Source organism: Spinacia oleracea, chromosome 4 (genome assembly GCF_020520425.1).
Source record: "Spinacia oleracea cultivar Varoflay chromosome 4, BTI_SOV_V1, whole genome shotgun sequence".
NCBI lineage: Eukaryota > Viridiplantae > Streptophyta > Magnoliopsida > Caryophyllales > Amaranthaceae > Spinacia > Spinacia oleracea.
In genome coordinates, this window is record NC_079490.1 from 43,609,399 (window position 1) to 43,670,346 (window position 60,948).

Here is a 60,948-nt window from a genome sequence, read left to right on the forward strand (position 1 = left end):
GTCACTTCATAACCTGCAAAACAGTACATATACAATATATACCATTCACCCATTCATTATCATGAATGGCCCACATAGCTGGTTAGTAAAACACGTTATGCATCACATAAATATTTGCAGCAATTAATTAAGGGCACCAATAATCTACCAATTATTCAGTCCTTATTAATTCTAATCAAGTTGTTTAACCTTAAAGGATTTGTAGACCTAATCAAGAGTTTATGACTAAAATTGCTCCCACTTAAACCAATAAATTCATATGCTTTACTAATTTTAAACATAAAAATGTATTTCTAGTCTAACCGGAAACATACAAATTTAATTAAAATTTAAAGCTCATATAAATTTATAATTGAATCCACTTATTTAATTTATTTTCAGTCGAATTTAAATTAATTCAAGGTTTTTTAATTTTAGTAAAATAATTAGAATAAATTAAAATTTATAATAATTATAATATTCAAAATTAAAATCCAAGAAAACAATTTAAATTATTAACTTTAAAATTAATTAAAATTATATGAACTGAAAAATCTCAAATTAAAATTTAAAACTTGATAATCGTAACATGACGAGCACTTGGGCTTGCGCCCAAGCCCCGTCGAGTGCACGACCTATTGCTGGCCCATGGCTCATCGCAGCAGCAGCCACGCGCAAATGCAGCAAGCCAAGCCACGCTTGCGCGCAGCCTGCTCGCCCGCATGCATCGCAGCAGCCACGATGGGAGTGCTCGCTCGCTCGCGCGCAAGCAAGCCCTCGAAGCCACGCGTGTTGGTGCGCGGAGCAGCGATCGTTGGGCGACCAGCTCTAGCCCTCGCGCGCGCGCGCGCCTCTCCTCGTGCCACGCCTTCGCCCTTCGCCCATCGCTATAGCACACAACACACACGCACAGGCTCCCTTGCCTCGTGCGCGCGCCATGCGCTAGGTTGCTCGCTGCATTCGTACCGCACGGGCGACGAGCTCTCTTGCTCGTCGTCGCGTGCCCGCACTATACAATACCCCTTAAGGGTAACACGTAGCTTCCATTGCTTAAGGGTAACACGTAGCTTCCATTGCTTTGTGCGTGCAACATTAATGAGCGTTTTCAAAAAAAAAATTAAAATTTTTAATTCAAAATTAATGACAAATTAATAAAAAATATTAATTTCATAATTTTACGGCGAAAAATCGAAAATTTATTAATCAATTAATTTCCGATTAACATGGATGCAAATCTAGGTCATAAAAATTAAAAATTTAACATAAATTAACAATTTTTATGGTGGATTTTTATCATTGGTACCTAATTAAATTATTAATTAATTATGAAAATCAAATTAATTCTAAATTATTCGAATTTCAACAAATTAATCACAATTACAAATTAGGTTGTATAATTAACAAGGCTAGGCCTTCAAACTTGTTAAACATATACTGTAGGTCAATCAAAAACTCAAGATTTATCAACAAGAATCGCAAATACTTAATTTAACATCTTAAATTTACAAACTTTTGCGTTCGAAAAACTAAAACCTCCGAAAAGTCATAGTTAGGCTTCGAATTTGGGAATTCTGGGTTCGGCCGAAAAAAATTGTTTTTGACAAAATTTTAGAATGCCTTTTACATGCGGAATTGACACAAAAATCACTCGATTTGGATGAGTAACGAAGAAACTGCCGAAAAACTGCGTACATATAATTAAATAAACGCAATTTGCAATTAATTAACAATTACGAAAATTAATCACCCCTTTTAATTCTTTGCAAATTTGTAAAATTTAACCATGTTTATGCAATTTAGATTATGAAAATAATAAGAGGCTCGTGATACCACTGTTAGGTTATGATTCATATGACAAAACATAAATCATGCAGAAAAAACCATAAAGCCAGGAAAGCATATTATTTACACATAATCATTTAGCATAGTTTAGATACATACACTTTGTTGCGTGCCCTCCCTAGCTGCGCCCGAAACCGAACAAGAACAAGTCTTTAGGACTCCAAGTGTCGTCCCTCCGTAGATAGTCCACAGCACGTCCGGATCCGCCTTAAGCTTGACCAACTAGAATCGCCCCTAAGGTTGCTTAAGAATTTCGGCTATTTAGGTGCAAGTGTATGGCTGATTTTTCTTCAAAATCTTACCTTTAGAATACTTCAATTGTTTCTATAAATTATGACCCTAGGCACCTATTTATAGAGGTATGGAAAAGGAACTGGAATCCTACTAGGATACGAATTAATTAAACTAGAATCCTAGTAGAACTCTTATTTAATTAATTTATCCTTTTAGGATTAGGAATTTAATCATATATCGAATCCTGATAGCTTTAGGATTCGTATATGAACACAAACACACACACGCACGCACAGCAGCCCACGAGGGGCGCCATGCGCGCGCGCGCAGCCCGCGAGCACTCGCAGTCCATTGCAACGAGGCCCACACGCGGCCGCAGTCTTGGCGCGCGCTGGGCCTGCCTTGCGGTGGGCCTGGCACAGCCTTGGCTGGTACGTTGTGGCGCGCTGGCTTGCTGGGCGATGGCCTGGCTTCGTGCTGGGCCTTCGTCTGGCAGGCCTCGTCCGATGCTAATTCGTACGATACGCTTCCGAATAAATTCACGATTCCGGAATTTATTTCCGATACGAACAATATTTAATATTTCCGATTCCGGAATTAATTTCCGTTCGAAAAAGTATTTAATATTTCTGTTTTCGGAATTATTTTCCGATTCCGATAATATTTCCGATTCTGACAATATTTCCGTTTCCGGCAATATTTCCGATTCCGGCAATATTTCCATTTCCATTAATATTTTCCGATACGTACCATGTTTCCGTTTCCGGCAACATTTACGACTTGGATAATATTTATATTTCCGATACGACCCATATTTCCGTTTGCGGTAATATCATCATTTCCGGAGTATTCAATTCTTGCTTGTGACGATCTCAGTTCCCACTGAAACCAAGATCCGTCGATTCCGAATATCCATAGATGGAGTATTTAATTCCATTAAATACTTGATCCGTTTACGTACTATTTGTGTGACCCTACGGGTTCAGTCAAGAGTAAGCTGTGGATTAATATCATTAATTCCACTTGAACTGAAGCAGCCTCTAGCTAGGCATTCAGCTCACTTGATCTCACTGAATTATTAACTTGTTAATTAATACTGAACCGCATTTATTAGACTTAATATTATATGCATACTTGGACCAAGGGCACTATTTCCTTCACACCGAGGCTGTTGTGCCTGACCAAAAGGCCAGGCAGCAACTTCAGCGCCCAGCGAAGGGCGTGAGAAATATTAGCGCCCGGCCAGGGGCGTTGAAAATGCGTCCCTGGCTGGACCTCGTCTTCTGTTTGCGTATATCTTCTCGTTTATGCGACTTTGATTTTGCGTGCTTGCCTAATAACGTCCTTTACACGTTGTGCAGTGTTTGTGGGATTCATTACGGGCCATCCAGAGCGTCGCTTACTTTTGTGGCGATCGTTCGGGTTTGCAGAACACGTATTTTGGTATAATCTTTGGCCAATTGGTTTATGAATGTTTGGGCAACTTTTAAGGTCGTTGGTTTTCTAGCATTATTTGTCACACACAATCACATAATTCGCTACACATAACTAACATTACATCGTGAGGCAAAATAATAATATGTCATGTAGTTTATGATAGGCTTCTATGGGTAGAATTTGCGCTGGCTTGGTACCGCTTCTATCGTAGATCCAACACATGCCCCGATCGAGGTAGTGCCTTCAACAGACGAATTTCGCCCAAGAGGCCAATCACGATGTAAGCCAAGGGGGCATGCACCAATGAGAGGGACCTAGTGGGCGAGCGATTGGGTTTGGGACGGGTGTACTACTAGCGAAAAGTGCCGAGTGGACAACATTCGAAGCGTATGCACCCTCCGGTTGGCGATGGGTATCCTTAGTCCCAACTCCCGAGATGAAACATCCAAGGGAGCCAAGATTCGTTATGCGGTTCTGTCCGTTCACATTAATATGCTGATTTTCAGGTCGTCCCAACTTGATGGGGAAATAAACGCGGGGTAGGATCGTTTCACCCTTCGGCTATTTTGATTACCTACGAGCACGAGTATTTAACGACAATGAGAAAAACTGACAAAACCCAGTTATCGTGACATAAAGGGTGTGCAATTATGTTTGACTACGACGGCCATAGGTTCCCTTGTGATCCCTGGTGTGGGGATCGCTCAACGTACACCCGCAGGGCAGAGATTGAGGGTTCGGGGGACTGTAACTACCGAGCGGAGTACTCGCTCTTCGATAACTCCAGAGGCAGGATATCCTTACTAGCTCAGCATAAATAATTGAAGGGACATGCGTTAATTATTAAACTAATCTGAATTGATTTTAGCAATATGCAACACATAATACTAGATCGATCGTGATTATCTTGTTTAGATTGATTTAAGGGACCTAGCATGATAGTTCAATTGTCCAAGATATTATCTTTATTAGGCGTGATAGAACAATCAGATTTAATAGTTTAACAGTTTTATAAAAGGGCGAGGAAAGCGATTAAATCATGCGAAGGGACACATTACAACGCACCCTTGAGAGGTGCCTCATGGTTCTCAGAAAACTAACCACTTTGGCTTTGCCATTTCTCCTTTTATTTAACGAATCTCAAGTTTCCGGGCTTAATTCTTCAGCTACAAGGGACAGGATACGTTCTGTTCGATTTTTGGATCGATTGCGATAGAACGCGGGATCAATTTTGCAGCGTAAGGCTTAGGCTTAGGGGTAGGAGTCAATACTCAGAATATGAATTGTGTGTTTTTTCACGTCGAATTTGGGGCTGTATTTATAGAAAAGAGTTTGTGGAAAGATAGAATTTTAGAGTACTAATCCAAGAAGAATTAGGAGAGAACACGTACCCAGGTAATTTCAGCGGCCAAGGCTGGGCGCCGAAGATTTCGGCGCCCAGCTCTGGGCGTTGAAAATGGGATCCAGGCAATTTCAGCGCCCAGGGCTGGGCGTTGAAAATGATGTTTGGGCCGAGTTCTTTGTCAGATTTGGACTCTTAGAATCCGGAGTGTTTGAGACTTATCCGAGTCTTCTAGTGTGTATTAACTTTATGACGGAATGCGTCTGGGCCCGTTACAAACTCTAGGTTCGTTAGGATTTTAATCAATACGTAACTCTTATTTTCGAATTATACTAGGAATAGGATTCCTCTCGCAAATTCTATCTCTTCTAGGATTTATGTTGGAGTGCAACACCTAATTCTGACAGGTTTCTATCTTTTATGACTTGCCACTTTTAACAACTACCTATTATGGCAGTTACTATTTTTAGCAGGTTTCTATAAATAGCAAGTTCGGGTAAAATGAAAAGGGGTGATCGAGATTCGTTATTTTATAGGAGATGCGTTGCCAAGTGGAGATTTATGTTCTCATCATCGAACCTTCCCTTTCGGGAATGGGGACAAAAGTAGGTGTCTACACACGACTGTTTTTATCTTGGAATTAAGTAAGCGATCACAAAGTTATCAATCAAGAACTCGTTCCAATTAATTCAACCTTTCCTTTACCAATGGTTAACCACCTTTATATAGGTGTAAAGTATCAACTCACCAAACAAGGTCCTCGGCCCTCATCAAGTAGTGAAATGCTAAAGGGAACAATGATCAATTGATCTAAACCAATATAAAGTTTCCAACTGACATGCTTGCACCAATCATCCATGCTAACATGTTATAATTCTCATAATAAACTATATGTTCAACATGTTCATCCAACTGCATTAAACATGTAAATTTCAACACAACCAACTTCATAGACATATTCAACATGGTTTCAATAATAGCACACATCCACAAACACACATGTATGTACGTACCTTGTGCAAACAAATTGATAGGCCACTTTAGCACTTTCAAAAGTCGCCTACAGAGAATTCTCCGCCAAAAACAACCAACAAAGATTCCTAATCAACTTCTAATCATTCACAACAGTAATAAAGCATTCTAAATACATCCTAAACATATTTAGAACCTTCCCCAATATCAAAACTTGGATTTTTGATCTCCTAGCATAATAATTATTGAATTAATGATTAAAATTCATTAAAAACTCAATAGAAACATCATTCTCTAAATTTCCAGCAATATAAAATCGTTTAAAGCTTTACCAAAACCAAATTAACATGCTTAGAATCATAAAAATCATAACTTTAATAACTCATAATCATCATACCATGATTTAAAACCATTAAAACCTTAAAAATCCTTTCTTTACTAATTAAAAACCCTTATTTAACAAAATTAATAACTCTGGAAATTAATAAATTCATTTTGTAAATATATAAATCTTCATTCTATATTTACATAATTAAATAATAAATGTACAGCATGGAAATATTAATTAACTTACTAAAACAATAATTAAAACATTAAATAGTTTAGGGTTTAAGAAGTAACCAAAAGTGAGGGAGAGAAGGATGCTGGCTGGCGGTTAGTGACGGCGGCAACAGGGTGAGTGGTCGGTTGACGCAAGGTGGCCGGCGGATGGTGTCATCGATGTTAGCCGCGTGTGTTGGTAGCAGTGGTGTGCGAATGAAGAAACAAGAAGAGAGGAGAAAGAACGTTGGGCGGTAGGGCTGCAGCAACGACCGATGGGCGGTGCAGCAAGGCGGCGCGGCAAGGGGCGGCGCAGCAGCAGCGACCAGGTGGTGGTGGTGGTTGCGTGCGTTAGGTGTGGCTGTCGAGCAACAAAGGCAATCAAAATAGAGCCATTGATTAAGGAGAGAGGAACGAAAGAGATAAAGAAAGAACGAAGGAGAGAAGGAAGATGGAGGAGTTACCGGTGGTGGTTTCCGGTGGCTGGTAACTGGCGGCGGCGTGAGAAACAGCAAGAAGAGAGAGTTGCTCACGTGAATTGCAGCATGGAGAGAGAGGTGTTTGAGGTTTTACGTGAATGTGAAGCAAGTGAAGGGAGTGATGGGTTTATTGTTTTGGGCTTCCCCAATTTCGACTAGGATAAGGATTTAGGTTGTTTGAATCAAAAACCAGTTAGGATTGTTTTCCAAATTCAATCGCGTTTTTGTAATCCAAATTCTTTTCAACATAGAATTCTAAAATTATTTTAGATTGCATAAATCCTTAAAACATTTAAAATGTAATAAAATAAATATACTTTAATTATATATTTATTTCTCAAATTCGTAAATTCTATTTAAATATATTAACTATACGTTAAAATATATTAATAACATTTATAAATTTACGGGGAATTACACATCATACATATCACCTCCGTCGGGCGGAGTTAATGTTGGCACGGTTGTAAAGAGCGTCTTAAAAGCTTGAAATGCTTCCTCAAACTGCTAATTCCGCTCAAACTTGGTCTCCTTTTCATCAAAGTAGTAATTGGTTTAGTTATTCTAGATAAATCTTGCACAAAACGTCGATAGTATCCAGCTAAACCAAGAAAACTTCGAATGTCTGTGACAGTCTTTGGTGTGGGCCACTCACTTACGTATTTAATCATTGTAGGACACACTGCAACACCTCCTTAGACAAGTAATGACCTGAAAATGCCACCTTTCTAGAAAAAATTCACACTTCGAGAACTTGGCATACTACTTGTTATCCTTGAGCGTACTCAGCACTGATCTCAAATGCCATTGCATGATCTTCTTCTCTCTTCGAATAAACCAAGATATCATCTATTAAAACCACTATGAAATTATCCAAAAATGCATAGAATACAAGATTCACCAATTCCATGAATATTGCAGGCACATTTGTCAACCCGAATGGCATAACTGTGAAATCGTAGTGACCGTATCTTATCCGAAATGCAGTCTTTGGTATGTTGTTATCCATGATTCTTAATTGATGATAACCCGTACATAATCGATCTTAGATAAGATTCTCGCTCCTTTAAATTGGTCAAACAGGTCGTCTATCCTAGGAAAAGGATACTTGTTCTTGATTGTGACCTTATTAAGTTCCTTGCAGTCTATACAAAGTCTCATACTCCCATCCTTCTTCTTCACAAATAGAATTGGGACTACCCATGGTGATGCACTAGGTCGAATGTAATTCTTATCCAAAAAATCCTCCAATTGACCCTTCAACTCACTCATTTCTGCTGGAGCCATTCTTTACAGAGCTTTCAAAATAGGTGTGGTTCTAGGCATCAAGTCTATGGTGAAATTGATAGGTCTCTTAGGAGGCATTCCCGGGATCTCCTCCAGTAACACATATAGGAATTCACTTACGACTGCAATGTCATCTGGCCTAGCTTTAGCTTCGTTCTCTAGGTCTCTCACATTTCATAGTACAAGGTTCCCCTTGTTGATTAGTGACACTAATTTCATTGCCGAGATGTTTCCATGCTTCTAGGTTTACCATAACGACGATAGGGTACCACTTTTCATAGGCTTGACCTTAGGTCAATATTCTGCTTCTCACAGTTAGTTTTGGCTTTGAACATAGCCAACCAGTTTATTCCCAAAATCATATCCAAATCTCTCAACTAAAATTCGATTAAGTTGGATGGAAATACAGTCTTGGTATAGTCAATGGCACATTTCTATGGATTTTGGTACACTTAACTATAATACCTGTTGGTATAAATATGGGTACTTCAATGGTTTCAGGTTCACTCAACTCCAACTTTTCCAAAGTTCATACCGAGATAAAAGAATAAATAGCACCATAATCAAATAGTACTTTAACTAAGATGAAGTTAATAGAAAAAGTACCAACTATCATATTAGTGGATGCTTTTGCTTCCTTCCAAGCGATGACATTCATCTTCCCTTGAGTGTTCCCTTTGTATAGCCATTCCCATTTCTGTTTTCATTCCCATTCATATTACCATTCTGTTGTTGGTTCTCTCCAGACTTTCCATGTTATTTCCATTGTTGCTACCTCCTTGGTAACCCCTATGTTGTCCTCCATTACCTACAGAATTTCCCGCATTCATGTTCTGGAAGTTGTTCTAACCAGGCTTATCTTAATTCTTCGAAAAGCACTCATACTCCCTGTGACCTAGCTTATCACAGAGTCTACAAGTCCCAAGATTTCATCACAATCCTTTCTAGGATGGTTCCGAGGGTACTTTCTACAACGATAAACTCTATCCCCATTCTTTCACGGCTGGTTCTTGTTCCCGTTATTGAAGTTTGGGTATCCACCGTCGTTCCTCGTAAACTAGAAGTTACCATTTCCCTTGTTCTTCTTGAAGTTATTCATATTTTGGTTGGTTTCCCCCATTTTTATGGTTACCAAAATCCTTCCTTTTCTCACCAGCTACACCTTTAGCCTTGCTGTTTCTTACCTGCAGTCCATATAGATAGGTTACTCTCCCATATAGTTACATCTATATAGGTAAATGTCTCCCCAAATAACATTAACTGAAGTTCCATAGTTAATCCATTCTCAAATCTCTGAGCTCGAAGCTCTTCCGTAGTAACCATCTTTGGTGCAAACCTAAACAGTTCAATGAACTTGAAATAATTCTCCGTGACTGACAATCCTTCCCTATCAGCTATATAAATTCTTGGGCTTTCTGCTTCTTCATGCAGGGTGGATAGAACTTGTTCCTTACGGAAATCTTAAAGGGTTCCAACCCAAAGTTTGGTGTGGTTCTTAAGGCGGTCTCTCTTCTTTACCACATGTAGGTTTTTTTATGAGTGTTTTGGATTCATTTCATTCGTATTTCAGATACTTGTATTTCGGATTTTGTAAATGCAAGTTTTGGGACCTTGACATGTCCCAATTAGGGCATTCCAAGAACACAAACTTGGACAACAAAAATCAAGAAACCCAACACTTGGTTTCGACTTGATCTTCTCAAACCCACCCCAAAAGGGGAGTCGAATTCCAAGGTTGGATGTAATGATTGGTTATTGAATTTAGCATTTAGAAAATAGGAAGCCAATAAAAAGGAAATAAGATGGAAACTAACCCCTGTGGTTTTTGAACATTAGGTTTCAACGGATTCGCCACCAAACAAGTTTCTGGGTCGAGTTTGGAAAGACCAAATTTGACTAGGGATAAGGCTAGGACTTGAAACCGATTGACACTCGGGTAAGGGAACAAAACACTTATTTGAGTAGATTTTTCAAGATGGTTCATACAAGACAAGTATCATTTTCGGAGATAATCCTATCATGACACTACTTTTAGGTGGGTGAGCATGCATATATAGGACATTGAAAATGCTAATTTTGTACGGTGATCACTTTGCTTTAAGTCAAATTTAGGAAGCCTAAACCGGTTGTCAAAATAATGTGTTTGTTAAGCGTGATTAGAACTTTTATATTGTTGATTTATCATGGTTGGTGATGAAAGCAATAAATAAGTAAAGCATCATCGCAATAGAAAATTAAGTGCAGAATTTGTAAAGCTTATACATCATCACCTAGAAAAGGCCTAAGTGTAAACCACATCTCCTAGAAGGACAAGGCGAGCAAAATAGCATGAATAGCGGAATTCAATGGTGCAATATATAAAGGTGTCGAATTGAAATGAGAAATAAAATAAGCGATAAACTATTGAACTTATATGCTAGAAATCGCATACCTTGAATATTGGAAATCCAATTGAGGAACACTTGCTCAAAAGTATCATTGATTTTGTATATGAACGTTAAAATAAAGCATGGATATTGAACTTGAAATTAGGAGGTTGTATTCTTAAAGATTAAGACTTTTATGTAAAAGACTTCACCTTTAATAAACTCCTATACTTAAAATTTATTCTATTTAAAGGAAATAGTTTCCACTTAAATATCCTTGAATATTAAGCATAGAAATTGTATATTGAATATAGAAAATTGGATATATGTTCTAGTTTGGAAAAGGGTTTGCACTTTTCCAAACATCCTTGAAATTTTACAAAGTTAGAATTTTGGAAGATTTTAATGATGATTATTATAAGGAACACTTTAAAAAGTTAAAGCCTCAACTTATTAATCATGTTTTATTGAAATCAGAGCTTTGAAAATTAGAACTTGGAACATGTAAAGGGAGTTTGGAAGATCATTTGAGGGGGGTTTCAAGTATCAAAACCCCTCAAAGATTACTCCTTTGAAGCATTTCCTAGTTCAACTTAGTATGAACATCACCTGAACATCATAGGATTATTGAAAAAAGCTTGGAGATTAAAGCATAAAAATTAAAAATAATAGGATTTAGGGACTCGGATTACCTAGATTTTCTAGGTTGATGATTTCAAGTTATTTTTCCAATTTCTCTTGTATTTAGAAGTTATGAGAGTTCTTTAGAAAGTTTGAAGTTTTGAGAGGATTTATTTGTTATAAATTTATTTTAGTATTACGACGTTAATCCTAATTGTATGTTTTCTGCCTCTGATTTCTCAGAAAATTTGGGGGCAGGGGGGGGGGGGGGGGGGGTTATATAGAAAAAACGACTGGAAACAGCCAAAAGCCCTGCGCCTGGCACAAGACCAGCGCCTGGCACAAGACCAGCGCCTGGCGCTGATGTCTTGCTGGAGCCTGGCGCAACGGATGCTGCTAAAAAAGGACGATCACTAGTAGAAAGAAAATCAAAGGTGGCCCTTAAAGTAAGGGTATATGTGGCGCTTTACCAGTGCATCACATGGCCTGGTCACATTTGGCCAATTCACAAAGGTGGCGCTTATTACCATCAAGCGCCACCTTTGTGAAGCTTAAAGGTGTGACTTATTGGTAATAAGCGCCTCCTTTGAGCTTCACAAAGGTGGCACTTGTTGGTAATAAGTGTCACCTTTGTGAAGCTCAAAGGTGGCGCTTATTACCAACAAGCGCCACCTTTGTGATTATTTATTTTTTGAAAAAAAATTCTGCAATATAATTTTGAGCATGTGCAATGCATATTAATTTATAGCAGACTCTTTCACCAAACATCACCTTGACATTCCTCAAAAATTAGATAAATTTAAAGTTTACAATAATATTACCACATGAATTCAAATGTAATAAAATCAAAAAATACATAACAAAGTAATTTTAGAGTCACGGATAACTACTACGGAGTAGCTTGTTCTATTTACAACGAGGGTATTTCACAATCGGTGAAGTAAGTAGCCCACTTGTCTTGAACTTCATGCATATCCTCTTTGGTAAAGGGACTCTCCCTTGGAGTATTGAAAACCTTTAAAAGAACAACATGCAAACCAATGAATTAAATTAATTTAAATATAAGATTAGTTGAGAGTTGGGAGCGAAAATAACTTTTTTAGTCAAAATATGTTTACTTAGGTTCGTTTTGTGAAAGTTGGGAGCAAAAATGCCATTTTAGGCTACATATGATCTATAACGACCCAACCGAGCTTTAGATGTGCATAAATAGCTTGGAAGAGTCTTATAAACCTTAAAATAATAATATTAAACATGTAAATGGTTTAGAATTATTACTTAAGTTCGTTTTGTGAAAGTTGGGAGCGAAAATGCCATTTTAGAAAACGTATGACCTATAACGCCTTAAACAAGCATTCGATGTGCATATATGATAAAGGTATTTTTCGTCGTTGAATGAATACACCTTTATCAAACAAAATTTGTAAACACCTAACTAACCGACTATATTGACTATACCGGCAAGCATAGGGATCGTCCCAAGAGAATGAATATGCTTGACTTTTCAATATAATGTGTTCAAAAGCTAGTTCGAATGGAAAATGAGTTTTCGTATGAATCTAATGAAAGAAAGAAAAGTATGAAATATGAACAAGTAAAGAAATTCTAGAGATTTTGGGAATCGGCAATGGAAGTTGAATTAGGGGAAGGACAAAGGTCAACACACAATGATTATGCAATGACTTGACATATAGGGGAAAAGCTACTATTAACGAGCTCGCCACCTCTCGGTAAGGGTAGAAAATTTGATTTTGAATTTTCAAAAAGAATGCATGCAATGCCTAAGAGACAATTGTATTGAACCAAAATTTGCAAATTTTACCGTTTCGGTGTTCGTTCTCAAAGCTTGGGAGAGTCTCTTTCTAAGTTCAAAAATCCAACCAAACTCCCATTTTGAACATTGAAACACGTAATGGGAAGACTACCACTGCGCCAGACACTGCTGGCTGGCGCTAGGCGCTTCGGCCAGTCACTGGCTGAATGCTCGAATTATATTTTCTGCTCAAAACTCAAGTTTGGAACTTCTAGTGGAGTCGCCAGATTGTTGGGGGGTTTTTTTGTACTTCGATGGAGTCGCCACCAAACAAGTTTTCGGGTCCGGTTTGGAAAGATCATATGTGACTCGGGATAAGGCTAGGACTTGAAACCGATTGAGACTCGGGTAAGGAAATGAGACACTTATTTGAGTAAAATTTGCGATTGGTTCATACAATACAAGCATCATTTTAGAGTAAAATCCTAAACATGACAATACTTTAGGTGGGTGAGTGTAGACACCTAAATCGTGTCTCCCCTAATGGGATGATGACGATACTATTATCCTTGCTAGGTGGTTGGTACAACTCCGTGCGAAAGTCCCAATTGCTAAAATATATTCCAAAATCCAAAATTCAAAGTCCAATTCCCGAGCCTATTCCCATTCCGGAACTCGGTAAAAAAAATCAATTTCCAAAAATCAATTTCAAAATCCAAACACAATTTCACCCAATGGACCTCTCCATTGGTTTTACAAGGCCTTTTCCAGTCTAAATGACACTAAGAAATCTAAATTCGGGCGCCGACGACCCACAAAACCAAGCATGCCAGGCCCCGTCCCGTAAAACCGAGTTCAAACCCGAAAACGGCTTGTTTTTAGTCGCAAAATCAATCCTTAATCATTAAGATTCACTACGTGCCAACATTCTTACGATTCGTACAAAGGCACATCCATAAGAGACAAATGCAAGGACGATATCATTGTCCTTGCTTTGGCGTTTCCTAGGCCACGTCACCTGCGCCAGGAGCAGGGCCCTGCGCTGGGCGCAGGTGGCTTTTGGATTTTAGCCGGATAATTCTCTATTTAAGCCCTCATTTCCAAGCATTTTGGGGCAGCAAATCAAAAACAGAACGTCGTAATTTCGAAATCAGTCCTCAAAATTGATTTCAAATATTTAAACAATTGGGAGCACAAATCGGAAATCCAACCTAACCCTAACTAGGTAATTTCGAATCCCTACTTAGATCTACAATGTATTCTACTCTTCTACATTTCTAAATACAAAATCCTATGATGTTATCATTGGAGTTCATACCCTTGATTAACTAGGAAAACTATGCCAAAAGGTGTCATCTTTGGGAGGTTTCACTCTTGAAACCCTCTCCAAATGATTGTCCAAAACACCAATTTCATTATGCCATACAAGATTCAATCTTTATTTCAAAAATAATTAGTAAGGTTGACACTTTTACTTTTAAAAGTGTTACTTACAACAATCACACATTTTTACAAAATCAAAACCCTCTTATGATTCAAATACAAGTTGTGGATTCTATGATGTTTAAGGTTGTTTGTAATCACTTACTTAAACTAGAATCAATGTCAAAGTTATGGAGCATATTAAAGTTGAAACCTTTTTCACATTAAAAGGTTTGGACTTTAAACATTTAGCCTCCTAAGTTCAAGATTCAATATTCAAGATTCAATGATGCTTAAGGTTGTTTGTAATCACTTCCTTAAACTAGAATCAATTCCAAGTTATGGAGCACATCAAAGGTGAGGCCTCTTTCACATTAAAAGGTCTAATCTTTGAGATTCAAGACTCCTAATTTCAATATTCAAGTTCAATATTCAATTTCAATATTCAAGTTCAATATTCAAGTTCTATATTCAAGTTCTATATTCAAGTTCAATATTCAATATCAATTTCATTAATCAAAATCTAAGACACTTTGGGATGAGCAACTTATCTTAAAGTTGAGATTTTTATAATTGAATCCATGTCGGACGCACTTATTATTAAGTAGTCGTTTGGCGTTCGGATCTCAAATACAATAGTACAATTTCAATATCGTCATTTCAATACCGCATTTCAATATCGTCTTTTCAATACCGCATTTCAATATCGTCATTTCAATACCGCACTTCAATATCGTCATTTCAATATCGCATTTCAATATCGCACCTATCAATAACGCATTTCAATATCGCACCTTTCAATACCGCATTTCAATATTGCACCTTTATTCATGCTATTTCAATTCCGCACTCTTTACTCACCTTACTTTAAGGTGATGTGGTTTTGTACGCACTTTCAATAATTCCTTTACTTATTATGATGATGCTTTATGTGTTTATTGCTTTCTTCACCTCACATGCTAAATCCAACAAAATGCAAAGTTACATCACGCTTAATAAAGATAATTTTTGGACAATTCGGCCTTAGGTTCCTTCAATTAGCTTTAAAGCAAAGTGATCAGGATACAAGTAGAAATTCTATGTTCTAAATTCAAAGTTCAAACCAACATAGTGTCATGACTAGGGTTATCCGAAAAATGCTTCTTGTCATGTTCTCGAATACAATTTTTAAATCTCACGGAATAAGTACTTCGTTCCCATGCTCGCATCTCACCCATCCGTTTCTAAGATTCAATGCCTTATCCATAATAGAGTCATTTTTGGTTTTTCCAAACGGGACCCTAAAAAATTGTTTGGTGGCGACTCCTTCGAAATTCAAATCTTTCAAAGCCCGTAGGGAAAATACAAAAAAGAATACGACAAAAATACCCCCTACAGTGAGCATGCTTGATTAGAACATCGAACTTACTAAGTTTGTATGGTGATCACTTTGCTTTAAGTCAAATTTAAGGAAACTAAACCGGATTGTCCAAAAATTATCTTTGTTAAGCGTGATTAGAACTTGTATTTTTTTGATTTAGTATGTTGGGTGATGAAAGAAATAAACAAGTAAGGCATCGTCACAATAGAAATTAAAGTGCAGAATTAGTAAAAATTATACATCACCACCTAGAAAAAGGATTAGGTGTAAACCACATTGCCTAGAAGGACTAGGCAAGTAAACTTTCATAAATAGTAAGTGCGAAATTGAAAGGTGCAATATTTAAAGGCTTGGAATTGAAGCAAGCAATAAATAAACAATAAAGCATTGAACTTGAATAATAGAAATTGCATAACTTGAATATTGAAAATTCGATTGAGGAACACTTGCTCAAAAATGATTTGGCTCCCCATCAAATCCAATCGTATGATTAATCTCACTTTAAAATGAGTTGCTCGTTAAAAAGTATCATCGATTTTGTATATTGAATATTGAAATAGAACTTGAATATTGAACTTGAAGTTGAATATACAACTTGTATGTAGAAATTAGGAGGTTTTTTTATTCTCAAAGGCCAAGACTTTATGTAAAGGCTCCGCCTTCAGAAAGCTCCATACTAGCTTGTATTTGATTCTAGTTTTAAGGGAAATGGTTCCCACTAAAACATTATTGAATATTTGAACTTGAAAATTGCATTTGTACATGAAATTGGATGATTCATGTGTTCTAACTTAAAGAAGGGGTTGCACTTCTTTAAGTATCATGGAACTTGTATAAAGATTGAAGCTCTTTGTAAACTTGAGTCATGGTTGTTAGAAGGAGAATTCTCAATCATGAAAACCCCACTTTCTTACCAAGTTTTATAGAAAATAAAGCATACAAATTTAATCTTGGACTTGAAATAGGGGTTTGGAAGATCATTTGAGGGGGGGGGGGGGGGTTCAAGTATGAAATCCCCTCAAAGATTACCACTTTAGTACATAAACCTAGTTCAAATGAGTATGAACATCATATGAATATCCTTGGTTTTGGAGATTAGTAAAATAGAATAGAAAAATAGTAGATTAAAAGGACCTCGGATTACCTAAGTAGGGTAGATTGATTTCTCTAAGGTGATTTCCCAATTGCAAGATAGTAGAAGAGCTTGGATTTTTAGAATTTTGAGGATTTTCAGAGGATTTGTTAGTTGTAGAATGATTTTAGTATTATGATGTTGTATTCTGTTGTTTATTTTCTGCCACCCTCATGCTCGGAAAATGAGGGTTTATATTTAGTAATGCGGCTGAAAACCCAACAAAATGCTGGCCCCCGGTGCTGGTGATGGTGTTGGTGTTGAGCTGGCGTATGGCGCCTGGTGTTGGTGCTGAGCTGGCGTCTGACGCCAGCAGACACTGCCAAAAAAGGACGATGACCCCTTCCTTTTGAGGCACGTCTTGATTGGTACCTTGTACCTTTTTGTTTTGTAGCGGGGAAGGTTTGCTTAAGGAGGTTTCTTTGCTTGTTTTTAGACACAAACGATTTGTGCTTTTGTACAATTTGAATCCGGTTTTACAGGTCGGAGCCCGGGATGCTTGGTTTTGATAGTCGGCGCCCGAATTTGGATTGTTTAGTGTCATTTTGACTGGAAATGTGGCTTAGAGACCAATGGAGAGGTTCGTTCAGAGAGTTTGCGCTTGGAATTTTGAATTTGTATTTAGGAATTGAATTTTGTACCAAGTTCTGGAATGGGAACGGACTTGGGGATTAGATTTTGGATTTTAGACTTGGAATATTTTCATTGTATTTTAGCAACTGGGACTTTCACTCGGAGTTATACCAATATTTTCACTAGGCTAATGGTTTCGTCATCGGCCCTAACGGGAGACACAAATTTAGTGTCTACACCAGTGATCCTAGGTGTGATTGAGGTCGAAAAGGATGGGCGTTTCTGAAGGAATTGCTCGAACGACTAACCTTCAGGATGTGGAAATCATATTAAGTAAACGGGGACTAACTTGATGGCCATATCCTCCTATTTACTAGATCATGGAGTCGTCATTTAGTTTTCAACGACATTGAAGAAAACTGACAAAACCAGATTATTGCGATACACAAGTAGCAGCCGAAATCCATGCTCATGTACTTGACCAGAACGGCCTTAGGTTCCCTTGTGATCCCTTGGTTGGAGATCGCTCAATGTACACGAGAGTAGGATTGAGGGTTCAAGGGACATTTACTAATACGAGGAGTGCCCAACATTAGCCCATGTGACGATCCTTATTAGTTTAATGCAACGACGAAAGGGACATGCGTTATATCTACGTTATTACTATGAGTTGATTTTAATGCACAATTACTAACTAATGATAGTCAAAATATGATTTAGGTTAATTAAAGGTCCTAGCAACAACGTAATTGTCCAGAGTTTATCTTATTACGCGTGATTCAATAAACGATTTATGTGAGCAGATTTATATGGTGGTAAAAACAATAAAACAAAGTATATAGATTACATTATAGTTTTGGTTGTATTGCGGTTCTCATGAACACTTACCACTTGTACTTGTTGGATCTCCTTTTATGCTTAGAACTTCCCGGCAATTGGCTGAATGCTCTCGATTCTTGGTGCGATTCCTCCAGAGTTTCCCCTTATTTTTCCTTAGTTTGGGCTAATAACCCGGCTATAGTTTAGGCTAGTAACATGATTATTTGGGTGATTATTATTTAGACATAGATTCGATAACAGGAGTTAATACAGGCGAGGCTATTACGAACGTAGGGACATGTTTTAAGCTTCAGTTAATACTCAAGCTTGGGTTTTGGTTGATAATTGGTGTCGATTTCCAAAATTTCTAGGCCTGTATTTATAGTGTAACTGGCCGGGTAAAGATGGACATTTGAAGAATTATAATTTCACTGAAAATAAAATTGCAGCTCTACTAACTTTTAGTTCTAGCCTGACCAGCGCTGGAAATTAGTAGCGCGAGTCTGGCAACGCCAGATCTGTTAGGATCTGAGTCAGCGACATCTTATTCTGGAATTATATCTTTGATGTGATTGGATGAGAACCAAACTATAGCGCCTGAAAAGAGTGGCACTTGGGCGGCGCGCTAGAAAATAGTATCGCGGAGTGGGTGCCACGCACAAGAAATGTCTAGCGCTGGTAAAATCTATCCACGCGTTTTTCTAGGTTCTTCTGTTTTGTTTCGGATTCTATCTCTTTTCACGGTTTTATCTCTTTTATAAGAATAGTTGGAGTGCAACTCTTATATTTTCTAAGAGATTGATTGTGGAGCAATGTTAATCTCTTGAATGTCTATCTTATACGGTTACTATATTTGGTATCGGGAATGGTAGTTACTAAAAATGGAAATACAGATTTGGGATCGCTTCAGTCAGTTGTAGGATGTTCGTTTCTTACTTGGGAAAGCGTTGATAAGTGGTTTACGGTTTCATCATTGAACTTACCGCTTCTGGCCATGGGTCAAATGTAGCCGTCTAGACTAGGGATAATCAGACAATGAATGATTTGGCTTCCCATATGGATAATATCCATTGTGAAAGCATCAGCGTCCAAGAAAGGATAATTCTCCCATTATTACGACAATTGAGGTTGGAGGTGAAACACTAGTTAGGACAAACTGTGAGGTACAAATTCCCCATTTTTGGTGCTTTCACCCTTGTTTCAAGGAGGAAAAATAGTTTAATGTGGTGAGACTGAATCAACTGTCTCACCTCCTTCTGCTTATATGCTCTTTTCAACCCCCTCTCATTCCAACAGAGAATCTTATCCATTAGCTAATATGCTCCAACATATTCCACATGGAGATACAATCTCCTCATCAGTCTCATTTTCAGAATCATGTTCACTCAAGGTTTGAAAGGTATTATAAGTGACAAAAAGTTTAAGTTGTTGTCCCTTGCTCTTACTGAAGCTAGTAGCTTTCACAAAACCATCAGAATCAGTATTCTCAGCCCCTAAAGGTTGCTTTTCCACCACAGCCGAGTGTATGTGAGAAGAGACTTTCGGGCTTGTTTCATGGCCCACACTTTCTTCACCTTACCAGTGTGTTGCTTGGTAAAGTTAGTCATAGTATGACCCATGCCTTTGCACCCAGTACAAGTGATAGGTAGCCATTCATAGTTGGCTTTCTGGTCAACTTTGACACCTTTCTCATTTAGAAAATGGATCAAACTAGGGAACTATTGATCAATGGTAACTTCAACCATCACCTTAGAAAACATGAACTTGTCCCTATTTTGTGTGGCTTGCTCACTTTGATCACAACCCCTATTTGTCCTGCAATTTCAGCCAAGCTCTCCCCCCCCCCCCAATTATTTAACATCCAACCCAGTTTTCCCTTTCCCACTAGAGAGACTTTCTCCACACCTCGTTTTCCCCATATCCATCTAACATACCCTTCCATTACATGCCGTGGAGGGTTAGCCCCAACAACATAGCATATTACAGCAAATTCCCAAAAGACAATCTCATCCTTAATGTCATCGATCAAGTTCAATTTGTGCAATTTTTGGTTGTTCAGTAATGTAAGATGAACTATTAACTCCATGGACTAGGTTTTGAAATCCATTTCGGGCTTGATTTTAACCTTTGGACTTATTTTAAAAACTCCTCTGGGCTTGGCTCGTTTTTAAATCCTTTTCTTTTTTAAGACTCAGTTAGTTCCCCCAACTAAATTTTAAAAATACTTTTCTGCCCCAATTAGAAATAATAAATATTTCTATTTAATAAAATACATTTAAATAAATATTTAAATGCAACTTTAATTTAAAATTTCTTTAAAAATACTTTATAATATAATAAATATATTTATAACTTAATAAAAATACGGGGTATTATAGTGGTAGTCTTGAGAAACATGTGGAGAAATAATCACTCTAGATAAGAGTGAACCACAACATGAAGTTCAACAACTATGGTCAAAATCAGAACCATCAGGTTCTTCATTACCAAATCAACACAGTTTGGCTCTTGATCGATTAAACAGAGCTAATTATGGGATGCCTCCCAAGAGATACAATTTTTGAAGATATGGTGGCCTATGCACTACAGGCTGCTGAAGAGGTGGTTCCTGACTATGATGATCCATCCACCTACAAATAAGTAGTTACATGTACTGAGTCTACCCAATGGCTTGCTGCAATGAGAGATGAGATGGAGGAACTTCATAAGATCAAACTTGGGAATTAGCCAAGTGGCCCCGAGACAAAAAAAAAAAAGCGTTGGGTCTACAAGAAGAATGAAGGAGAAACATTTGTTGAGGGTATAAATTACAAAACGTGAGTAGTAGCTAGAGGGTTCACTCAGAGAGGGGAGTAGGCTACAATGATATTACATACTTCCATCATGGTGCCACTAGCAATAGTTTCATATCAAGATCTAGAGCTTTGACAACTAGATGTGAAGACATCTTTTCTACATGGAGTGTTGGAAGAGGAGATATACATTACTTAGTCAAATGGTTTTCAGTTTCCTGGTAAGGAAGACTGTGTTTGTAAGATGAAGAAGTCCTTTTATGGACTAAAGCAGTCTCCAAGGCAGTGGTATAAGAAATTCAACATCTATATGATAGACATTGGCTACACAAGGAGTCCGTATGATTGTTGTGTTTACTATAGCAAGGTAGAAAATGGTTCTTTGATTTATCTGGTCATGTTATGTAGATTATATGTTGATAGCTGCAAAGAAGAAGTCTGATGTTCAAAAGTTGAAGGATCTCCTTAGTGTTGAGTTTGAGATGAAAAAATTGGGTGCGGCTCATAATTTCGAGGATGGAGATATATAGGGATAGGAAAAAAAATAATCTCTTCTTATCACATAAGGGATACATTCAAAGATTTACAACAAAAGCTGCAAATTCACATATGTTTGTTGCTTTTGCGTCTAGGTCTGCTGAGGAAAGGAGTACATGTCTCGAGTTCTCTATATATGCCAGTGCAGTAGGAAGCTTGATGTATGTAATGTACTACACGTACTAGACTCGGTCTTCCACAACGTGTTAGTGTTGTTAATAGTTTATGGTTGAACATGGCAAGTTATGAAGAGGATCTTTCGGTACCTAAAAGATACATCTGATGTTGGTCTCATTTATGGAGGTATGCAAAGTGTTTGGTGACAAGGTTTTTAGACTCTGATTATGTTGGAGATCTTGACAGTAGAAGATCTATGACTGGTTATGCTTTCACTCTTGGTGGTTCAGTTGTCAGTTGGAAAGTTACTTTTCAACCTATGGTGACTTTGTCTACTACAGAAGCAGAGTACATGACATTGACAGAAGCAGCAAAAAAAGGAATCTAGTTGAAAGAATTAGTCAGTAATTTGGGCCTGCATCATAATCAGGTATATTGTATTGTGATGTACAACCTAAGTGCAAATTTTTTAGCTAAGGATCAAGTCTAACATGAAAGGACTAAGCACATTGATGTAAGGTATCATTTTCTAAGAAATAATAAGAGAATTAGGGTGAACAAAGTGGGTAATGTTGGTAACCAACTGATATGTTCACCAAGTTGGTTCAACATAGCAAGCTTCACCATTATTTGGATTTGCTAAATGTTAGGAGTTGTTGATTGCCCTTTTGAGGGTAAAATATGAGGCAGAGGAGTTCTGGTACATCTTGTATTATTATGGTGTATATGGTACATCTATTATTTGTGAGAGAATTCAAGTCAAGGTGGAGATTTGTTAGAATATGCCTTGAATCAATCCCCTTATTACAACGTCCCAATACGGGTATATGTTATTCTTGAAGGAAATAATGCCCTTGGTCCAAGTATGCATATAATATTAAGTCTAATAAATGCGGTTCGGTATTAATTAACAAGTTAATAATTCAGTGAGATCAAGTGAGCTGAATGCCTAGCTAGAGGCCGCTTCAGTTCAAGTGGAATTAATGATATTAATCCACAGCTTACTCTTGACTGGACCCGTAGGGTCACACAAATAGTACGTAAACGGATCAAGTATTTAATGGCATTAAATACTCCATCTATGGATATTCGGAATCGACGGATCTTGGTTTCAGTGGGAGCTGAGATCGTCACAAGCAAGAAATGAATACTCCGGAAACGATGATATTGCCGGAAACGGAAATATGGATCGTATCGGAAATATAAATATTATCCAAGTCGTAGATGTTGCCGGAAACGGAAACATGGTACGTATCGGAAAATATTATTGGAAATGGAAATATTACCGGAATCGGAAATATTGCCGGAAACGGAAATATTGTCAGAATCGGAAATATTATCGGAATCAGAAAATAATTCCGGAAACGGAAATATTTAATATTTGTTCGAAACGGAAATTAATTCCGGAATCGGAAATATTAAATATTGTTCGTATCGGAAATGAATTCCGGAATCGGGAATTTAATCGGAAGTGCATCGTACGAATTAGCATCGGACGAGGCTTGCTAGACGAAGGCCCAGCACGAAGCCAGGCCCGCGCCAGCAAGCCGAGCGCCCAACATGGAGCTGCCACAGCCTCGCCGGGCCCAGCAAGGACTTTGGCGCGCGCACGCTGGACGTGCTGTTGGGCTGCGAGCAGCGGCTGCTCGTGTGGGCCGCAAGGCCTGCGCGGGTGGTGCGATGCTCGTGGCCATGCGATGCTCATGTTCGTAACGAATCCTAATCCTATCGGAATTCGTGTATTGATTAAATCCTAATCCTAATAGATTAAATTTATTATTTAGAGTTCAAATAGGATTCTAATTAATAAATCCAAATCCTAGTAGGATTATAATTCATTTTCCATACTTCTATAATAGGTGCCCAGGGTCATAATTTATAGATACAATTGAAGTATTCAAATGTAAGATTTTCAAGAAAAATCAGCCACTCTCTTGCCCCCTATTTAGCCGAAATCTATACTACCTTAAGGGCGATTCTAGTTGGTCAAGCTTAAGGCGGATCCGGACGTGCTGTGGACTATCTACGGAGGGACGACACTTGGAGTTCTAAAGACTTGTTCTTGTTCGGTTCGGGCGCAGCTAGGGAGGGCACGCTACAAAGTGTATGCATCTAAACTATGCTAAATAATTATGTGTAAATAATATGTTTCCTGGCTTTATGGTTTTTCCGCATGATTTATGTTTTGTCATATGTATCATAACCTAACAGTGGTATCAGAGCCTCTTATTATTTTCATAATCTAAATTGCTAAACATGGTTAAATATTACAAATTTGCAAGGAATTAAAATGGGTGATTAATTTTCGTAATTGTTAATTAATTGCAAAATTGCTTTTATTTAATTATATGTACGCAGTTTTTCGGCAGAATGTTCGTTACTCAACCAAATTGAGTGATTTTTATGTCAAATCCGCATGTAAAAGGCATTCTAAAATTTTGACAAAACAAGTATTTTTCGCCGAAACCCAGAATTCCCAAATTCGAAGCCTAACTATGACTTTTTGGAGGTTTTAGTTTTTCGAAAGCAAAAGTTTGTAAATTTAAGATGTTAAATTAAATATTTGCGATTCTTGTTGATAAATCTTGAATCTTTGATTGACCTACTGTATATGTTTAACAAGTTTGAATGCCTAGCCTTGTTAATTATACAACCTAGTTTGTAATTATGATTAATTTGTTGAAATTCGAATAATTTAGAATTGATTTGATTTTCATAATTAATTAATAATTTAATTAGGTACCAATGATTAAAAACCACCATAAAAATTGTTAATTTGTGTTAAATTTTAAATTTTTATGACCTAGATTTGAATCCATGTTAATCGGAAATTAATTGATTAATAAATTTTCGATTTTTCGCCCTAAAATTATGAAATTAATATGATTTATTAATTTGTCATTAATTTTGGAAATAAAATTTTTAATTTTTTATGCGATTCGCTCATAAAAGTTGCACGCACAAAGCAATGGACGCTACGTGTTACCCTTAAGGGGTGTTGTATAGTGCGGGCATGCGACGACGAGCAAGGGAGCTCGTCGCCCATGCGGTACGAATGCAGCGAGCAAGGCGAGTGGCACGCGAGCACAAGGCAGTGGCCCTGCCTTGCGTCGAGTGCTCGATGATGCATAGGCGGATGGGCGAAGAAGCAAAGCGAGCGAGTGATGGCAGGCGCGCGCGCGGGCAGCGAGGGGTGCCTCGCAGCACGAGCGCTGCCTTGCCCAGCCTCGCCAAGCAGTTGATGTGCTACGAAGCCAGCGAGCGATGCTGCGCGCAAGAGTGGCTTGGCTTGCTGCGTTTGCCAGTGGCTGCTGCTCGTGCCTTGCTGTGCGATCACTCGTGAGGGGCGATGCTGCCTCGTGGACTCGACGGGGCATGGGCGCAAGCCCATGGCCTCGTCTTGACCCGATTGATGTGCTTTGAATTTAATTTTAATTTTCAGTTCGGAAACGATTTTAATTAATTTAAAATTCGTAATTTAAATTGTTTTCTCGGATTTTAATTTTGAATATTATAATTATTATAAATTTATTTATACTAATTATTTTACTAAAATTAAATCTTGAATTAATTTAAATTCGTTTAATTCAACTGAAATAAATTAAATTAATGGATTCGATTATAAATTTATATGAGCTTTAAATTTTAATTAAAATTGTATGTTTCCGGTTAGACTAGAAATACATTTTTATGTTTAAAATTAGTAAAGCATATGAATTCATTGGTTTAAGTGGGCGCATTTTAGTCATAAACTCTTGATTAGGTCTACAAATCCTTTAAGGTTAAACAACTTGATTAGAATTAATAAGGACTGAATAATTGGTAGATTATTGGTGCCCTTGATTAATTGCTGCAAATATTTATGTGATGCACTAACCAGCTATGTGGGCCATTCATGATAATGAATGGATGAATGGTATATATTGTATATGTACTGTTTTGCAGGTTATGGAGTGACTAGTATGGCCCAAATAGGATAGAAAATATGGTCTGCGCACCATTAATTTGAATGTAATTGGTCTAATGCACCAAATTTGTTTTTCAATTTAAATATGGTCTGCGTACCATCAAATAGTTGTAATTAGTTTAATTATAGCTTATCCTATTTGAAGAAAATGGCGCCTCCCACGGTGAAATTCAAGACGGAGTTTTCAATCCATTTTCATGACGGACTTTGAAGTCGAAGCTTAAAGATGAAGTCGGGCCATACTAGATCACATTTATCTTATGCATGCTTTAAGTTATTTATTGCTTTAAATATGTCTTAATTATGCATGAGATTGTGGCTTGATTATGTTGCATGATTAAGGATTTTAGTTCACTTAAAATCTAACCAACATAGTAAGAGCCTTAAGTTCCAAACTTAAAAATTGAGTTAAAAGGTGTCATGCCAAAATAAACACTTACTTGGATATCCTTTACATCAATCTAGTAATAGTTTTCGCTCAGCGAGGTGTTACTTATTGGTCCTAAAGGGGTAAGGTACACAAATAATTGTGAGTACATGTTAGTTTTGGTGAAACTCAACGATATAAGTAAGGAGTCCTTTTATGTCGTGGCAAAATCGATAGGTTTACCTAATAAGTTCTTAGACGTACCTATCAACCAAGAGTAGTTTCTAGACTATTAGCAAAAGGCTTTTGCTTACCTAAAAGATTTTAGAATTGAGTCTAAATACATAATGTGCTTAATTCTTCAATGGATTTTAGGGTCTTGGAATCATTTTATTCACACCTGCCGGAACAATAAATTCGAATAAAATGCCAATAACTTGTTTAAATTGCATGATTGCTTTAATTTTCAAGTTATTACTCATGATAAATGTTTAGACTTTGCCTGCTTCAATGTATGTTTTAATTATTGTTTATAATTAAATATCTTGCACTGCAGTAAATCCTTTTAGAAAGGTAACAGTAAATTTCCTCGATTGGTAGTGAATCCAAGAACGATTCACGAAAAAGAGAGAAAGTGAGCAATTTAAAATGTACGTTTCTTATAGCGACTTTTATGGTTGTTTTCGAGTATCAAAATCGAATGACAAACCAATTGGTGCTTGTGAATTCAAAATACACTGTAGTTTTGAGATCATAAAGCATTGAGTTTAAACGCTCAGCTTTACCAATGGTTAACAACCTAAAATCTTTTTCCATATAATTCTCGAATGAGTCTAGACCCTAGACATCCGAATAGATAGATGCTTAGAGAACTTTACAAGCTTCTGGTAAGATCATCTAATTGAAACAAAATATTCAACATAAATTAAATGGTAAGAACCTTGTTGAAGTGACATTGGACATGTCTAACAAAGTATAAAAGTCAACACTAAAGAATTCAATTCTTAAGACTATAAGAAAGGGTACAAGAAATAGGAAAACAAGGAACAAATGAAAGGAATTTACGATTCCGTTTCTACCTATAAGTTTATGTTTAAAGAGAAGTGACCTAGCAATCAAACTTCCTTGGTATCATATACCGCTTGAGGTTCTTACTTCAGTAATAACTCAAACAATGGAAGCTAGGCTACACTAATGGCCTACAAGTGGGAAATGAAGTATGGAAATGCTACATTAGTTGTAGGGTCATCTAGTTTGTTTTAAGTCCTTTCAAAGGCTGGAACTTAATGGCTATTTTGTTCCATAATCAGCATACCTAAATTTCTGTTTTCAAACACAGAAAGACTTACATTCAAAAAAAACAAAAACAATGTTTGTTTGTTTATTTAAATGAAATGGTCAATTACGGGTTGAGTCAATATGCTTGATTAAAACAAACAACTCTTTAACAATAAAAACTTTACTAGGTTCAAATCAACCCCTTGATTTGAGTTTCACTAATCTTTGGCATTGTTTCTTAGACCATATCAACAAGTTAACATTCAAAAGCTCTATTTTGATGGACTTTTGAAAGTTCATTGATTTCTAGATCAATTCAAGACAAGCTAGTCTTACTTGTTGAAAGTAACAAAAGATATGAACTATTGTTAGAACGCCTAGACGATAGAGTTCAAAGCTAAAGAAAGGTTTTATGACTTTATTATTTCACACAGGTTTGAGTGAATATAAGTTTATTTACTCAATGTGATATAAGTTTGAATTTGTTTGGCTAGTTCAAAGATTCAGAAGTATAAGTCCCACTTGGCAAGAAATCATAAAGATCTAGGTTAGATCATGTTAATGATTACTTGAGACCAAATATGATCATCTATGATTGTGTAATGTAATTTCACGATCTAGCTCCATAAGATATGGCATATCTAAGTTGGAATGATCGAAGTCAATTAGTACTTGATTCGATCATTGATGAATCATAAAGAATTTTCCTATAATTTCTAAAACAAAATGCTCAACTACCACCAAACTAAACCAAATTCGTCAAAGCTATTGAAAAGTAATTTCAGAATATCTTTTCATAATATATCTAAAGAGTTCCTAAACTCAGTGGGAGCTTAGTGTTTGTTATTCAACAAACAAAGGCCCAAGTATAGATATATGTTTCATTGTGATTTATTCAAATGAGACACAAGGTATTGTTTCTACCACGAATTTTTGAGAACATAATGATTGTTTGCTCGAAATAATGTCCTTTTGGAGATTCATTTCCAAAATGACAAGTGGGAGAAAATAGACCTCGAAAGTCTTCGAGGCGAACAACAAACATAAACGGACATTTCAGAGGCTTTTCGAAGTGCTTCAGAAAATCCGAGCTTATTCTTTAAGGATTTTAGAAGTGGCTTTAAAGAATAGACATCTCTTAGAAGACTTTACAAGTGCTTCAAGAAGAACAGAATACTCAAAGGACTTTCAAGTGGCTATTGATATTCTATTTGTTGATGTTCTATACTCAAGTAGGCATAGAGTACAAGTCACTGGAACTATGATATTCTTCTATTGGATAGTGAAGAAACATAGAGTTCGGGTCAATGAAACTATGAGATTCTTCTATTAGATAGTGAAGAAACCTACAACTTGCAGTCAAACTATTATCATGTAGATTAATAAGTTTGTGACTTGTAAGAAAGCTATGACGAAACCTAGATTCCCTAAAATGGTTAGAGGCCATATATAGACTCAATGTTTTAAATGTTAGAGGCCATAAAACATACTCAATGTTTTGATGACAAAATTGAAATTTTGTTGATTTGCAATAATAGTTTCACACCTATTGGTTGCAAGTTTGTTTTAAGAATAAAAACCATCAAACATGAAATTGTGTTCACACACAAAGCTAGATTAGTTGCTAAAGGTTACAAGCAAATTCACGGTGCGGATTGTGTTGAAACCTCATGCAAAATCGTAATGCTTAAGTCTATAATTCAAGCAATGATTGCATATTGGTACATATGGCAATTGGATGACAAAACGTATTCCTCAATCAAATGTTGGAAGAAAACTATGTACATGGCATGTCACATGATTTGTGGATCCAAATAATGCTTGAAATGAATGCTAGCTTATGAAATCTAAGTACAGATTTAAGCAAGCAATTGGGAATTGGAATTGTATTTTAGTGAAGCTAATAAATATTTTAGTTTCATAAAATGTACATGATTCTTATAGATATATAAGAAGTTTAGTGGGAGTACATAAAAACTTAATTGGTCCTATGTGTATCACACACATATCTCTCTATTGTGAAATAACATTCAAATGCTAATGACTTAGGTTTGAAATTATTCATCAATGATGGACCAAGGCGAAACTTAGTACATACTGGGTATTAAGATCTATTTACAAAGATCTTATGATATTTTTTTGGATTAAGTAATGGCATTTACTAAATCAAACACGAAAGACTCCATTGGAGATATTCGACCCATGTGAATAAATCTAAGTAAAGAATGTTTGAACTATGTATAAACATTTACTAAGCTAAACATCAAAGGATCTGAATAGATTCTTAACCTATATTATATGTCAAAGAATTTAGCTGGATTTAGTATCTACTGAAACTAGATGAGCTAAAGTTACATGATTAGAATTCAATTGGGAATTATTCTGCAAAAGAATTTATCATGTATGATATAATATGAGGATCGCCAAAAACGTATCGTATGAATTTAGGCATGACGAACATATACCAATCTCTATTGATCTAAGTGAAAATCAACTAGATTGAAATCAAGAAAAACTTATGGTACTTGAAAAGGTACATAGGATTAGTTCGTGATTCAAGGAAATAAAGATATTCTAAATATTGATGCTACACGCATAAACACTGGTAAAGGATCAAGCAAGATCCCTTTGGGGTTAACCATTGGCAAGGACGAGCTATAGAGCATCGTGTTTTGAAATGGCAACATGGATTGGAGACCATGAGTTGTTGCGTGGGAAATAAAATATTAATTTCTATGTTCTAAGATACAGCTGGAAAGTCTTCCACATATCTGTGAACTGCTTGGATAAGTAAAAGCATCACTAGCAACCTAAACAGTTGAAGTAGAAGTACTTATTGCCTAAGAAGCAATAAAACAGAGTTGTTTGTATTAATGAGTTCTTCATTGAACTTAGGTAGATCACATGTCTGCTGACTTGATGATTCTTCATTGAAAAATGCGTAGAACCACTCTTGTAGCTGGACAGACTAGATCACAAAATAAACATACTCAGAAGATCTTATCATCATATCTCGAAGAACATTCGAGAAAAGGATATCAAGATTGGCAAAGCATGATAACTAAACCTATGCAACAAGTGAGAAGCAACACTCACATTGTAGCACTGAAAATCAAGCATAGCTTTGAATTCCATGAATTGTTTTAAAGATGGGTTCGAGGCCCATGGTTGTAAAACATTGGGGTTGAACATTTATCATATATGAAATAAATTTTCATATTCCATTTAATCTTGGTTTAGTATTAAATGATGAGTCCCTTCAAATTTGACGATATATTCAAGATAGACTGTCAGGACCAGTCCTGTGACTAAGAAATGTCTATCAAGTGAACTTGAATGTCAAAGGTTGAAAATGGTCCCTGGTCGGAGTTTTCTATAAAGATGGACGCATAGAAAACGTTAGACGACTAGAATGCAAGATGACTAGTAGTTCTGTTTCTTGAACTATGTGGACATGGCAATGTCGTAATCGTTTGCATAGATACTTACTTTGGGAAGACTAGTATCGGACAGACCTATGAAACTTTACTGTAAGAGATGAAAATCTGTCATAAGTAAATTTCATTAAAATTATTAGACACTAAATCCTCAATACTTGAGTGATTTGAGATTACTTGTTTGAGAACTGGTTGCTTTGACGTTGACCAACCGTCGCACCGTAAAAGGAGGCTATAAAGGCAACGCTCAGGTAATCACCTATCAAACAAAGTCTAATCTCAAGATCACAAGATTGGGATTGTCCTCCCATAAATCGGGATGAGATGCTTAAAAGTTGTACAAGGCCACTCGGGGAGCTAGAAACTGTAAAATGCATGGCCGTGCTCGGATGAATCATAGGCTATGATTATCTGTTTATTTGATCAGTTAAACTCTGAAACCGAGAAACACCTCTGGACATAATAAGGATGACAACTCTTACCTTATGTTCAAGAGCAAGCATCGAGCGACAAAGGAATTAGGAAATGCACACTTGTCCCTAAGGACAAGTGGGAGACTGAAGGAAATAATGCCCTTGGTCCAAGTATGCATATAATATTAAGTCTAATAAATGCGGTTCAGTATTAATTAACAAGTTAATAATTCAATGAGATCAAGTGAGCTGAATGCCTAGCTAGAGGCCGCTTCAGTTCAAGTGGAATTAATGATATTAATCCACAGCTTACTCTTGACTGAACCCGTAGGGTCACACAAATAGTACGTAAACGGATCAAGTATTTAATGGCATTAAATACTCCATCTATGGATATTCAGAATCGACGGATCTTGGTTTCAGTGGGAGCTGAGATCGTCACAAGCAAGAAATGAATACTCCGGAAACGATGATATTGCCGGAAACGGAAATATGGATCGTATCGGAAATATAAATATTATCCAAGTCGTAGATGTTGCCGGAAACAGAAACATGGTACGTGTCGGAAAATATTATTGGAAATGGAAATATTACCGGAATCGGAAATATTGCCGGAAACGGAAATATTGTCAGAATCGGAAATATTATCGGAATCGGAAAATAATTCCGGAAACGGAAATATTAAATATTTGTTCGAAACGGAAATTAATTCCGGAATCGGAAATATTAAATATTGTTCGTATCGGAAATGAATTCCGGAACCGGGAATTTAATCGGAAGCGCATCGTACGAATTAGCATCGGACGAGGCTTGCTAGACGAAGGCCCATCACGAAGCCAGGCCCGCGCCCAGCAAGCCGAGCGCCCAACATGGAGCTGCCACAGCCTCGCCAGGCCCAGTGCAAGGCCAGGCCCAGCAAGGCCTTTGGCGCGCGCACGCTGGACGTGCTGTTGGGCTGCGAGCAGCGGCTGCTCGTGTGGGCCGCAAGGCCTGCGCGGGTGGTGCGATGCTCGTGGCCATACGATGCTCATGTTCGTAACTAATCCTAATTCTATCGGAATTCGTGTATTGATTAAATCCTAATCCTAATAGATTAAATTTATTATTTAGAGTTCAAATAGGATTTTAATTAATAAATCCAAATCCTATTAGGATTATAATTCCTTTTCCATACCTCTATAAATAGGTGCCTAGGGTCATAATTTATAGATACAATTGAAGTATTCAAAGGTAAGATTTTCAAGAAAAAGCAGCCACTCTCTTGCCCCCTATTTAGCCGAAATCTATACTACCTTAAGGGCGATTCTAGTTGGTCAAGCTTAAGGCAGATCCGGACGTGCTGTGGACTATCTACGGAGGGACGACACTTGGAGTCCTAAAGACTTGTTCTTGTTCGGTTCGGGCGCAGCTAGGGAGGGCACGCTACAAAGTGTATGCATCTAAACTATGCTAAATGATTATGTGTAAATAATATGCTTCCTGGCTTTATGGTTTTTCCGCATGATTTATGTTTTGTCATATGTATCATAACCTAACAATTCTACACTAGGGTTATTAGTTTTGGTCCTATTTTCTAGGCTTTTCTGCATCTGTCTAGAGAGTACTATATAAACTTTATAGGTCATAACTTAATTTTATTTTGTAAACTATACTCTTCAAGATCAGTAAAACTTTCATCTCCTCTGTCAATGGACATAGCTAACACATTGTTAGTGAATCACATCAAATTTCTACATTATTTATAATCTTTCTTGCTTTACGTTATTAAATTCTTATATGAGACTTTTTTATTGGATTCTTATGATCTCTTTATAAAAATGTTGTTCTAATCAATGTATGTAATAATTTTCGACCATCAACATATGCAGGAAACCATACTGTATTAGTACTTTGTTAGTGCGTGGTTAGAAGTTTAAGGGTGAGTTTATCCAGGTTTTAGCTCGAGAAGAGTCACCGAAAAAGTTTTAGACAAAATATTGAGGATAACGCAGTTATATGATAGAATATCGAATATAGTAGAGTTACGTTATAACTAGGCTATATGATATAAGATAGAAGTCTATATGAATTAGGAAACCTATGAAGAATAGGAGATCTAGTTTGTATTATAAATAGAGGCGTATGCCCACGTATATCAAAAGACACAAGACCATATTCGATATTCTATCATATAGGTGCGTTATCCTCAATACAAAACCATGCGGTGAATTGTAGCAAAACTAGACAAAGTCTTAAGTTGGATTTTGAAATACAAAATTGTGCTGAATAATCTGAGTGGAGAATGCATAGATTAAAAATTTTGATTTTTTTGTGCCCAATAATACTTTAAACAGTTGCATAAAGAATATTTTATAATGTTTCAACTAATTAAAATGATAATCGTGACATTTTATTTGTATTGAAAAAAAAAAAGTTGGTAAGTAGCTAGCTAAAATTAAAGCTGTTGGAGATGCGGGGGATCGAACCCCGTGCCTCTCGCATGCAAAGCGAGCGCTCTACCATTTGAGCTACATCCCCAAGGTGTTAAGTTTAACTCCATAATTTATATGGCAGTCCACCTTAACTGTTGCTTCCCTTGTTCCCGCCCAAAAGAGAGAGACCGCAGTCGAACCAAAAGTTAAACACAAATTCTTATTTACAATGGGTGTACAATAAATATTGTACACCGGAGCAAAAGTTAACTCAAAATGCTTAAAAGTTAAGCTTATATATGTAAAAGTTATGTATTTTTTAGTGATAAATTTTTTAATTTTAGTAAAAATTATTTCTTTAAAATGGCAAATAATGTATAAAATTAATCATTTAACCCTTTAAAAAGTTTATCTATCAATTTTTTTATTATTAATATAAAAGTTAATCAAAACTAGGTTAAAGTTACAAAAAATTGGGTAAAAGTTATCTTGGTGTACAATAAATTTATTGTACACCTAGTGCGCGCAAGACCTTTTGAAAGTTAAACAACTTCAATTTCATCATCAATGGAGATCAGAGAATGGTTAACCACCGACGAGACGGCGGAAACCTACTTATCTAGGGTTTCTACCACACGTCTTCCGCTTTTACTTCCGCCGCTTCACCGCCTCCCTCTCCGCCCTGGCAACGTCGTCGAAATCGTCGGCCCTTCTCCCTCCGGGAAGACACATATCCTTCTTCAGGTGGTCAATTATTTGTCTTTACAATTACTGTAAGGTTTAATTTCTTCAAAGTTTTGAAATTATATTCATGTCATTTTAATTGTATTTCTAGGTTGCAATTAATTGTATTTTGCCGAAAGAGTGGAAGGGCGTGAGTTATGGAGGGCTTGAGCAATCGGTGATGTTCATTGATTTGGATTGTCGGTTCGATATTTTACGGCTTCTTCAGCTTCTTAAGCTTCGGATTTACAGTGTTTGTCGTAAGTCTTTTTAATTGTACTTTGTGTTTGAGTTAATTTATGAAATAAGCCAGTGTGCGTTAAGTTCTGAATCTCTTCTTGAATTTGTGTGTTGCAAATTGGAAAAGGTCGCATTTTGTATGAGGGGGAGTTATAATATAAATTACTCCCTAGTTTAGAATTTCTAAACCTATAATGGCTTGTGTCCATATAAGTGAGTACCAATACATAATCTTGAATACCAATACAAATATATTTAGTACCAACAACACCAAATTGGTACTCAATATTCTATATTTATGCCTGGGAGATCGACTATGGAGGTCATTCATCTTATAAGGCAACTAATGGAGAGTTATCGGGATAAGAAGAAGGATTTACATATGGTTTTCATTGATCTGGAGAAGGCGTATGATAAGGTACCAAGGGAAATTCTTTGGTGGGTATTAAGTAGGACAGGAATTCCGAGGAAGTATATTGGTATCATCAAGGACATGTATGAGAGAGTTAGCACGAGTGTGAGAACTAGTGTTGGTAAGACCGAAAAATTCCCCATTACGATTGGAGTGCATCAAGGTTCCGCACTTAGCCCGTTTATTTTTGCTATAGTCATGAACGAATTGACGAGGTCAATCCAAGATGGTATACCCTGGTGCATGATGTTTGCAGATGATATTGTGTTGATTGATTAAACAAAAGAAGGAGCGGAAAGTAAGTTGGAGTTATGGAGACAAACTTTGGAATCTCGGGGTTTTAGGCTGAGTAGAAACAAGACGGAATATATGTAGTGTAAGTTTATGGAGTCCAAGATAGAGAGACAGGGGGATTACCTTATATGGGAAAATTGTCCAAGGCTCTGAAATGTTCCGTTATTTAGGATCTATTATCCAAAAGGATGGAGAATTGGATGGCGAATTGGATGGCGATGTGGCCCATAGAATCAAAGCAGGTTGGTTGAAGTGGATAGGTGCCACAGGGTTCCTATGTGATTCAGGCATGCCCCAAAGATTGAAGGAAAAATTTTATCGCATGGCAATTCGACCGGCTTTGTTATACGGCACGGAATGCTGGGCAGTGAAACATTGTCACGCGCACAAGATGAATGTGGCGGAGATGCGTATGTTACGTTGGATGTGTGGGCATATAAGAAAGGATCGTTTGAGGAATGAGATTATTAGGAAGAAAGTAGGGGTTGCACCGATTGAGTTTAAGATGATGGAAAATCGTTTAAGATGGTTTGGACATGTAAGCAGAAGATCAAGTGATGCCCCGGTTAGGAGAATAGAAGGGTGGCAAAATGATAGAATTACAAGGGGTAGGGGAAGACCTAAGAAAACTTGGAGGAAGGTGATTGAGCACGATATGAGCTTTCTTGGGATTGAGGAAAATATGGCGTTGGATAGGACAGAGTGGAGGGAGAGAATATATATTGATGACTTCATTTGACTTATACAGCTAACATGTTTCTGTTTCTTTCTATTTTTTAATTTATTTTTTATTCTTATTTTTAATTTTTATTTTATTTTTAAAATTCTTTTGAATTTTTTTTTATATTTTTACATGCTATTTTGAAATGTACTTATTTTACTAATTCATTTATTTTAAACTTTACTTATTTTTTATTATCTCTTATAATATTTCTTCTATAATATATATACATTTTTCTCTATCTTACTTTCATTAATTCCACCTTCCCTTCCTTGCTTTTTTTCTTGTTACTTCCTGCTCCTTTCTGATTTGATTGGTGATAATGACGATCTCCTACGACGATTCATGTTAGCCGACCCCAAATCATTTTGGGACTAAGGCTTTGTTGTTGTTGTTGTTGTTGTTGGTACTCACTTCATATGGACACAAGCCACTTGAGGCCAAGACTTCTTCAGTTTATTGTGAGGCCGAGGTGATTTTAAGGGTGTGCTTGGATTGGGGTATATATTGTGGGAAAATAGAAGGAATGGCGAAGAAGTTGAATCCTTGAAGGTAGATGAAAGAGGGAATAATAAGGGAAACTATTACAGTAGTTTCGGGGGTTATAGTTACCAATCATTAGTTCATTACCCTAGGGTAATGAATTACCTCCAAAATGAGGATGATTATCCCATCCATCCTTCTTCTCATTATCACTTCACATTCCTTTGACCACCACCTAGACATATTTTTGCTCTCTTTACTTTATGTTCATTACTCCCGATCCAAGCATTTCCTATGGAGAGACTTCTTACAACTTTTAGGGATACATTTAAGGTCTTGCTCTAAGTTTTAGATTATGTCTCTAGATTGTGGGATAAGCGGGTATGAACAAAGATTGGTTGGTGAAGATGGGAAAGAATTGGGTAAGGGCCTAAGGGTTAGTGACCATGAGTTTCACTTATGTTTTTACTACTTACTAAGTGACACTTTTGGAGATTGCCCAGTTCTTTTGAGGGGTGGAATGATCAAATAAAACGGGCGACTTTTATTTTGAGGCTTTAGATGCTTGGGTGATGCTCAATCCCCTGTTCTTGTGTAAAAGTGGGTTTTTAGGTTTTGCTGCTTGTTTGAAGTAATCTTTTTCTGCTCTTTTCCGTGCATGCTCTATGGAAAAAATCTGTATGGCGTAGGAGTTTGAAGTTGTGAACGGGTCTATAGAATTTTATTTATACCTATGAAAAGCCTCGTTCCCATTTTAGATGCTTCCACCCCCCACTTATGTTTCCCCGAACGAATGGTAAAGATAGTACGAGGTCACAATGAATGGGCTATTGTGCTTACGCATTATTTTTTTTGATGCAAATGCTTACGCATTATGATAGTTAAATGTTTGGTATCATTCATGGTGATTGCAGTATTGGACCATTTGAGACGGAGGTCTGGAGTATTATTGATATTTAGTTGGTTATGGATAATGTTCTGAAATTTTGGCATTCTTTTATTATGTTGCCTGATTGCTAGAATATTCTGCATTTAATTTCATTTCCTTGAGATTGCCTCAGTGCATGGCACTGCAAACCATGTTATAGTCACTGAAACTTTCTACATCTTTTTGAGAATTATGTGCAGAAGTGAGTAATGATCTAGGTGACGCTGGAAATTGGACCTGTGATGAGGAACTAATCCACAAATGTTTGGAACGCTTCCTATATGTTCGTTGTTATGATAGTTTAGAGTTTCTTGCTACACTGAAGGTGAGGAATGTCAATTCGTGTCTGTCAGTTGCTAGATCTGCTTTAGAATGGGTCTTTTTGGCTGGACAAATATGAAGATTAGCAAAGAGTCCCGTGTTCTCAATTATCTGCTACTATTGCCATGCTAAAGATGATAAAGAATCTATTCCATGCCATTTATGACAGCTGCATTAGATATCATTATCTTATATCTTGTCCCGACATTTATATTGATCTTGGAATGTTGGCATCATCATCATCCTTAATGTTATTTTAATTTGATTTTATCATTATAGATAGTCTTTATTTCTTATTATCTGATCTACCGACATTAAGTTATGTTCTTCTGCTTGTTTTGTAGACTTTAAGTTATCAACTTCAGACAAGAAAGGAGTTTGCTTCAAAAGTCTATTTCATGATGATTGACAGGTTTGCCTTCGCTTAGAATTGACATTGAAGCCCTGCTTCTTTCAAATTGATAACACTTTCTTATATTTGTGTTTGTATTTATTGATGTCAGTACACTCTTGTTAATATTGCTTATAGTTATACTCCCTCCGTGATTTATTAAGGAGTCACATATGGCCGGACATGGGTATTAAGGAAGAATAGTAGAATGAAATAAAATAATAAAGCAAGTGGAGTTTGGGTAAATATTTTATTCAAGTAAAACAAGTAGGGACCATTAACTTTGGTGGGGTGGGTTTCTAAAATGAATTGTTTAATGTTGTGGTGGGTTATAGGGTATATTAGATATATTATTTAATTAAATGGTGACGTAGAAAAGTTGCTAAAAATGGAAGTGTGACTCCTAATGAATTACGGCCGGCAGTGGTAAATGTGACTCCTAATAAATTATGCAGGGATTATATAAGTATATAACCAGTTCTAGTTCTGCTTGGTTGATTTGTTATCGTTTGTAATTTTGAAATAGGATTTTTTTTCCCTTAAGCTAAAAGTATCAATTAAAAAAAAGAAAACAAGTAGCCGATATATTTTTCAAATAAGGATGTCAAACGAAAGTTGTACTTGCAGGCCATAGGTGACTAGTGGAAGGTGTTGATTTGTTATTTTGAATTCTTGAAATGATCAGCAGATAGTAAGCTGACTGAGCTCAACTTGCAACTTTTCAGGGCTATTAGTTCTCATTACCAAAAGCTCAAGGCAGAAAATCTTTGTTATTTTTTCCAGCTATAGAACTTTAGCATTTTGTCATGTATCACCTCCATGTCGAAAATTTTCTGTATTGCTGTTGGCCTTTCTTTATAATAAGCTGGCAGCTCTATTGAACTCTTGTTCATTAGGTTTGTAATAGGCCTTTAGGTTCCTCTTTCTTTTGAAATTCTAGAGTAGTATCATAATGATATATCTTTCTAAATGTTCAACTTGTCCGATCTTTATTTTTTGTCAGTATAGGAGCTTACTACTGGGTTGACCGTGCTTCAACATCCATGCCTCTTGGGTCAAACAATAGGTACCTTCTATACCAAGTAACTATTATATAATCATGCATTCTTGTGCATTTTCTATCTTGATGTTCTGTGCCTATTCATGTCTGCCAAATTCGAATTTTTGTCATGATTAAATTTTAATCCCTGTTTCTGTTTTTCTTGTAAGACATTTTTACACTCCTATTGCATATTTGAGAGAAGAATAAAATTCAGAGCTGAGATATACCTAATATTTACTTCTATTCCTAAGAACCTTTCCTTTTCTTCTCCCTCTACCTGCCCAAGCCAGGGGTCAAACTTTGAGCATTGCCAGTTATTCTTTTTCTTTTTTTTCAAATTTGGGCTGCAGTGTCTTTGAGTTTTCTAGATTATATAGGAAGTAAATTGATGCATATATGATCTTATTGTAAAGCATTTGGGTCAAATTTGTGTTCAAGTGACCTTGTTTGCATGGTTGCATCCTTATCTTTAGAATTTAAGATAAAAGGATGTTAAAGTATTTTTGAGATTTCTTGTTTAGTACTGAGAATTCTGTGTTGAGATTTGAGGGAATAGTTGGGAGCTTTGGAGCTATGGCAGTCTACAATTTGTTTTTTTAAATTGAAGAATAGGCTGGTGTTATCGTTTTATTTTAATTGTATTACTGGGATTAGAGTGACTGACAATAGTTTTTTTATGGATGACCACATTCACGGTGTTGTTATAATCGTTATGCCCTTTAGGTCTTTTTTGTCCTCGTGTTGAAGACAGTTTCCACTTACCAAGCCCCACTATCTCTATCTGTTTATCCTATTTGCCATTTCCCTCATAGATGTATCAGTCTTATCACAATTGTCTATATGGAAACTATAACTACTTTGTCAAATTGTTCAGGAAAATCTTTTCTCTTCAAAGTGTGACAGAAGCTGTAGTCCGTGAGATTAAAAAATTTCTTCGGGTGCAACCAATGCTTGTTTTGGCTACTAAAGCTACAGTTTTTGCTGACAAGTCTGTACCCAACGACATCAAAAGGTAATTTGTATTGCTGATGGTAACCTAAGTGTCCTCAAATATGGAGTAGTATCGGATAACTATTTCCATTATAAGCAATAATTTATTTTCCATCTAATTTAAGAAAGACACATTTTATGTTTACCTAACTGAATCAAATAAACTAGACCTTCATCTGTAGTTTTTTTTGAGGGGAAAAAAAAAACCTTATCATGTAAACAAAACATCCTTCGTCAGTATAATCTTATGTTGCATAACATTTGTGTTTGGTGGAATGTTTTTTTCCTTCTTTTTCTTCCCATTTTTTAATTGTATAAGATTTGGGTTTAGAGTCGTACAACTTGACTGCTCTTCTTTTTTGTTTTATAAAAAAAAGATTCGTCTCTGTAATCACATTCACAAATTGTTTTCTGACAACAAAGAATCAAAAACGTTACCTACAGCAAACAAAAATCTACTACTATTAAACACCAGATCACTCGGAATTTAAAAAATTTCGACCAGATCACCTTTTCTAAGGTAAATGAAAATAGTAACTTCTAAAATATTTTCTTCATCAAGGTAATCAGGCTTTTCGGGAAGCAATCTTTAAGTGAATACTGTTAGTATCGACGCATTATTTCTTTTTCTGTTTTGCTTACTAAATTTACAGCTACTAAAAATCAGAATTTTTTTGGTACATCATGGATTAAAAGTCTGGTAACTTGATGCGTTTTCAACATGAATGGGATTCTTGGAGGCCCTTTGCCTGATTTAGTTGCCATTTGAATAGGCCATTCAGAAAGTGGTCTTCAGAAGATGCAGCTGGTCAACACACTATGGAAAGCAGTCCTGAAAATGCATTGCACCGTGAATATATGCCTCTTGCCTGGCAGGTAAAAGTTTTTGTATGATAATTTCAATGTTGAAGTTTCAGCCAGATACACCAAGCCTTCTTTTTTTCTTTTATTTATTTATTTATTGAGATCTTCATTATTTATGAATTAGGGGGTTTGGATTTGTCCTTTATAAGTTGCTTTACCCAATGAGATGAGCTTTAAGATAGTTCCATACGTTGAACTTAAATAAGCATCAACATGATCAAACACCTTTTGGAATATTTAGACGGGGTTTCAGTAAATGGTTAATCTCACTGCTGCCATAATTTGAGTTGTCAACTTACCACACTTATGGCTTGTTCAGTATATAACAGTGTGGGGAAAGAAGTGTGGTGTCCATTATTGTATTGTAGTGTAATGAGTGATGACTCAATCCTCTAATTTTATGACCCATGATGATGAATATTACAAACAAGAATCTGATTTTCATTGTTTTTGTACATTTGAAAAGGCCACGAGCTTGCACTGGCGAGTTACTTATGTTCACATGTCTATTCCCGTACCCATGGAAAATGTGCTTATAATATTTTGAAAGCACATTCCCACTATTTGAGTGGTCCTACTCAAAGTGTTTGGTGACTTTCTTCTTCTCTTCAGGGTACATCTACTATTTGGTTAGCCTCCATTGTGAATAAGTCCCAAAATCTTATTCTGCACTTTCTATACAATTCATTTTGCAATTTTATGAGGCTTAAGTTTGATTTCAATATAGTTGAGTCAATTGTTATTGTATTTGTTGTGGTATTCTGAAGATCTCATGTTACAGTTGCTAATTTTGCTTGAAGCAAATTATGTAACTTTTTGGATTGTTTTCATGTTCCATCCTCTTTTGTTGTTGGTTGATGAAGGTTGATGGTTTTGTTGAAGAGATAAGTTAGGATTTGGGTGAAAAGACATTTATCCTAGGATCAAAACCCCATTAATTGATCTTTACGGTGCTTCCTCGGTACGGGTCCAAGGGTTGGATCCTGAAATTTCTAAAATGAAGGACTCGTGGACTCGTTTTTGAAGGGTCCAAAATATGGATATGGACTCGGGGACACGGGATATTATTTTAGTTTCTGTACATTAGGCTAAAATATATATTTTAAATTGAAAAGTCACAAAATAATCCAATCATATTACTCCAAAACATCACTTCAAAGTCACAAAATAATCCAATCATCTGGAGTACAACACTTTAATATTCCCAAATATTCAATCCAACAGAAAAACATAAAGAAACTATAGAATTAAAACTCAGAAAATAGCATAAGCAGCTTCCCTACTCCAACTTCCTTCACTGCTCTAGCATCTCCACTTCATAAGTCCAAGCCTCCAACGGTCAACCCTGTTCTTCCTCCTTGAAGAATGTGGCTTCTATATTAGGATCATCCGGAAATAGATTCTCAAATGCTTCATTATGCTCATTATCAACGAGAAGAGCATCTCCACCTTAAAAATATATATAAACAGAATCAGTAATAAAACACAAAAACAAAAATACAAAACTAAAATATTTATTTGAAAACTTACCCACATCCCAGTAGCTTGACGGCCCCGATTTGTACTCCTCTTTCTTCTTGAAAATCATTCGCAAATCGGTATGAACGTACACAAGGGCTTCGGCTCTACTGGAAAGCAATCTATTCCTTTTTATGCTTTGGATATTGGAGAAAGAGCTCCAATTTCTTTCACAACAAGAGGAAGAAGCAGGTTGGGACAACAATTTGAATGCTAGAGCTTGCAATAATGGTGTTGTTGAACCATAACTAGCCCACCAACTCAAGGGATCTTCACCAACCCTTAATTCCATTACATGGGCTCCACTAAAAATACCCAAGGTCCCCGAAAACCAACCATACTCAGCATATATTTTCTTAAGATCGTCGGGGTTTGTGTACATTATCTTAAAGCACTTGCTCTTTTTAGAGAGACTTCTTGGATTACATTGGGTGCGACCCTTGGAACAATTCTAGACCCACCTTCCAGCCATGACTCACTATAGTATTTAAGAACTAAGGAGTGAGCCATACCAGTGTTACCTAATCCTCTAATCAGCCCACGAACCGCGAACCTGAAAAAGCGAATTACAACATCAAAATCGTATAATTTTGGTCTAATTTAGCAAATTAGGTAGCGAATTGAGAACCCGTACCCAATCTCATACTAGCGAACCAGGTAACACTGAGCCATACAATAAAGTGGAGTGTTGCTTTTGCTCCATCTAGATTCTAATACCCCTTGAATAACATAAAACAATGAAGATTGGCCAGTAATTGCATCTAGACCTTCATGTTCAAACACTTTCTCCCTCGCTTTGTTTGATCATGCAATCCCACATGTCATAAATTAAATACAAACACGGGGCATCAAGATCACCTTTCCTAATCATATTGTTAATTGGGGTTGTTAAAGTTAAGAAATATTCAACCTTGCCCCACCAATTGTCGGAAATAACACATTTTTTAACATGATCAGCTTTCTCCTCTACTGATGTCTTCCTAAACGTTTTCCATTAAGGATTTAAGACCATTTTTTCTAAAGCACTTTTTGTTAAAAACAAATGCTCAACCATGATAAAGTGCGATGCAAATAGGGGTTCTGCTACCTTAACCAACATATGTTTAGAATAACTATGGAAAATATCAAGGGATTTCCCATGATTCAAAACAAAATCAACAATTGCATTGCAGTCCGACATTAAAGAGGAAATCCACTTACATTGGTCATATTGGCTTGAGTTCACAGGTGGTTCACATATATGTTGATATTTCGCTTTAAGAGCCAAACCTACTGCCTTGAAATTTCCAGCATTGTCGGTGATAATCCTGAACAACATTGTGAGCCCTTTCTTTATCAAGGACCTCTTGAAAAAGACTAGCAACATACTCCGTGTCCTTCGTATTTCCACCTGCATTGAAAGATTTAAGAAACAGGAGCCATATCCTGATGCAGCCATAACATTGATGAGAGGTCTACTTTGCCTATCGGTCCATCCATCCGAACACAAAGATACTCCCTTCTTCTTCCAAGAATCGCAGAAAGGCCGAAGAAGGGTATCCACATGTGCTTTTTCTTGCTCAAGTAAAGAAAGCCTCATCCTGCTGTATGTAGGAGGAACATACCCAACACACTTACTGTTTGCCAATTTGCTTACAAGTTGACGAAAGTCGGATTTTTCACAAGTGAAAATGGAAGGGCAGAGGCATAAAACATGCTAGGACATTCTTTATCTAACTCATCTCTGCCAGCAACATTGAAACATACCTCCAATGCGTTTTGCTCTTTTTTTTTGTTGTTTTAAATCTGAACCAGGAGAAAGTGTTTACTCAAGCTTCCTCTTTGAGTCCATTGCTTTCCTAGCATTCAAATTCTCTGCCTTGACATGTCCCTTTGTAGTTGAGCTTTAACTTGATCCGATATCGTGTTGCATCCTTCAACACCGTTCCTCGATAAACCCAAAAGATGGCTTTTCACTTTTGTGTATGAACCTGCCACTAATTTGTGACAATAGTTGCACGCCCATTTTCTGTTACCACCACTAGTCGGGTTTTCGATGACAGTGACATGGTTCCATGAAGGTTTTTCATCATAGCTTGAAAATTGGGTTGGACTTGGCCTTCTTGGTGGTGAATTTCTTTGGAGGTTTAGCATGGATGAGTTTGGTGAAGCCATTACAATTGGAAGATATTATGAGAATTGGAGAATTTTTTGGTTGAGGTGTGAGAATTCGGAGATACATGGTCATCATTTTATAGATGAGGGATTAAGGAATTGAAGCAAAAAAAAAATTGAATCGACAAAAGAAGGGGAAGAGTCGAAGAGACTGACAAATAGTTTCAGGCTGCTTGAATGATTTTAATTGGGAAAGAGAGTAAATCATGGGTAATTGGAAGGTTTTGATTACAACATATGGAAAAGATAAGTTATAGACAGTAGTGCTTGATTGCTTTTCCTGGTTCCATGTGCCAGATTTTATCTTTATCCTTTAAAAAAAAAATTATTTAATCATCATTATCATTATCATTACCCCATTGCCTCAAAGAGGCTCCCGCAAGAAGCGGGGTAAGGGGGGGTCGGGTGTATGCAACCTTACCCCTACAATTGCAGAGAGGTTGTTTTCTATTGACCCAAAAGCGATAACGGGACGACAACGGGACGACCATCTTCTACTTTATGGAAAGGAAGCAAAGAGGTTTTAAGAGCCATTTTGATTTAGTCTATTACATCCCAAAGACAAAAGAACAAATGAATATTTGGCTCCATCGGAAATGGACAAAAATAGAAAATGGTGTGGCATGTAGGTAGGTAGGTAGATTGTAAGCAACATGTAACACAATTGTGACATGCTACATATTAGAACAATGATATAATTATAATATATATACTTATCATCTTTTTCTTTAAATCATAATATCTAAATAATTATAATTATAATTATAATAATTTTTTAATATAGATTAACCATACATCTAAATCTTAAATCGTGGAACACGGATCATAGATCTTTAAAAATGATCATAAGTTATGTTACATTAAGGTCGATTGATGTTATGAGCGACATATGTTAATCTTACTCGTGCATCCGATGATTGTAGATCGTGGATCATGGATCTTTTGGAATGATGATAACTTACGTGTAATGTTATGCTATATTGATATATGTTAATCTCACATCGAATGATTGTACACCGTGGATCTGGGATCTTTAGAAATGACCATAATTTGTATTACGTTAAGGTTCACTAAAATGATGTTCTACCGGTATAGGCTAATCTTACATCAATTGGTTGTAGATCGTGGATCACTTGAAATGACAATAATTTACTTTGCATTAACGTTGACTAATGTATTGTTATACTTATATATGTTAATCTTACATCGACTAATTGTACATCCTGGGTCATGAATGAATGATCATAAACTTACGTTACATTAAGGTTTGTTAAAGTTGTGTTCAACCAATACAAGTTAATCTCTTGACAATTTGTAGGTTGTGATTCGTGGATGTCTAAGAATGTTCATAATTCATAGCTTAGGGTTAGTGTTTAGGGTTTAGGGTTTACGTTTAGGGTTTAGGTTTAGGGTTAGGGTTAGGGGCATGGAATAAAAACTCGGCCGAGTTAACTTGGATCGTCCGAGTTAACTTGGATTTTGAGTTTGGCGATCCGATACTTAGCGAGTTATCACGCCTTGTTCAAATAAGGCGAGATTTTGCCAGATTCACTCGTTCCGTACAAAAATCGCCCGATTCATCCGTTCTCGTTCTAAAATCGCCGAGTTAATGGCCAGAGGAATAGCAGAGGTTGCGATGATGTTGTTTTCTTCCATTTTCGATGGTTGTTAGTGACTTAGTGGTCGGAGGAATATCAGAAGTTGCTGGAAAACGGAGCATTTCATTGTCGAAGGTTGAAGATGAACAACCGAAGAAGGAGACTCAATCTAGAAGAATTGGTGGGGCAGGAGAGAAAAAACGTGGGTATGGGCGGGCCTACTGCCTAGTGGTATTATAAATAACCTAATTGAGTAATTGACTAGTCAAAACTCACACGTAGATTTTTTTTAATTAAAAAGAATTGGTGGGCCAAAGAGTATATATTTAATTTTTGAATTTGGACAACAGCTAGCAGTTAGTCTTCTTGCATTTGCTTAACTTGTTATAACGGATGCAAAGAAAGATTAAATAACGTAAATAAAGAACGCAAATATTTAACGTGGTTAGCTAACAATGTGTTAGCTACGTCCACAGGCAGAGGGGGGTGAAAGTTTTATTGATCTTGAGGAGTATGGATTACAGAATACGACTAGGTTATGAACTAGGAAGTTTATATAGTACTATCTAGACAGATGCGGAAAAACCCAGAAAATAGGCCCAAAGCAGATAACCCAGTCCAGAATAACAGAATAACAGATACCTGTGTTGGGGCGTTGCAGTAAGGGGCTTGACCGATTTAAGGCATATTCTAACATAATTGTTTACAGCTGGCAGTGAGTAAAAACTCAATTGTTTGGCGGTAAGGAATTAAGGATGCCGAATAACCTTTTAATTTCTCAAGAATTATAAGTGATAGGTGTTTTGGAATGGAATTCATTTTCTTTTTCTAATCTTTTAAATTCATGACATCAACTTTTCCAAGTACCAAATTACCGTAATATTTTTATTGTCCGTACCAAATTAACGTACTTGTCCGTATATTTTTATATTTTTTTTCACACCAAAAAATTGTGAATTTTAAGTAAAAATCTTATTTAATATAATATTTCTTTATTAATATCTATTTATTACCTATAAATATTATAAAATCAAATTCCTACCGCGACCAATGCATCAGTTCCGTTACCGCGACCAAAACCGAGTTTTCAATCTATCGTTAGGGGTTAGGGGTTAGGGGTTAGGGTCAGGGTTAGGGTCAGGGTTAGGGTTTAGGGTTTATGGTTCTAATGTCATGTTTTATACCATAGATTGATGATTATAAGTTATAGTGTTGAGATTATTCTTACCTTATAGGTTAATGTTTGGCCTAGTGGTTATATGTCGGGGATCATGGAAGTAGAATGAGTTTAACTTTCACTATTTGAAGTTGATTAATTTTTTGTTATAACGATATAGGTTAATCTGAAATTGAATGATTATGAATCACGTATCATATAATTAAAAATCAATTAAAAATATATATTTAATATATTTAATTCAACAAAAAAATGAATTAAAAATAATATATTTAATTCAACAAAAAAATCAATTGAAAATATATATCTAATCAACAAAGTAATCAATTAAAAAAATATATTTAATATATTTAAGTTAACAAAAAAACCAATTAAAAATATAAATTTAATATATTTAATTCAGCAAAAAAATCAATTAAAAATATATACACTATGTTGATGTGAAATATTCATTATAAAAATTACAAAAAAAAAAAAAAAAAATTTACCATGAATCAATTGTGAAGCTACCCAATTCAATGATGTGAATATTATTTTACGTTTTATTGATTCAAAATTACCAGTTATATTTTTGATAAATTAATTAATTTTAGTGAAACTCTGTCATGTGTAATTTATTTAAAAATTTACAGCCCTCTAACAAAAAAAGTATCGTCTAAGTACTCTTAGTTGACAGATACATAGTACTTTGTTGTCTGTATAATAGAAGAAGTTGCTTTGTACTATTAGTACTCCATAGTCCGTAAAATAAAAGAATCTACTTTGTATTTATTTCTTTGATCAGTTGTTTTTCACCTTACTTTTTCTTGAAAAGAATCCACATATGTTTTCCTTGTTTATCTAATATTTTCTTCCAATGCATTCCCTGTATCTATCCTTATATATCTCCTCACATTAATTTATAGACTTTCCAATTTCCACCTCCAATAGAACCCGAAAGACCTTTATAAAATAAAATTTCTAATACTCTTTGTTACTCAATATTTTCTTATTTTGAAATGCTTTATTTGTTTAAGACACCTATATCGCAAGTATAAGTCACTCATATGTAAATATTTTTGTATTTTTTTAAAGAGGGTAACATATATATATATACAAGAAGATAGTATATATATATATATATATATATATATATATATATATATATATATATTTACACACTGGAATACGATTCACATCTAACATTTATTTGATAACTAATGCACGAAGTAGGTAAAGATGTACTTAGTTACGAAATAGTACAATTTTTTCTACTACTCTTGTAAATGTTAAGCAATGCGGTATCGCAGTTTCAATTTTCTTTTTTACTCTTGCGACTGACATTTGCTAATATTTGAATCAAAATTATTTTATTCATTTGGAAAAGATTTATCGGAGTAAATAAATTTACACTTGTGAATTACTCCTTATGATCTTTAATAAAATGTGAAGTGGAGTACATGAATGTTTACAACTACCAAAATTAATTAATTTGCAGTTTTGAAAAAGGCTTGCAGTAAAAGGAAAAAAACACAGTAAAAGTAAAGTAAAAGTAAAATCAGTCCATAAATACGGAGTAGTTAAATACATTTAACGCAGGCATGTAGCTATGGAAAACATAAATAGCAAAGTAAAAGTAAAATCAGTCAACAAATAGTTCAATACATTTAATGTAGCCGTGCTGCTTTTGTGCTTCATAAAATCTTAGGCTTGTAAAAGAAAGATTATAATACAACTGTTAATTAGCAGAATGTAGGACAACTGTCAATTACTAGTCCACACTTAGTTTTAAAAAGCGCGAAACGCATCGAAGCGCAAAAGGACCCGTGAGCTTAAGCGCAAAGCGAAAACGCATGCTTTTCGTAGGCGAAGCGCATCCGGAAAGAAATAATAAAATTTTAAAAGTTTAGGAAATATGGAGAAAAGTGAAAGAAAAAAAAGAGAAAATGAAAAGATGAAAGAAAAATTCAAAATCCGACTGGAGAAATCCGGCAAGAAGGCTAGAGAAATCCGACTACAGGAGAAAATTGCACTAGGGTTTTCAAACTCCCCCAAATATTCGTTTTTTTTAAAAAAGAAATCATGTGATACTTTAAAAAAGAAGATTAGAGTCACATGGTTTTATTTTTTAATTAAAAAGAAGGGTTTGTTGTTCCCAGACTACAAAGCGCAAAAGCGCTAGGAAGTGTATGTCGCTAGGCTTCGGCTGGCAGAAGCGTTCTTCTGTGAGCTTCCAAGCTCCCAGGGCTTTAAGCGCTTTTTTAAACTGTGGGTTACATCCCTCTTAATGAAGATTAAAATTACCAAAAGGCCCAAAAAGTTGAAAAAAATCATCGCTAAATTCTTGAGACAAATATTCACCACCACGATCGGATCTCAATGATTTAATTTTCTTCCCAAGCTGGTTCTGCATTTCATTTTGGAATCTCTTGAACTTTTCAAAGGATTCCGACTTATGCCGCAATAGGTAAATATATCCAAATCTGCTTACATCATCTATACAAGTTATGAAATATCCGTATCCTCCCCTAGCCAAAGTACTCATAGGTCCATAGACAACAGTATGTATAAGGGCTAAAAGATCATTGGCCTGTCACCTGAGCGTGTAAAAGAAGACTTTGTCCTTTTTCCCCATCAAGCAAAACTCACATATTTCAAATGACTCAAAATCAAATGATTTGAGAATTCCATCCTTATGGAGTTTCTCTATGCGCTTCGATCTTATGTGGCCTAATCGACAATGCCATAGATAAATAGGGTTGTAGGGTTCAAGTCATTTGGTTTGTGTTTATTATTGTCTATGTGATAGATGTGGTGATCTAAGTCTAGCACATATAACCTATTTGCTAATTTAGCAAAGACATAGAACATACCATTCTAATATGCAGAACAACAATTATTCATAACTTGGAATGAAAACCATTCTGAATCTAAAACCGGAATGAAAATTATGTTCTTGGTAATAGCTGGAACGTAATAACAATTATGTAGTTCTAATATCATACCAGAAGGCAAACGTAAACTATAATCTCATACTCTTGCTCCACTGCCTACTCGGAGATCCACTCCGCCTTTGCTCAAGCTCCTACTTCTATTTAGTCCCTGTACATTACAAATAATGTGAGATCCACAACCGGTATCAAATACCAAAGAAGTGAATGTAGCTAAATTAACTTGTATAACATAGATAACTGAAGTCGAAGCACCACTCTTCTTCTCCTCCAGAGACTTGGGGCAATTGGCAGGGGTAGCACCCATGTTTTGCTGCTACTTTAGCCTTAAGAGTGGCCTTTGGCTTGTCAAAAGTGTAATCATTGGCAACTGCCTTACCCTTGTTCTTCTTCATAGGAGCTCTTTCTTCTTGAGCTGTTTACCCTTCCTAACCATTAAAACATCCTTATGCTCAGGTTCACTAGGTAAGCTCCTCTCTGCCTGAACCAACATACCATGCAACTCTTGGAGAGTACCCCCCTCCCCCTTCTTGCATATGGAAATTCAAACGAAAGTTATGAAAAATTTCAGGCAAGGATTTGATCACGATATCAGTTGCCAGTTCTTTAGGTTAAGGGTAGACCAATTCTCCATGATCGGTAAGTGTTTAATCATGTTGAACACGTGCGGACCAACGGGCTTCCCCTTGCCCAACTTGCATTCTAGTATTCTCTAATCAGCGTGCTTCTGAAACACGATTTTCTGTTGATTATGGTGTAGGCATCCAGATCATCAAAACGTTTCTGATAATCTGTTTCCATGCAAAGAAGCATCAAGCATGTTACTTGCACGGAGTTAGCCTGTAGAGTTTGTCTATCTCTACATTCAGTTGCAAATTGCAATAGCATTTTTTGGCAAGGTTCACAGAGTGGATTGTCAAGAACACTTTCATTTCCTTCCGCTCTAGAGAACGATTCTCACATCCATTTCCCTTTCTAGAAAGTTGTGTGCATTCAATTTGTCTTATTCGAGTATAAGGTGCAAATTTAAAGCAGAGGTGTTTTTGTTGTTGGCATTTGACATGGTAACTACAACAAAATAATAAAGCAAGATTCAGTCAATGTTTATCAAAAGCAAAATTTGTTTAATTACTGCTTTTGAATCTTTCTTTATTATTTTGTTGTAGTTGCCATGTCTAATGCCAACAACAACAACACCTCTACTTTAAATTTGCACCCTATACTCGAAAAAGACAAACTGAATTCACATAACTTTCTAGAATGGGAAATGGATGTGAGAATCGTTCTCTAGAGCGGAAGGAAATGAAAGTTTTCTTGACAATCCACTCCCCTGAATCCCTGCCAGAAAATGCTACTGGAGCTGAATGGAGAGATATACAAACTTTACAGGCTACTTTCGCGCAAGTAACATGGTTGATGCTTGTTTGGAACCAGACTATTAATATCAATTATGAAAATTCAAGCCATAAATAAATCTTCCCTTGATTGAATCAAAATAATAACGTCATCCCTTGATTGAATCAAAATAATAACGTCATAGACAAAACATGATCATTTGAATATTATGTTACGCAAAATTGATACCACCGTAGGAACATATAGATGCATATACAACGGAATTTCAGGAAACTGTTTCCTATCATCTATCATAGGATCATATGCATAACGAACACATGAATCAAATAATAAGGATTAGATATACAACCTTTATAGCGTGAATTCCCTGTTGTATGCAAGCTTTGAAGATCTGAGAGCCCCAAGTGTTGCTCATCTAATTAGTCCATGAACACCAGTTGAACACCACCGTGAACACACGTCTTCTAGAACGTTGCTTTTTGGTGGTATTAGCGCCGGTTACAAGGGGGAGGATTTAGGGTTTTTCATTTCTCTTTTTTGTTGCAAAGTTATTGCTTAATTCGTTGTCCCTAACCCTAATATTATATTAGTATACAATAGAAGGACACTAGGTTAAATTAGGAGACTCAATTCTCCCCCTTGGCTGGCACAAGTCCCAATATGGGCTTGTTTTGCCTTTGTTCAACTAATGCTACACCATCATTACACTTCCTCATGCTCAAATTTCGTGTTTTCTATTTGTTCTTGCAGTCCTTTGTTACGCACAGGATATCTGTTCGGCCATCAAGTCAAGAATACCGTGCCAGTAATTGTAATTTATGAGTACTCTTCTTTTCCATTTCTATCATCTTCGGCAAGCATAGTTGTGGTCTTTTGAATTTTTTTGACTCCCTACCTTTCAAAGACAAGGCTGCAAGTATGTTGAATTCCATACACACTACCAGTGGCAGGGTCTCCTGAATTTTATTGTTTTTTTGTTGCTGTCTGTGCATATGTATGCAAACTGTGTTTCTATATTTATGGTACAGGCACAACTGATGAGCAAGTTTACTTGGGGCAATGGTTACTGCCGTCTTTAGGCTTCAAAGACAAGTTTGTAATCAGAGATGTAAGAAACATGCTTTGATGTTTTTACACAACTTACTGAAGCTTCTTTACTGAATCAATCTAATTTCAAGAGTAATTTATATAACTTATGCTATATTATACTTATCGTATTATCTACAAAGTCGTTTGTGTGCGCTCACAAAGTAGTTGAAGTAGTCGTGTTACCCTGTACTTTCTTCTTTAACCAACCACCAAATAAAAATGTTTGCTTGTGTAAATATTTGATAAGCGACACAAGAATCTGAATGTAGTTTGTTTACTAGAGAACTCTTGTCGAAAATCCTATATATTATTTCAAAAATAGTACTATTTCTGTTAAGAAAAGGTGACTTCTTGTTATTCTTTTGAACTGTGTTTCATCAAAAAGGATAGTGCATTTTGGAAGTTTGAGAATTTTGTCATACAACTAACTCTTGGTTTTATAAAAATAGAGAGGGGGAAAAAGGGAAGAAATACAGAGGGAAGGGGTTAAAAAAAAATTCTTATGTTTGCATCACGGTATCTTGTACGTAGTACTACGTACTAATTTTGTTATTTACATGCAGGTTGGCATAATAGCTGTTCCTTGATAGAGATATACAATGTCCAAGTTGTGGATGTTTCTGAAAGACCTCATGGTATTTTCTATGATCTTTACCTTGGATGATAAAAGAATGTGCAAGATATAATTTGAACTAAATAAAAAATAGGTCATTTACTTTTGTTTACCTTTGCATAGTATATAGTCTCATGGACATTGGACTTTGAATTAAGAGTCAATTGGGAAGAACCTCTTTGTTATCACAGGTATTCCATGTTTATCTGTTACGAACTGGAAATTTGTCCAGAAAATTGAAGGAAGAAGATGGTAACCAAAATTAGAAACTGGGAATGAAAGATAATACGAAGTACAATATTTTGAAGGCTTGTTCTCTCCCAAAGTGTAAAACAAAACCGAAGAAAACTCTCAGTAGTATTCATGATGCCTTTTCTCTCACTGAACTCCTTTTATAGCATTACAAGCTCAACAGACTTCTTTTTTCAAGTCTAATCTTACAACTAACTATGCATCACCTACTCTAGTACACTACCCCTTCCCTTAGGCTAGTTCATTACATTCTAACCCGAGAAGCTTCAGAGGTTGATGTTAAATTGTTAATGTTGATGTTGATTGCCAAAGAATGTAAAGTGGTTTTACTTTTTAAAATAAATTACTGGATATGGAAAGACACTTTATTAGTTAGAAAAACTACAAGTACTTGTATTCAGTTATGCTCTATGCTTCTAAGTTACACCGTCTTTTATCTATATATCCATCCTCTTTTATTTACATCCTATGGCACTTTTAATAGGTGATGATGCAATTTCGCAACTGGTAACTACAGTCTTGGAAAGTAACGTTTTTGGACATCTAGCTCCTGGTATGACATGCAACTTTTCCAGGTACCAGGGACTGTTGTGCAGACTCGACCTGTCTTTGCTTGACCTTGGGCTTTAGGCAAATTGAGTACGTCAAGAAAAGCAGGATTATCAAAACTCGTCATAGAAAGATGCAAATATATGTATTAACTGTAAAGTTGTTGAATACTGAGCAGATATTTTGTAAATTGCAATCCTGTTGGTGTATAATTTTGTGTAAATTTAGACATTTTGGCCTACTAGGATAAAGAGACTAAAAATGAAATTGTATTACCAAGGAATTGGCAGCTTTTGAAGCAATGTGAAGTGAATATTTTCGGAGGATCAGAAACGAATAGGCTCTATCTTGGCTTTTTAGAATACTTGAGATTCTTGATTTATCCATACCGAGATGCATGTACAGCGGTCAAATTGGATCATTTTCACAACAGGGGAATGTTGATGGAACTTTTCATCTGGGGCAAGTAAAAGAAGCAACTATCTTTGCTGTGCAATGCCTTGTGTACCAAGAACAGAATAATCAAGGGAATATGTTTTGATAATTATTAACGTGTGATGTAGTACTTCTTCTACAAGAGGTTGGCCAACTGAATCAACTTTTTATATCTTTATATATTTCTGCCTTTTCTTAGGTTTTGGTGCTTGTTTGATATAATACCTCCTTCAGAATCCAAAGCTGTCAAATCGTGTGATACAGAAAAGAAAGACAGTTGCAGCAGGTTGATTCGGATCATGGAGAACAATGATGAACAGGCGAAACAGCAGCAGCAGCAGCAGCAGGCATCAAAGCAGCTTTCTATTGATTCAGATCACGCTTTCGCTATTGCGTTGCAAGAACAGGTTTTCCTCTTAGCTCCTTTGATTAATCCCTTTCAAATAAACTAGCAACAACATCTCATGCTATAAGTGGCTATGGCTGTTTGTCCACTTTAAGTCTAGATGACCTTATATCACTTTTTCAAAACTATGTACTCCGTATCTGGCAATCTCGCATTGCACGAGCCTGACTTTACATAAGTCTGCTAGCCTCTACGAATAAGTTACCATACATGACATGACCCCTTAAAAGTTACTACAAATTAAAGGTTACTTTTCATTAAAAAACTTGCAATACAATACAAAGTGTGAAAAAGTAATTGGTTTGTGCTAATGTGATTAGGAAAGTACATTTACAATGCTCGAGACAATTAGGAGTGATACAGATGATGAAACTGAAGATGAAGAGGAAGAAACCGGAAGTTCTTCGTCACATGACTTTGATGGTAACTTTGATACTCAAGAATTTTACGGTAATTCTTATTTGAGGAAACTTATTTTTTTAAATAAAATAGATAAATCATAGAAACAATCAAGTTTAAATTTGTTTAATAATGTATGATGTTGGCAGATGAATTAGAATTTATCGAGGAGGACGAAGAAGGTAGCTTCACCGACGAGGTCATTCCATTTTCTTCTAAAATTGTTTGCATAATTTTCTCCCTTTGAAAAATATACTAATCATATTAACCGTCAAAAATTGATAAAAACTTTGTTACCATCTTACAAGATGTTCAAATCTGAACTAGTAAAGTACGGAGTATATTTTAACACTTGTAATAATACCTAACACGTAAAGATTAATGTACTGTCTTGGAATACTTGTCACTACAATCACTAGTTCAAATTTGCTTGGATGCTATTACAAATAATATTTTCCATGATTATAATATTTCTCCCAATTGTCTAATTTATACTCCATAATGTTTTCGTATTAGCCATCATAATGGTTAATCTCATAACGTCAAACTTATTATTTTGCAGATTGAGGAGGATGAAATCGATCCAGATGAAATGTCTTATGAAGTAAGTCATAACCAAATATATTACACCATCATATACGATTTATTTTGTTTACGTTTATGATCTTATATTAAAATACTCTATTTCAGTTATGATCGTGCATCACTCTATACGACGTATTTGCTTAAAATCCTTAAAATTATAACGTTTTGACCAACATATTACCAACGCGAAACTTTAATCATTGGTGTTTAACCTTTTGTTGGTTAAAGTCAATTAAGTTAAAACTAACAATTACCCTAACATTCTATTAATTCATATGATTTTGGTTATATATTACAGGAATTAATAGCATTGGGAGAAGTTGTTGGAGAGGAGAGTCGTGGACTATCTATTGAGGAAATTACTTCATCATTGTCATCATGTGTTCATAAGTTTGTCGAATGCAAAACTACAATTGATAGGTGAGCTATGTCTATTTCTATATTTAAATAAATAATATTAAATTGATTTTATACTTATTTTGCTTTTGTTTGCTATATTGTGGGCGGTAATTTTAATACTCAATTAGTTATTGGTCAATGAAACAATTTTTTTATTGATGACATCAGCATGGCGTACGCGATCTTTCCTCATTGTTCCTGTCAGGCGGTCTTATACAAAAGTTGCCAAATAAAATTAGAGTTGACATCACAAACACAAAAATGTTTTAGCTCAGAGAGTAAATCCTTCACATGTTTAATAAGAGGTTGATTTCATATGTTTCCCGTGTAAATTTCCAAAAAATAAATAAAAATATATGTTATTGATCCTTTAATCTAAGATCACTCGGTTCACTAAACAAGTTACAATCATTAATTCCATTAGTGTAGAAATAATCTTTGAAATAAATGACGCAAAAAGTAACAAGTAGGTGCACATAAGTGCATAACAGATATGTGGGAGTCCTTAACAATAAGGTTAAAAATTAAACTAGTTTTGACATAAATATTGATTGGGGAGATTATTTAATTTCGTAGGTGTGTAATATGTCAAATGGAATATGACGAAGGGGAGCAATTGGTTGCCTTGCATTGCCAACATCCATTTCATACGGATTGCATAAATCAATGGCTTCAAATTAAGAAGGTACGTAATATATCCTTATCCATACATAAAAGAAACAACTAGTTTATCTATAACTAATTGATAATGTTACATGTTGGGTCATACCTCTTGTTGGCTAGGGCCGACCCTAAACATGACCAATTACCCCAATTGGCCATGTGATGTTGTAATACACTTAACAGGACTAATTTGTTTGACTTAATTATTCATGTTTTTTCATCAAAAGAAAGATAAATAAACCCACCTACAAAAGATAGATGTGGGCAACAGTTTCAACTCTAGAAATATGAAAAGAAAGATAAATTGAGAATGAATTGATTCTGTAGGAAAATCTGCAATGTTTAACATTTCTAGTTTCATTACTTTGCATATTTGTTTGTACCCAAGTTTTCTTGGAAGAAAAATAAAAAAAATATCTCGAATAATAAATTTTGTGTGTTTGATTGTAGGTTTGTCCAATATGTTCTATAGAGATTACACCACAGAACAAATCCTGACAAGATAAATAGGTTACTACTCTCCTGGATATAGCTTATTCCTGAAACTTTGTATTCCATTTATATTTGTACATTTATTTAATGGAGATTTCATAAGATTTTGAAGTCTCGGCTAGACTATGTAAAATTGTAAATGTGAACATTTATTTTACCCAGGAAAAATAATGAAATTATAGTGAAACACAAATAGATTACTTGTAGTGCTGTATACTACTCCCTCCATTCTCTTTTGTTCTTCCCCTAAAGAATGTTGGGTGTGGTTTAAGAAAACTGAATCTTGGTTTGTATTGGGATATGAGTAATGATTGGGTGTAAGAATAATGATTGGGTGTAAGAAATTGAATAAAGTAAAGAGAGAGAAAGTATTTAATTAATAGGGAGAAAAGTAGATATTTTATTAAAGTATTGAAATAAATCAGCATAAATTTTCAGTCACATGGGGTATGGGAACCATCTGCTGTTACATGGACCAATCAGAAACAATCATACAATGACTCACGTTTTTTTTGGCTGGAAATTTAGCCCAAACAATTGATTTTCAGTTTTCCCTCCAAATTTTTCCCCAAATAAAAAAACAGGGGATTTTCATTTTCCCTCCAAATTTTGAGGGGTTGAAATAGTGAATTCCCTTTATAAATAGGGTCACTTTCCCCCCACAAAAGACCAAAATCTGACTTTTACCAAGTTCAATAAATACAAGAAAAACACCAAAATTTCTTCCTCAATTCAGCATTAAATAGCAAAAAAACAGGGGACTTAATGGCTTCAGATCAAGAGGATGACTATTTCCTCGGATTTTCTGATGATGAAGGCTATGGCATTAACTCCGATTCTGACTCGGAGGAAGGTGATGATGCTGCTGACTTGGTACAAGCTTCTCAAAATACTGCTGCTGATTTTGGGGACTTTGGGTTTAATGAAGATGTACCAAACAGCACTGAATATGTACAGCAAGTACCAGAAGTAGAAGGGGAAGGGCAGCAGCAAACTACCAACTTTCAAGAGGTACCATTTCTTTTTTATTTGAACTTTCCACCACCATCAGAAAATGCATCACCAATTCATCATCAAACAGCAACACAAAGAACAGATCATCATAAGCCTAGGACCCCTAGAATAAATAATGAATTGAGGCTTGAAATTTTGGTGTACCTGCTGAATAGAAAAATTCCAGATTCAGAAACTCTTTTGTTTGGGACAATAAGGGATGCAGCCATAGAATTTGATTACAACAGAAAAACCATAGGGTCAATATGGGACAAAGCAAAGAAGCAGAAGGCAGCAATGAATTCATATGTGGTGGAAAGTAAGTGTCACAAGTGTGGCAGGAAAAAGGTTCAAGTCACATATGACTCTATTGCACAAATAGGCATGGGGGACAGAACATGCATTGTAGATCTTGCAAGAATGCTGAATTTGGGACCAACAACAGTATGGAGGCTCATCAAGAGGAAAATTATTAAGCCACACTCAAGTCCCTTGCATCCAGGCATTTCAGAAGCATGCAAAATGGCAAGGATGAGGTGGGTACTCAGACTAATAATGGATTACACTATACCACAAGAACCAACATATTACAGCATGTATGACTTCATTCATATTGATGAGAAGTGGTTTTATTTGACTCAAAAAAACCAGAGAGTTTATCTTGCAAACAATGAACCCTATCCACATAGAAGTGCAAGTTCAAGAACCAAGATACCAAAATTCATGTTCATGGCAGCAGTAGCCAGACCAAGGTGGGGTGAAAATGGGAATTGTGAATTTGATGGTAAAATAGGCATATTTCCATTCACAAATGCAGTTGCAGCCAAGAGGACATCAAAAAACAGAGTAAAGGGGACCATTGAAACAAAGCCAGTGAAGTCTGTGAATCAAATTGAAACAAGGGCAATGATGATCAACATGCTAATTCCAGCAATCAAGGCAAAGTGGCCACCACATGAAGGGGAAAAGGTCATCTATATTATTCAAGATAATGCAAAGGCACATATATTGCAAGATGATCCTGAATGGCAACTACACTACAAACAAGATGGGTTCACTTTTGTGTTGACTCAACAGCCAGCAAACAGTCCAGATTGCAACATATTGGACTTGGGATTTTTCAGGTCCATTCAATCCTTTATGCACAAGAAAATGCCTAAAACTGTGGAGGACTTAAGTGGAGCAGTGTATGATTCTTTTAATGAGTTGCATCCTAAGACATTGTCTAATGTGTGGATGACATTACAGTTTGTGTCTAATGAGATTCTTAAACACAAGGGCAACAATGATTACCAACTTACACACAACAAGAAGAAGATTCTAGAAGATGAAGGCAGACTGCCAGAGCAAGTCAAGGCACCTATATGGGCAGTTAATGAATGCATGCAACTCTATGATGAATGGGAAGCAAACCAGTGAAGCAAAGAGAAAACAATTAGATAACTTTTTGTGTTTTGGGGACATGTTTTTAAATTGACAAGTAAAACCAATGTGTCACTTTTGTAAGCTTAAATGCAAGCATAACATGTAGGCAAAACATTTTGTAAGCATATCTTTTGGAAGCATCAATGAATGAATCTCATGTTTAAGTTTAGTAAAGTTTTTTTTCATCATTCTTATTCACATCAATATAGACTAATCAATGCAAGGCAATAAACAAGGAAGAAGTACATAACAAGAACAAGGCAGCATTGGCAGAAAAAGAACAAGGCATAAGAGGTAAGGCAGCATTGGCAAAACTATAAACAAGGCAGCATTGGGTAATTAAGAACAAGGCAGCATTGGCAAAACAAGAACAAGACAGCATTGGCAAACCATGAACAAGGCAGCATTGGCAAGGCAACAAATAGGCAGCATTGGCAAAGCAACAAATAGGCAGCAGAGACAAGGGGACTTGCAAACATAAAGACCAGTCAATCTAATTGTTATTCTCAGTTACAAGTTGGTTTTCATCATTGAATCTTATGACATTAATATCCTCTTGCCTAATGGAGCAAATTACTAACACAATTTAAAAAGTTTGACTCCATTAAGCAAAGGATACTAAGGGCCTAAGAAACTCAGGACATACAAATTCACAACTATAAACACATCGGCTCCGAAGTGGAAAGAAAGAATCAAATCACATCATTTTCAGATGGAAATTCTTCCCACTCCGAAACCGATGCGTCAAGAGAAGTAAAATTTAACTTAAACAACCATTTCATCATTGATAACAAATGAAAGACAAGGCAAGAACAAGGCAGCAGAGGCAAGGTAGTGAATTACAACATGAATGATCATTGAGACATAAAACTCAGGACATACAAAATCACAACTCTAAACACATCGGCTTCAAAATGGAAATAAATAATAATATCACATCATTTTCAGATGGAAATTATTCCCACTTTGAAACCGATGCATCGAAAGATGTAATTTTGACAAAAACAATCAATTCATCATTGATAACAC

At 36.0% G+C, this 60,948-nt stretch overlaps 2 protein-coding genes, 1 long non-coding RNA gene and 1 other non-coding gene across 10 annotated transcripts; 2 read left to right on the plus strand and 2 right to left on the minus strand.

Moving 5' to 3' along the window:
* Positions 1 to 33,510: 33,510 nt before the first annotated feature.
* On the minus strand, positions 33,511 to 33,583 carry TRNAA-UGC (transfer RNA alanine (anticodon UGC)). Its single transcript has one exon. It is a non-coding gene; the product is annotated as a tRNA-Ala (tRNA).
* A 419-nt stretch (positions 33,584 to 34,002) lies between these two features.
* Positions 34,003 to 54,455, plus strand: LOC110802591 (DNA repair protein XRCC2 homolog). Of its 5 annotated transcripts, none has more exons than XM_056827320.1 (11): positions 34,004 to 34,221; positions 34,313 to 34,460; positions 37,467 to 37,603; positions 37,944 to 38,011; positions 38,994 to 39,056; positions 39,907 to 40,044; positions 40,796 to 40,898; positions 52,370 to 52,430; positions 52,648 to 52,727; positions 53,272 to 53,343; positions 54,149 to 54,455. In XM_056827320.1, exons 1-10 carry the CDS (start codon positions 34,045 to 34,047, stop codon positions 53,293 to 53,295), a joined length of 999 nt encoding a protein of 332 aa, XP_056683298.1. In that variant the 5' UTR covers positions 34,004 to 34,044; the 3' UTR covers positions 53,296 to 53,343; positions 54,149 to 54,455. The 5 variants fall into 5 exon arrangements, 3 of the variants coding, with proteins under 3 accessions (XP_056683298.1, XP_021863725.1, XP_021863726.1); XM_022008033.2 differs by having other exon boundaries at positions 34,005 to 34,221; positions 54,058 to 54,455; XM_022008034.2 differs by having other exon boundaries at positions 34,007 to 34,221; positions 37,479 to 37,603; positions 54,058 to 54,455.
* Positions 42,002 to 42,609, minus strand: LOC130459774 (uncharacterized). The gene is made up of 2 exons (XR_008919379.1): positions 42,417 to 42,609; positions 42,002 to 42,335 (listed from the first exon to the last, which is right to left on the minus strand). It is a non-coding gene; the product is annotated as an uncharacterized lncRNA (long non-coding RNA).
* Positions 54,456 to 54,539: 84 nt separating the features above from the next.
* Positions 54,540 to 57,520, plus strand: LOC110802592 (E3 ubiquitin ligase BIG BROTHER-related). Of its 3 annotated transcripts, none has more exons than XM_056827323.1 (8): positions 54,540 to 54,702; positions 54,792 to 54,964; positions 55,284 to 55,386; positions 55,512 to 55,561; positions 55,925 to 55,966; positions 56,246 to 56,367; positions 56,923 to 57,031; positions 57,460 to 57,520. In XM_056827323.1, the coding sequence occupies exons 2-8, from the start codon at positions 54,857 to 54,859 to the stop codon at positions 57,505 to 57,507; spliced, it is 582 nt and encodes a 193-aa protein (XP_056683301.1). In that variant the 5' UTR covers positions 54,540 to 54,702; positions 54,792 to 54,856; the 3' UTR covers positions 57,508 to 57,520. The 3 variants fall into 3 exon arrangements, with proteins under 3 accessions (XP_056683301.1, XP_056683299.1, XP_056683300.1); XM_056827321.1 differs by having other exon boundaries at positions 54,562 to 54,702; positions 55,284 to 55,413; XM_056827322.1 differs by lacking the exons at positions 56,923 to 57,031; positions 57,460 to 57,520 and adding an exon at positions 56,515 to 56,846 and having other exon boundaries at positions 54,562 to 54,702; positions 55,284 to 55,413.
* The last annotated feature ends 3,428 nt before the right edge of the window (positions 57,521 to 60,948 follow it).

Bases quoted from the DNA above. Each gene is read 5' to 3' on its own strand.
- LOC110802591 (XM_056827320.1), top strand. From the start codon at position 34,045: ATGGAGATCAGAGAATGGTTAACCACCGACGAGACGGCGGAAACCTAC. The intron at 38,012-38,993 runs GTTTGCCTTCGC...ATTTTTTGTCAG, and splicing joins TATTTCATGATGATTGACAG to TATAGGAGCTTACTACTGGG. The intron at 52,431-52,647 runs GTAATTTATGAG...TTTATGGTACAG, and splicing joins AGAATACCGTGCCAGTAATT to GCACAACTGATGAGCAAGTT.
- LOC110802592 (XM_056827321.1), top strand. From the start codon at position 54,857: ATGGAGAACAATGATGAACAGGCGAAACAGCAGCAGCAGCAGCAGCAG. The intron at 55,414-55,511 runs GTAATTCTTATT...TGATGTTGGCAG, and splicing joins TGATACTCAAGAATTTTACG to ATGAATTAGAATTTATCGAG. The intron at 56,368-56,922 runs GTGAGCTATGTC...TTAATTTCGTAG, and splicing joins TGCAAAACTACAATTGATAG to GTGTGTAATATGTCAAATGG.